This window comes from Miniopterus schreibersii, assembly GCF_964146895.1.
Source record: "Miniopterus schreibersii genome assembly, chromosome: 14".
Classification (NCBI taxonomy): Eukaryota; Metazoa; Chordata; class Mammalia; order Chiroptera; family Miniopteridae; genus Miniopterus; species Miniopterus schreibersii.
In genome coordinates this window covers 38,777,075-38,848,126 of record NC_138114.1, presented here as the reverse complement: position 1 = coordinate 38,848,126, position 71,052 = coordinate 38,777,075, and the positions used below count along the sequence as shown (strand labels likewise).

Here is a 71,052-nt window from a genome sequence, read left to right as displayed (position 1 = left end):
CATAAAAACTCAAAAGGACAGCTCACTGATTCTTTTCCAGAGAGCTTCTACACTGGGGAAGCAGAATGCTTCTGTGTGCCACCAGGCCAGGCCCCAAGCTCCATGAGGACAAATGCTCCTTCATTCAGGACCTTGCCCTATATATCTCTTCATCTGGCTGTTAATTCATATCCTTTAATATTCTTTGTAATAAATCAGTAATCTGGTGAGTAAATGGCCTCTCTTGAGTTCTCTGAGCTGTTCTAGGAAAGTAATTGAACCCAAGGAGGGGGTCTTGGGAACCTCTGATTTATAGTCAGTAGTACAGGTAACAACCTGAAGTTGTGATTGGCATCCTGAATTGGAGGGGGTCATTGGAAGCTCCAATTTGTAGCCAGTTGGTCAGAAGCACAAATAACAACCTGGGATTGCGACTGGTGTCTGAAGTGGAGGGTGGTCTTGCAGAAGTGAGCCCTTTACCTGTGGAACCTGATTCTATCTCTAGGTAGATTGTGTTGGAACTGAACTGAGTTCTTGGACACCCTGCTGGTGTCCTGAGAATTGATTGTTGGTGTGGGGAAGCCTACACACACCTACACACACACACACACACACACACACACACACACACACAGAGGAATTGGGCCCGGAAACCCCTTTAACCCACTCTAATCATCCTATTTAAAATGATAAGTGTCCTTCCCACTCACACTTTCTGCATCACCATTTTCCTTGCCCAATCACCATTTTATGTACAATATGTTTTACTTATTAGTTTATTGTCTGTCTCCCTGCAACTAGAATTTAAGGTCCATTAGAGCAAGAATTTGGCTCTAAAAATAATAAGGAATGAATAAGGAATCTCTTTATGTATGAGAAGATCTAAAGATACATATATTGTTAAATAAAAACTGACAGCTAGTGAAAAACCTCATATCACATATAAAAATTAACTTGAAATTAATCATAACTCCAAATGCAAGGCTAAAACTATACAACTTGTAAGAGATAAAATAAGAGAAAATCTTAGTGGCCTTGGGTTTAACAAAGATTTCTTAAGCTCAAAAGCAAGGTCCACAAAAGAAAAACTTAATAACTTGGTTTTCATTAAAACTAAGACCTATCCTTCAAGAGACACTGCTAAGGGAATGAAAAGATGAGTCGCACACTGGGAGAGAAAATATTTTCAGATCACACATCTGATAAAGAACTTGTGTCTAGACTATAAAAAGAATCGCCGAAACTGAATAATAAGAAAACGAACAGCCCAATTACAAATTGGACAAAAGATTTAGACACCTCGCCAAAAAAGATACACAGATGACAAATAAGCACACGAGATGTTTGACATCACTAGTCATTTGGGAAATGCAAACTAGAACTACAATGAGATACTACTACATACTCAATGGAGTGGCTATAATAAACAAGACAGGCAGTAATTTGCCCAGAATGTGGTACCACATGCTACTTGTCATGAGGACCCTTAAGAATCTCTTTGAAGAGGCCCACATTGAGAGGAACTGAGGCCTCCTGCCAACAGCCAGCATCGATTTGACAGTCGTGTGCGTGAGCCTTTGTGGAATTTGTTCTCCAGCCCCAGTCAAGCCTTCAGATAACTGTAGCCCCAGCCAACTTCTTGACTAAAACTTCTTGAGATACCCAAAGCCTAAGCCACTATCACCTAAGTCACTATCAAATTCCTTACCCAGAGAAACTGACAATGAATGAATGTTTATTGTTTTTTTAAGCTATGATGTTTTCTAGTAATTTGTCCTGGAGCAGTAGATAACTAATATAGAACCACATAGTATTAAAAGAAATAATATGTACAGTGGCTGGCATATAGCAAGCCCTTCATAAAAGTTAGCTGTAATCACTGTTGTTTGATAGTGTATGCGTGTCCTTTGTCACCAGCCACTGCAAGTTTCTTAAAAAGGAGGACTACAGTTCATTAATTTTTTTTTTTTTTTTACTCTCTGACTCTTTTTATCCCTGCTCAGCCCCTTAGCACACTGCTGGGCACACATTTAACTGAAGCCCAATAAGTAACTCTCAGAGGGAGGGAATTAAATCCCAAAATGAAACAATTTACCTTTGTCACTGTGAGGACACCTTTCCATTTCCAAGTATCTGATTATCTCCTTTGTTGCAGTCAGTGTAAATGCCTGGGCTTTCATATGCTAGTTCATAGTGAGGTAGTGAGTAAACTGTAAAGGCAAGAAAGACTAAGGGGTGAAGAGGAAAGACTTGATTGATTAAAAAAAGGCAATAAAGATATGAGCATTGGCTAAGGTAGAAGGCCTGGTAAAAGAGTCAAGGATGCGCCTGTAGTAAAAAGAGTTAAAAAATGGGATTTTTTTTTTCTTCTAAAGAACAGCCAGAGAAATCACATGGATAACTTAGGATTTCAAAGTTCATGAATGTGAGGTCCACATCTGCTGCCATAATTAATTTTTTGTCAATGATGTTGTTGATAATGTTTGCTGCCTCCATAACCCTGGCTAGTTGCTTTGAGAATACATTTCATATTTATAAAGAATTCAGTACCTCAAAGCATTAAAAATGTATCACAAGTACTTAGATAAATAACCCAAACCTCATCCCCCTGCTGATAGCTTATCTTATTTGTATGTCAAGGATAGCAGACATTACATTATTTGATAATATTCAAGGACAAGTTTTGTAATTCTAGCCATTTTACTTAAAGAATTAAAATATTTAAATCTACTCTTTATGATACAAAGTTCATACAATAATTGAAGTTACTATGCCATGCTGAAGGACATTATTGTTAAGAGAAAAGAAAGCTTATTTGTGAGATAGCTGAGATTTGGTGTTCTAGTCTATCAACAAGTTGATTGTGCAAGCAAGTGACAGTGACTAGTCGTGGTCATCTTGGTTCTGTGATGGGTAGATAGACAGTCATAAAGGAAAAATAAGTAATAACAGTAATAATAACCAACATTTGTTGAGTTCTAACCATGTGCCTGATAGTGTAGTACAAACTTAACATTCTTTTTCTGATTGAATCCTCAATCCAAGGAAGTAATGTTGTTTCTATCACCTTTGACAGATTAGGTAATGAAACTTAGATCAAGTCAGGGACCTTCAGCTATCCTGTTTCCTTCTTTATTCTGACATTTTTCTGACAGTCAGGACAAGGCAAAGGCAGGATTAGTTAGACGTAAGGCTCCTTTTTTTTTTTCTTAATCATTTTAACTAATTCTATTTCCTTTTCTTTTTAAAACAAATCATTTTAACTTACTCTATTTTAGTGGTTTATTACCTGGTAAGACAAAGTTTGTTCATTGTAAACAAAGACCTATTTCAATTATTTAGGTCATGGTTAAAGTGCCTTAAGACATTACAGATGGGCAGAAATTGGTATTGTAAAAATATTACACACAGGTCTGTAATTTCATTTCAAGATTTATGCAAGTTTAAAAATATACATTTGACTGCATTAAAAGAACATGTCAACATCTGAAGAGAAATTAATTATAATGAAATGAAACACTTTCCTAAAGTTCAGGACATTATATCCTAGGTTACATTTTGGGAACACTTTGTCTTACCAGTTTCATAAGTGGAAGCTTTTAAGAGTGGAAATAAACAGCAAAAAGAAGAGCAGATACTGCTCTGGCCGAGTGGCTCCGTTGGTTGGAGCATCGTGCCAAGCACCAAAAGGTTGCAGGCTCAATTCCCGGTCGGGGCACACACAGGAGGCAACTGATCAACGTTTCTCTCTCGCGCTCTCTAAAAAATCAATAAAACATATCCTCGGGTGAAGGATTAAAAAAAAAAGAAGGTATTATATGACTGGTAGGTGCAGTGTAAAACTAATTATTTGGGGGCATCATTTACAGAATTTATGTTTCTGTCCAGATAATGAAGATATGATAGAAGTTAGTAAAAGGAGTGGGGGTGGGGAGATGAGTGACAGAGATTTGTGCCCAAAGAGGAATGAATATGGAAATAGCATATTGAATGTTTTTTTCTAACTGTACCTGTTTCAACTTGAGTATGAAATGAACTGAAACCTCCTACTAGAAAAGAACCAGTGAAGCTAAAGTAATTTTTCTGGATTTTTGCCTGTGATCCAAAGATAACAGTATGTTTGTTTCTCAGATCAAAATTAGTAATTTTCCTTGTTTTGCCATTTTTTCTTTTAGAAATAAGATCTTTTAGGAGAGGCTTTAATAAAAAAGGATGGCATGATCAGAGTAACCACCCCTCCCCCAAAAAACAGATGTGCAAAGGGAAACAGTTTATTGCTTAAAGGATGGTGAAACTAAAACTGAATCTCCAAAAGAGATAGTCTTCAACGTACCTCGGTTAGATCTTTTACTTTTTTAAAAACAGCTTTATTTGGATATAATTCTTATACAAAAAGTTCACCCAATTCAATGGTTTTTAGTATATTCACAGAGTTGTGCAACTATCGTCACAATATAATTTTAAAACATTTGCACCAACCAAAAAGAAACTTTGTATCCATTAGCAGTCACTTTCCCCATCTTTCATTTTGGTGCAAAGTAGATTTTCTTCAAGTCGATGTGGGGCAACCTGGGAGTTGCAGTATGACTGGTTTAGAGCTGCTGCTTGGAATTGCAGAGGCATAGACATTTGAGAGGATGAGATGCTTATTCAGTTCATCTGTTGGGTGCTTGTCAATCTTTTGTTTTTTAAATTGAAGCAAAAGTCACATAACATAAAAGTAACAATTTTAACGATGTTGATCTGTGAAAACTAAACTTACCCTATACTTCTAGAAATAATACAAAATATTAAATTTAGACCCAAGTTGAGACATGAGTAAATGAAGCGTATCACTCAGCTCTTTCTTGTCTCTGACCAGGGAAGGAGCATTGCACTTTGTGGCACATTATTGCTTCCCAAGATGTATTTCCAAAAATCCTGAATATCCTAGCCCCAAGATAGATGACATAGACCTTGCCATGAATATGACACCTGAATGAAATAAAGCACTACCACCTTTGTATCTAATTATGCTCATTTTGCTTTGTTCTAAGGGAAATCTCCCCAAAAAAAGAATGTATTCTTTGATAAAAGTCAGGGGTTAGAATAGGTCATGTAAATTAAAAGCCCACTGCTTCATTGTACAATATATGTATGCACTGAATATCCCACAAGGACCAAAATACCCATTCCTAAAACATGTTTTGCCCTAAGAGAAATATATGTAAGTCAGAGAAAGACATGAAGTCTATAGTTGTATCTTGATTAAAGAGGGCCTGTTAACACCTGGATCGCTTGGTTACCTGGAGGTTTTTACACACCAGGTAATGAAATATAACAAGATGAAGGACAGGAAAAGGCACACTTTTCTTTTGTAAGGTGAGAGAACAGACTGAGAAATGGGAGGAAGGAAAGAACTGTCTCAACTGCATTTTCTGGAAGATGAGTTTTAAGAAAGACACAGATGAATAACAGCAAATTGATTCCCTTGAAATTGTCCCCCCAGACCCCTTGGGAAGCCTTCCTGTATACATTCTTCAGTTTGAAATTGCTTAAATATATAATATCTTCTCATCCCTTCAGTTCTTAGTGATTGACCCATCTCTGAATCCCTAAAGCTCTTATGATCTATTCTTCATAACTTAAGAAGCAATTTCTCTTTAAGTGACTGTAAAGAAATCAGTTTTATTTTCATGCGTGGCTGCTAGAATCATAATATACTATAATCATACCTCATGCTGGTGATGTACAATGGCAATTCAGGGAAAGAGGAAGGAGTAGTGGGATCTGTTTTGGATCTTTAACAATGAAACTTTTGTAAGAACAAAAGGAGAAGTACATTCTGGGGAAGAACATGTGTTGGTTAGGATAGAAATCAGCTGCTATAACAAAGATTCAGACTACAGCAATTGCTTAAACAAGTTCTCTCATGTATCAGAACATGAGTAGTTCAATGGTACTCTTGTTACCCATAAGGCAGCAGGTTTCTTCTACCTTTTGCTTTGCCGCATGCTAGGAAATAGGCCTTATCCTCATGGCCAAAAATGGTTGACATCTTCTGGGTATGTATTTTAGATGACAAGGGAAAAAATGAGGAAAATATTCAAAGAGGACACAATCTTCCCTTTTAAAGGCAGAACCCAGATGTTTCATGTCACTTACACTCACATCCCACTAGCCAAAACTTAGTCACAGAGCCAATGCTAGCTGCAAGGGAAGCTGGGGATAATGTGGACTTCAGTGGGGAAGCTATCAGCCCAAGCTAAAACTTGGGGGTTTTGATTACTAAAGGAAATAAATGAGACTTGAAATTGAGACAACTAGTAGTCTCATAGATATGTGAAAAAAAATGACAGGATCTAGAAGCAAGAGTGTAGAAAACAATTGTCCTAGGAATATAAGAAAATAGGAGTCTGCAGTGCCTGATTGAGGAGTTAAGTGTGGAAAGTTATTGAGGGTTTAGAAAGAATATTACCAAGAAAGTTGTCTCTTTGCTTGCTAATTTGTTTCTTGGGAAGGTTTAGTGCTTTTGAGATGTAGGATAGAGTGTGTGTAGATGTATAGAGAGGAGTATATCAGACTGTCAGGATGGGTTAGGTCCTTGCTATTCAAAGTGTGGTCCAGGGTCTTGCAGCATCAGCAGCATCTGGGGGCTTGTCAGAAATGCAGAATCTCAGTCCCCATCCAGACCTACAGAATTATAATCTGCATTTTAGAAAATTATTCAGGTAACTAATATCACATTAAAGTTTGAGAAGCACTGGACTATACTATGGATGGAATAATAATAAAATCTCCATGTCTTGACACCAACAAAGATTTATTTCTCATGCATACTAAAAGTCCATCTGGGATAAAGTAGCTGACAAGCAGGGGACTCAGATTGTCATCCTCATCAGGCAGATGGAGCGTCCACCATTTGAACATCAACACTCACGTGGCAGGGGAAGTTAATGTGTGGCTCTCATGCTTCTCTCACATTTCACTGGTCATAGCAAATCCCATGACCATGCCTATTTTCAAGGAGGTGGGAAAAATAATCCTACCACGTACCTGGAAGGAGGGAAATAAAAATACTGGTAAAGCTAGAGGATCCTTGAAGTAGGGAGGCCTTTCAAAGAGTTATTACAATATAGATGTAAAGTGATCAGATACTGAGAAATTATATCAACAGGAAGGAAAAGAAGAGCATGAGAAAAAGAAACATTTCAGAATAATTATTCTGAAGAAATAGTCAAAAAAGATTCTCAGCTTTAGAGTCTGATTGGGCAAATAGGGAAGACTTTTGTAGAAAAGGAAGATTTTGGAGGAATTGGCTAGGGTTGGAGTGGAAAGGCTGAGATTGGAATGGACATGCTGAGTCAGAAATTAGGGTGGATAATCACCTTCTGCCTAGCTTTCTAACCTCATCTTGTATCACTTCCCCCCTTACTCACCATGCTCCAGCTACACTGGCCTTCTTTCTGTTCCTTCATACACCAACCTTGTTCTCACCTTAGGGTTGTTGTATCTACTGTTCCTTCTGGACTGCTCTTCTTTGGGTCCATCCTGAGTACTAGCACAGCAAAGCCAACACTGGGCCCCCATCCTGAGTGGCTACCACCAACCACCAGATTTCCAGAGGCCTCAGGCTCTTTTGACCCCTCCCTCCTCCAACACTTTCTTCCACTTCTCAGCCAAACACCAAAAAGGAAGTTGAGAGAGCTCCACTCTTTACTATCCAAGCCACACATAGCCTTCCCAACAACCTGTAACCGTGTGCCCTTCCCTAAGTAGAAAATAAATGGCAAGCAGCCAGCAAAAACTAAAATAAAAAGTAAACCCCATGAGAGCATGGAATCTATCTTATACCACCAGCTTCAAGTACAGTGTCAGGCACAGAGTTGGCACTCAATAAATAGTAACTGAATGTTCACATGGAAATTTCAGTTAAAAAGTATGCAATAAGAGCCCTAGCTGGTTTGTCTCCGTGGTTAGAGCGCTGGGCTGCAGACTGAAGGGTCCTGGGTTTGATTCTGGCTAAGGGCATGTACCTCAGCTGCAGGCTCTATCCCTGGCCAGGGTCAGGGCTCCGGAGGGAGGCAACCAATTGATGTCTCTCTCACGTCGATGTTTCTCTCTCTCTTTCCCTTCCACTCTCTCTGAACAGCAATGGAAAAAATATCCTCGGGCAAGGATTAAAAAACACACACACAACAAAACAAAGCAAAACAAAAGTATGCAATAAGAGAAATACACATAGGGCTCTAATGAAGAAAACAGATTTGGGATGGTAAAGTTCTCTAAGGTATTAAAGGTGAGCAAGAAGCCTTAAACCTTTAGGAATGTTCCCCGTCAGTGTGTACAGAAGTGTAGGAGACTGAGATGTCTGAAAGGTAGGATCGAGTGGTTCTGAAGCTAGGAAAAAGCTTCAGTGAGAGATGGGTCAATGGAGGGCAAGTGTTATCTCTTTGTCAAGAAAAATGGGAATAAGAAAAAGACCTTCAGATTTGGAAAGGTCATTTGTGACCATTGAAGAAAGGTGTCACAATGTAGGGTATTAGAAGAGAAAGGACATAGCAGGTATAAGTCATTTGTAGTTGAATGAGTAGTAGTTTGGCAGGATGAGTGGGTTTCTTTTTGAGACCTATTCATTTCCAAGGGAAATGAGCTAGAGAAGAGTAAAACTGGACATGCTCTGAAGGAGGGCTTCTTAACCTGAGATTGGGGGTCCACAAATCACTTCCAGAGAATCTGCAAACTCAGAAATTACATGGGAAATTTTGTGCGCCCAAGACAGGAGGGAGGGGGCGGGGGATGGAGAGGATTGGTAGCTTCATTATTTCCCAAAAGGTAGAGACTCAAAAGTTAATAACCACTGCTTAAGAGGAAGATCATAGATGAGTAAAGAAAAAATTTTTTTTAAACAAAACAAAAACCCAGAGCCCCAGAAAAGGGTTCAGTTTTAGAGAGAAAAAGGAAAACACTCTTCCTTATTCTAATCAGATTGAAAAGTTCACAGTTGCATCACCGACCCAGTAAAACAGGTTGTAAGAAAGCGGGAAGCGTCGCGGAGGCTGCAGCGAACCGGCTCCAGTGAGCGGAGACCGACGCCGCCGAGCGATCCGAGCGGGGAAAGTGCCTGTGACCCCGCCGAGCCTGCGAGGGCCGCGCGGCGCCGCGCGCGGAGGGCGGTGCTCGAGGCTGGGGGTTGCCGGCCTTGTTCCTGAACCAGTGAGCGCCCCCGACGCGGCCGACCCGCCGGGGAGCGAGCGGTCCTTCCACCAAAGACCCTCACCGCCCGGCGGTCGAGTTCGCGTCAGGGCGCCACTCGGGGACGTGCGCCCGCGCTTCCCCACAGTTGCCATACTCTCCACGCGGTTTGAGCAGGTCCCTCCAGTCCGCCTCTCCACCTGCCATTTCAAAATCATCCTGCCCTATTTCGACACCTCCCTTCCCGGCCTCCAGCTCGCCGCCTGGCGCAGGGCCCACTGGCAGCGGGCACGCGGAGGACTCATTCATTCAGACAACGGCGGGGTTTACTGGGCTTCTTCGGCTGCTAACTCAAGGGGGCGCGGGGGCCTGAGGGACGCCGGGCCTCAGGAGTCGGCTCGCGCGGGGCCTGGGGGGCCAACACTCCAGACCCGACCGGAGCCAAATGGGCCGCCGCCCACATGTCGCAACAGGTTTCCGAACAGATCTACCAGCCGTACCAGTGGATGCCGCGCGCAGGCCGGCTCCGCCTCACGCCAGCCCGAGATCCCGCGGGAACAGAGATCTTGGCCTAGAGACCCGCGCATCTCGGGATTTGGGGCGGGCGCTCGAGCGCGGGTCGTAACGGCAGCAGTCAGCGGTTTGACCTTGAGGCCTGGCACCGCTCCCCAAGGCGATCCGACCCGCAGCGCCAACAGCTCCGCAAGAGCCAGGCCGAGGCCCAAATCCAGCCTCTATCGCCCCTGGGCTCTTCGCTCTCTTTCCTGTAGCCAATCGGATCCCGACGTGGTTCGGCCCCATGGCCGCGGTCAAGTAGCAAGGGTGGTTGAGCCTATCGAAGTGCGGCCTTAAGTTTTACATGTCGGCCAATCAGTGGCCAATAAACAAGAAGCTTCCAAGATCAAAGGGAAAGGGGTGGGATCTTAGTGGAAGCAACGCCGCAGGACGGAAGAATGACAGGGAAGCTCACTAATACCGCAGACGTATTTTTCTACGTACCAGGGGGCGGGGCCAGTTTGGCCGCCGCACCAATGACTGGTTGGGGGCGTGGCCGAGGGGCTAAGCGGGAGTTGGAGGCCCGGGGCTCTCTGGGCCGCGCCTGAGGCAGACGCAACGGGGCTGGGGGGCGGCTGCAGCGGCGGCGGCGAGGGTGGGCGCCGCTGCTGGCCCGGGTGGATGGAGTTAGAGGGGAGGGGTGCTGGCGGTGTGGCGGGGGGGCCGGCGGCTGGGCCGGGGCGGAGCCCCGGGGAGTCGGCGCTGCTGGACGGGTGGCTGCAGCGGGGCGTGGGCCGGGGGGCCTGCGGCGGGGAGGCCGGGGCCTGCAGGCCCCCGGTACGGCAGGATCCGGACTCTGATCCGGACTACGAGGCGCTGCCGGCTGGAGCCACTGTCACCACGCACATGGTGGCGGGCGCCGTGGCAGGGATTCTGGAGCACTGCGTGATGTACCCCATCGACTGCGTCAAGGTGAGACTTGGACCGGCTCCGAACCCGACCTGGGGCTGACCCGACCCCTGGGTCCAGTCCGGAGCCAGGATCCCGGCCGAGAGCCGGAGTCGACATGAGTTCCTTTCTGGCTCCCGCCACCACCACACTATTCGACCGATACTCCCTGCAAGCAAGGTCCCGGCCGGGAGTCGATCCCAGTCAGGAACCAGGACCCATTTGTAACCGTCAGTGAGATCTGAATCGGGACTCTGGAACGAAAATCTGTCAGCCCAAGCCCTGGATCTCAGCTGGGACTAAACAGGAATAGGGTGGGATGGGATGAGAACAGGTAAGTACTAACTTAAGGTGAAGCCAGCTGGCATGAATCAGACCCTTAGTGGCTTGAGATGCTGGGCAAGTGCTTTTACAAGCTCCTTGCTGTGTCTTCCCTCAAAAGTGACGGGGCAGGAACTAGAATCTGGTATCTCTCCGCTAGAAAAAAGATTTACTTAATAAATCTAACCCATGAGTGATTGGAAGTGATTGTGCAGTCGTAATTCAGAGTAGCAGACGGAATAATGTGGGAAAGACTTGCTCAGGAAAAGGTTTCGGTTTCTATGTGCAGCAACTGTGACACCCCACCTATTTCCTGAAAATGAAAATTGAGCTGGGATTAGGATTGTGTATATGCAGGGAGCACACCAGCTCCCAGCTGGGAGATGAAACTGATAGTGTATTTCTTTAGCCATCTGAAGTTGACAAAAAGGGAAAAGTTGCCTAGAAGGGAAGCATTACGGTATCAGAAAGTGGATAGATGATGTGGGCCCAGTGCGAGGGTATGATTTGGGTGAGGGTAAGTCTAGTAATTGCATCCACAGCCAAGCAGGCTGATCAGTGGATTCAGAAGTCATGTCCTTCTGAAGAAAGCTGGGTGAAGAGGGGAACAGATTATTCTTGACATTTCTTATTGTGCATGAGCTAGGTACCAACCGCTAAAAAACAGAACTAAATTGAGAAGGAAACTTGAAATACGACAGAGACTGGTGCCTCCTTTATGTGTTAAGGGCATAGTCAAACAGTATCCTGTCAGCTCCTTGATGCAAAGTCTGTTTCTTTTGCCTTCCTCTGGTTCCAGTACCATTTCATGTTTTCATTAGTAATGTGGCTGAGGAAATGGGGAAAGGGCTCATTAAGCTTTGTGGATGACATTGAGTTTGGTAGTAGGATTCTAGCACACTGTAAGGTAACTCCTAACAGGGGCCATCCCATTTGAAAGGGTAGTGAATGCCCTTGGCTAAAGTGGACATTAGAATTTTAAATGCCCTTGTCAGTTGGGAGGAATAGAAATAAACAGTAAAATCCCTCAGAGAGAAGTAAGAAGATGGTTAATGCTCTGACAATATCAAGATGTAAAATGGATAACTACAAATGAAAAAGATTCAGACATTTATGTAATAGAGGCTAGGTTGAATGACTGAATTGTTAATGCTGTATATCCAAAAGTTAACATGATCTAACTGAAAGATAACATCACTGTACTTAGGCTGTGAGTGAAGAGCAGAGTCTGGGGTGCTCTGTTTCAGGATAGGTATCAAATGAAAACTACATCAAGGAACGTGATGAAAATTATTAATGACAAAATATACAATGTAATGTTACTGCAACTTATCAGTTTAAGTGTGTCCCATTACCTTGGAAGATTAGTTCCTTACTCCATGTATTTACGTAATTCTATTGTTGCTGTAAGCATTTTATAAATCCCTCTGTCAGAAATGCCTCTAGAATATTTGGGTGCATAGCCCTAATGGGGCAAATCTTTGTCCTGTGACAAGATGGAGTTGATTTTTTTAGTAACTGAGACCATTCAGAATCAAGTATGTCAAAATGGGTAATACTGGTTAGGGTCAAAGATAAAGTGGAACCAAAAAGCAAGACCAGTGAACTGCTGAGGCTCATAAAGCGGCTAAGGGAACCAGTTCTGAAGGAGAGTTCCAGAAATGTTTTGCATAACCACAGCATTGCTGGGAGTCACTTCTAGACTTCCAAGGTAACGACTGTATTTTTGAAGAACAGTTCTTACTCATTTACATAAGCTTTAGAATTTTTTTTTAAGTTTGTCATACAACATTATAGTCATGCCTCAACGCCCTACATTAAAGAAATAATTTTTTAATCTGGAAGAAAAATGCTCAGGAGTCTTTAAAAACAAAAACTTTTATTTTTTATTTTATTCTCACCTGGGGATATTTTTCCTTTGCTTTTTTCAGAGAAAGAGAGAGACATTGATGTGAAAGAGACACATGGACTGGTTGCCTCCCGCACGTGGCGCCCCAGGCCTGGGATCGAGCCTGCAACTGAGACACATGCCCTTGGCTGGAATCAAACCCAGGACCCTTTAGTCACGGGCCGATGCTCTAACCACGGAGCCAAACCGGCTGGGGCACAAAAACTAGTTTAGAAGAACCATTTTCATTTGCCATTAGTGATGGGACTTAAATGACCAGAGAGAAGAACTAGGTGAGATCAGTAGGATTTCGTGTTAGTATGTTAAACACTTGTACAGACATGAAAGTAAAATTTAACTCTCTTCCTTCAGAAAAGGCTTACAGTTCACTTGTAGCTGGGCAGCTCTTCTTCCTCTTTACCATAAATGAATGGTAGAGAGGAAGAGCCACCCAACTATACCCTAAGGCTAGAGGCAGGTATCCGTGTTGGAGCCTCTAGGGCAACCACAGTGTTAGCAAATGAAAGCTGACATTGCTTCTTGGCATGCAAGCCTGTGTGCCCCCAGCCACTTATCTGGGTCAAATCAACTTAAAATATCCTTGGGAGGGACCATGGAAAGTCAGCATAGCCTTGTTAGGCCAATAGTTATTCAGCCAACTATTTCCATGGTCGTAGGGCAGTTTGAGAACCCAAATAAATCCCAGTTTTCCTTTTCTGGGTCTCAGAGGCAAGCACCAGGTTTATCTATAGGGATAGGCTCTGGAGCTCAAAGCATTCAGAACTCATCTCAGAATCATCCAGCGAAGTACCTACCAATCTCCAAGGTGCTGCTTCTTGGCTCTGTAATGGTGAAGCAAATAATCTACTCCCATAATAAGTTAAAGGGGAATTTTTTCCAAACTCCAGATGTAAATGGATATCTATACACATTCGATGAAAGATTAAGAAATGGAAACATTGGCTTATTTTTTTTTCTTGCATCTAATAATAATAAAAAATATTCAATAAATGGCAATTGTTCTTACTTGCCAAGCACTATCTGACATATCTTATATTCATTTATTTATTTAATCCTTGAAACGACTTCATGAAGTGTACACCATTTTCAGTATTTTACAGATGAAAAAAAAGAGGCAAGTTAAGTAACTTGTCCAAGGTCACAGTTTAAGTGGTAGAGTCATGATCTGAACCCAGTCTGACTCCCAAGCCTTCCATATCGCCTCCCAAAAGCAGATTTCCAGAACCAAGCAAGGCACAGAATGTCACAGTAGTGCTTGTTCCTAAACATGGCCTATGGATTAAAAGCTGGACGTATAATTATACCCACAGAGAAATTAATCCTTATTCTCATTGACTTTCAGAGACAGTGGAAGGGAGGGAGAGAGGGAGAGAGAGCAACTGTGTGAGAGAAACATCAATTGGTTGTTTCCTGCACACTCCCGGTCCCAGGCCGGGCTTTGAACCTGAAATGTAGGTGTGTGCCCAGACCGGGAATTGAACCCGCAACCTTTTGGCATACTGCATGAAGCTCCTACCAATTGAGCCACACAAGCCAGGGGCACAGAGAAACTTTAAATTGAAAACAAAAAATACTAAATTAAACCTGATTGACTAGTGGTTAAGGACCAGTTAGTTGCCCATGCATATTTGTGAAGTGACATAAAATTTACAACACTGCCATGATCTGTAAATTCTAAAATCTGAACTAATATTTCTGAGAGTCATATTTAAATACAATAAAGAGCCCATTTCTAGCACCTTATAAATTACCAATGGCTTTTACATGCCTTAACTCTGAATCCTCACAACAGCCCTATGAGCCAGCCATTCTTAGCCTTATGCTATAGACTAAGCAATATTATGCGTAATATTGAAGCTCAGACTGACGTACCCAAGACCACACATTTAGCTAAGCTGGGGCTTAAACGCAGGCTTTCTGACTCAAATGTGGCTTGTCCTTTACCAAACCACTTATCTCCTTACTAGTTTGTTTGGCTTTTCTTCAGAGCCAGGGTTTATATTGAAGGCTATTAATTGTTACTTAGAGAGTCCATCTTTTCCCAAAATACTGATCTGTTGGCCCACCATTTGGGGAGCCATGTTCACTTTATTTGGCATAGCTTATGCCTCGGTCCTAAGGATTTATTTTCCTTGAGTTAGAATTGTGAGTTAGATTTAGAAGTGCAAAGTGTTTAGAGTAACTTACCTATAGTTCAGGTTTCTCTTGAGTGTTCCAGGCCTCTGAGGCCTGACCTTCCAAGACTGGTTGCCATTGACTCCAGCAAAGCAGTGCAATTTTGGAACATTCTCCCTATGTAAGACCAGTTACAAACAGACTTATGGAAACACAGAATTGTTAAGCTGCTAGGCCCAACTTATCTATTAGTGGCCATAGCCAACAAAGACTTGTAATCTCTTTGAATAACTCATGTGATGGATTTTACATCCCCTGGGTGATGTGAAAGAATGGTAAGCACACCCTTTATTGGATATTTATGAGGTTTTTGTATTTTTAAAAAATACATGTTTTCATTGACTTTTAGAGAGAGAGGAAGGGAGACCCCCCCCCGCCCCCAAGAATGGCCCACCACCAGGGCAGGTGCCCTGACCAGGAATCCAACAGTGACCTCTTGGTTCCTAGGTCCACTGAGGAACACTGGCCGGGCTATGAGGTGTCTTTTTTTTTTTTTTAATATATCTGTATTGATTTCAGAAAGGAGGGGAGATGGAGAGAGATAGTAACATCAATGATGAGAGAGTCATTGATCAGCTGCCTCCTGCACCCCCCCCTCCCCCCACTGGGGATGGAGCCTGCAACCCAGGCATGTGTCCTGTCCAGGAATTGAACTGTGATCACCTGGATCACAGGTCGGTGCTCAGACTATTGAGGAATATAAAAAGTGGCCGGGCTGAGGTGTCTTTTTTTGACAAGTGGAAACAAATGTGTTAAATTGTGCTAAATACTGTGTATTTCTGATTGAACTTCCAGTTATTTGTTGACAGGAGGCAGGAAAAAAGTAATATAGAAGAATGTGGATTGCTTGTGGCTAAGTCAGACGTGTTAATAGGGTTAGTTTCTGTTAGTCCAGTTAGTTTCTTTTCTCCCATGCTCTTGAGAAAAGGCATTACTCTTGGGTTCCAGATGGCCAACAGGAAGATTCAAGCTTTTAAACGCAGATTCAATCAGTGATTAGAATGAAGTGGGAATTTAAACTGTACTTGGGCATTAGTTACCCCTACACTGGCTCACTAGTGGCTGATTTGCTGCTTTTTGATTCATTAACTTCATTTATTCTTTCAACAAACATCTGGAGTGCGGGCAGTGGTCCAAGCACCAGATATCGATTTTATATTCTGTTAGTCCCCGTGCCACCTTAACCTTGAAATGCATCAGTAGACAAGAGATGTTCATTGAGAGACACACCCTTCAGAGACACTTACCCTTTGGGAAGTGTTTTAAGTAAGATTCATTTCCCAAATTTTAATAAAACTTTGTCAAGGAATATCATACAAAGTGTCTACTAGGAGCATGTGAGATCTTGCTCCCCAGCATATGTTGTCAGTTTGGCTCAAATAAACTCCTATAAAAGTTCTCTACAAGTTTGGACATTTCTTACACTGACAAACTCATATAAATGGAATCATACAGTATATATATTCTTGTGTCTGATTTATTTCATTTAACATTATACCTGTGGAATTCATCCATGGTATTACAGAAGTTTAAAAAAAAAAAGTGTCTACCATAAACTTTTAATTTCAATCTTTGAGTCTCCTAGAGATTCCAAGGATTATATTTCACCAAGACTAATTTTACTCACTGATGCCAGTTTTAGGATTTGGTCAATTTAGATTAGAAATCTGGAAGCCCTGTCAATTTTAGAGACTAAGTTGGTTTCCATCTTCATAGTTTCAGGGTAAACTTTCTTCCCAGGAATTAGAGCATCATCTATTAGGAATGCTACTTTTGCCAAGACTTTATCTTACAGACCCAGCTGCCAATGCCAAATACTGTCAAAAAGTCAGATTACCATCTCAGTTATATAAAAAAATGAGCCATCATCTCATTAGTCAGTGTAGTATTTGGTCAGGAAGCAGGCCCAGGATCAGTCTTCAGAAATGGATCAAGTATGTGTAGGCAATAAAGACTTGATTTTCGAATCCATGTGTAAAGAATTCTTAGCCTGAGTTTTTAAGGCACAAAAGCAGCTTCTGAAACACAGGCTCGATATTTGTTCCTGGGGCTATGAATCATTTTGGAGTTCAAAGACACTTACCAAGGGGTAATACTCTCAGGGAAATACTCTTACGGTCACCAATGACTAGAAAAAGAAAGGTCCAAGGCTTAGAAAGATGGGATATAGATTTGGAAGGAAGTAAAACTGGATGCCAGGTACCACTCCCTGCACACTGGCTTCATTCCATGAAGGTCTGCCCAGTGCCCAGAGCCTGAGTGTTGAGGTTGAGAAGCTGGCCTCACTGACATTGCACTTCTTTCTGTAATTTCAGACCCGAATGCAGAGCCTACAGCCCGACCCAGCAGCCCGCTATCGCAATGTGTTGGAGGCCCTCTGGAGGATTATAAGAACGGAGGGCCTGTGGAGGCCCATGCGGGGGCTGAATGTCACAGCAACAGGCGCAGGGCCTGCCCATGCCCTCTATTTTGCCTGCTACGAAAAGTTAAAAAAGACATTGAGTGATATAATCCATCCTGGGGGCAATAGCCATATTGCCAATGGTATTGAGCCTTCCTGTGCTGGTTCCCCCACTTTCCCAGTTCTTTGGGCTTTGCTGCTGTCAGTGCTTTCCAGTCTCAGCATGGTTTGGAGCTGAAGCTTTGGGCTGGGGTAGGCCAGATTATAGGGGAGGGACTTCCAAACCTGATGTTCTGAGACAACCGGCTGCTTCAACCCCACCCCTCCTTTGGGGCACCTCAACAAAGGGTTACAATTCCTCCCTTACCTACCAGCTTGACTCTTTCCTCTCATCTTCTCCCTGGCATCAACTTCTCCCTGGTAATGTGGAGACACACACTGAACTACCCCCGTTGTATATTTCTTGATAGTCAGGTGGTTACCTGCTCCTCTGGGCAGGATTGGAGGTGACCCAGCCACCCAAGGAAGACACTAATGGAGCCCCAGCTCTTCGCCTCACCTTTTCAGGATCCCAACTGACTAGAGGCAGTTTTTGTCATTGAGGACATGACAAGACCTCAACAAGTGAATGGGGTGGGGCCAAGGGACTTCTGTATGAAGAAACCAGAGGGATGGAAGTTGTGTGGAAGTAAGGGAATGGACAGCAGCCTGGAGATTGAGGATTGTCCAAAAACCAAATTGAGTGTAGAGAGCAGAGGGTGAGGAATACTGTAGTTCAGAACTTGAGGAAAGGTCTAGATGGACAGATGTTGGGATTTGGAGGCAGGTTGGGCAGCATAGGGGCATCAGGATAGAAAGTGAGATTCTGTGGTGAAGATCTGCCACCTGCCCCCCATGTTCTCTTTCCAATAAAGGCAGTTGATGTGCTAGCGTCCCTTGGCTGCAGTGTATCTGCTTCCTATTTGGGGCATGAACTGAATTTTTTCTTGGAACCATGTTTTTTCTTAGAAGTTTTAAAAATTGATTTTAGTGAGAGAAAAACATCAATTTGTTGTTCCACTAATGCACTCATTGGTTGATTCTTGTATGTGCCCTGACCAGGAATTGAACCCACAACCTTCACATATCGGGGCAATGCTCTAACCAACTGAGCTACTGGGTCAGGGCCTGTTCTTGGAATCTTCATTGATAAGATCTAGGCTGTTTTCTTTTATTCTTCCTGCCCTTAGTATTCTAGATGTTGAGTATACATTGGTGACCTTACTAAGTTGGTGGGAACAAATATCTTCATTTCTCAGAACAGGAGTTTAGGAGCAGTGGGTTCCCATCTTTTGAACTGGCTCTTAGCATTTCCTCACCGCGCTGTGGTTTAGCACAGCCACTTCCCTTTGCTCTGGGGCCTCAGTGAATCAGTTGCCCTCTCCAGGCCTTACATGTGGCAGTTGTTTTCTCCTTTGCAGGTGCGGCTGGGTGTGTAGCAACATTACTTCATGATGCAGCCATGAATCCAGCTGAAGGTAACGATTCCTCAATTTTTCCCTCTGGGGGCAGCTGCTCTGGGCTTTTCCTTTATTGCAAAAAAAAAAGCTGAGAAACGCCTGAGTTTTGGTGGGAAATCTTGCCATGTTACCTTGTCTTACCACTAGAGGGCGCTCCATCCATGTTGTCCAAACTTAGGAGGAACCCTTTGGACTGGTAGCATATTATTTGAGATTTAATTAATCTTTGAGGCTTCCCTGGAAAAAGATATGGCTCTACTTAGCCTGTTCCCAAACCTTCTTGGAAGTCCCTTTTGTAATGGAATTCATCTCATCTGAAGTATTAGCAGATTATTTCACTTTTCTTCAAAGATTTTGACACTTGAAAATACTTCCTTGTTGGAATGAAGATCATTGAGATAGGAATGAAAGGGTGAATTATAGAGCTCAGTCCCTGCACTGTGGCTTGGATCTTGGAGGTACTCAAACAAATATGAAGGGATAGCATAAGGAACATTACCATGTTCCTTAACTTTCAGTTCTTTGTCTGTCTGGGCAAGGCCACAGTGTGGAAAGGGCCAAAGCTAAGGTGAAGATCCACAGAGTTCATACCGTGTAATCTGCTTGAGAGAGTAGGAGATATTTGGAAACTGAACCCACACTCTTGGCTAGGAATTTTGTTTTCTTTTTGGTAGCACTCCTCCTGTGGGAGTGTAACCAGCCTCATGTCATAAGAGTTAGGTGCTCTTAGTACTTGAGGATTCATTGTTATGTTCAGTGCCACCTAGTCATTTGTTTTGGGAGTTACAAAATAATGATATGATAGATAAGTACTTAGTTCAAGGAAACCCTCTATCTTATGTGTTATTTAGCTGGTTTTAAAGAAATCCTCCTGGAAGAGGGTCCATTATTTTTTGGCTTTTTACCTACCCTCTCTGATCCCCTTCTTTCAAAAAAGGGAAACCTTAACTGATCAGGCTGACAGCTCACTCATGTTTTTCTCTGTCTCCATTCTATTGGCTGACCCACTCACTTGGGACTCTGAATCTGGACACTTGCTCACCGGTTGGTTGCTGTCACCATTTTTTCCTTCTCGTTGATGGCATCGCCAGTGGTCAAGCAAAGGATGCAGATGTACAACTCACCTTACCACCGGGTGACAGACTGTGTACGGGCAGTGTGGCAAAATGAAGGGGCCGGGGCCTTTTACCGCAGCTACACCACCCAGCTGACCATGAACGTTCCCTTCCAAGCCATTCACTTCATGACCTATGAGTTCCTGCAGGAGCACTTTAACCCCCAGAGACGGTACAACCCCAGCTCCCACGTCCTCTCCGGAGCCTGTGCAGGAGCTGTAGCTGCAGCTGTCACAACCCCACTGGACGTTTGCAAAACACTGCTCAACACCCAGGAATCTCTGGCTTTGAACTCAAACTTCACAGGACATATTACAGGCATGGCTAGTGCCTTCAGGACGGTATATCAAGTAGGTGGGGTGACTGCCTACTTCCGAGGGGTACAAGCTAGAGTAATTTACCAGATCCCCTCCACAGCCATTGCATGGTCTGTGTATGAGTTCTTCAAATACCTAATCACTAAACGGCAAGAAGAGTGGAGGGCAGGCAAGTAAAGCAGCACTGAATGAAGCCAGGGGTTCAGACAACACTGCTGCGCCCCACCCACTCCAGCCACATTCTCTCTCCTGGCATGCTCCAGCCTTGAGTGGAGTTGGAAGGAAGGTAGAAGGCTCTCCCCAGGCTACTGTTGTTTTGGCTAACATCAGTTTACTGCCAACCTCCGTTGCCGCCACCTTTCCTTCCAGGCCCTAAGCAAGTGCAGCAAAGCACACCACAGCACCTTGGATAACCTCTCCATCCTAGGCCTGGTGACCTGCTCTCGACTGTTATAGAGGGATAAGCAGTTCAATCCCCTAGTTCCTAATAAAAAGCCTTTAAATTAAATGGTTTCATGGGGTTTGTCTTGCCAAAGGGGAAGTGAAATGCTGTCGACTATTTTTGACTTTAAGCATAAATGAAGGGGCCCAAAGGGAAAGTCTTTTGCATATGTCTAATTTTGTTTCTGCTGATTTTCATGGTGATTTAAGATATTGGGGCCCTACCCCCCTTGCTTTGGTAATTAGGCTTCAAGGAATCTCCCTGATGGCAGGAACAATGGGCCTTTGACAGATCCTAGCTAAATAGGTGCTCTTGATCCCACTATTGCCTTTTCCCTAGGGCAGTGTTGTGGCACAGAAAAGGCTGATCTCTTTTCTGTTTCTCAGCTCTGCCTGCAGCAGTGAAACTTTCCATGTGGCATTTTGTTTTCTAATGTACTTGCAAAACTAAAATTATTTAGCGAAGCTGTAAGTCCTAAAGATTAGGTGGTAAATAAGAAGTCTTTCACTTAAGGCTTTTACAAGTACTTTAGTATATGTAATTTCATCTGTTCTCAAAATCTGAGAAGTAGGCAGTCCAGGACCTATTTTATAGGTAAGCAAAGCTTGTAGAGGCTATGACTTGCTCAAGGTCTCACAGTAAGTGCCGAACTGGGACCCCAGCCCAGATCTTTCTGTCCCAGGAAGTGAAGCCAGTTGTGCCATCCTGCAGACAGGGAATGAGCCGAGGGCATGCACTGCAACCTGCCATCCCAAGGAAGCTCCCTGCTGCACAGACTGTGTTTGGAGACTTTCAGGGATGGGGCTCTCTCTGTGCTTTGTGGGTCAGTTTGTTCCTTTTTTGGGATATCAGCAACTTCTTCAGTACCTAGAGAAGAAAAGGAAACCCATGAAACTTGCATCTATCTTTGTTACTCATTCATTCAGTAACTATTGAGTGTCTGTGGCAGGCTCTGGTGTTGGGGGCATGATGATAAATGGAAACATCCCAGTCCACAGGGAGCTTATTGTCTGGAGAGGAAGATAGATATAAACAGGCAATTACAAGATGAAATAGAATGAATACTAGTTTGGAGGACAGGAGTACCCAGCCTGGCCTTGGATGACAGGAAGTAGGTCTTTTGGAGCAAGTGACATCTGGGTGATACCTGGAAGACGACTAACTAGGTGAAGAGGGGAGGGGGAATGTTCTAGGCAAAGACCTGCAGGTAAGAGAGAACAGGAAGTGTTGAGTTTGGTGTGCAAGTGGTTTGTGGGGCTGACAATCTGGGGAAGGCATGCAGCTAGAGCTAAGCAGGGGCTGGGTCTTAAAAGCAGTGCTAAGGAGTTTAGAGTTTATCCTGAAGGCAATGCAGAGGCATTACAGGATTTTAAGCAGAGGTGTGGTGTGATCAGATTTACAATTTAAACAGATTACTGAGGCTCTCTGAGAAAGGATTAGAGGAGCAAGACTGGACAGGCAGGCAGACCGGTTAGGAGGCTATCCCAGTCATCCAGGCAAGGCTGCAAGGTGGTCTGCCCGGGACCGTGGCAAGGGAGTTGGAGAAAGTGGGAAGCTGGAGCAATGTTAGGGTTGTAGAATCAATAGGATTCTGTTACAGAACAAATCTTGTTCTCCTTCCACCTGACAGCCTGTCAAATAGCTGTGGAGAATCATGTCTGAGTGCACTTGAAATAAAACTCAAGAAAACAGCAGGGTCTCCTATTCTAAGCCTCGTTTAAGCTGTCCCCTCTGATTTAGCGACGGAAAGGAGAGAAGCGCGAAGAGGTGGTGACTGGAGTTTGACTTGCCTAGGAGTAAAAAGAGCATGATAAAATCATTGCGGAGGTCAATTCCAAGGATTTGCTAGTAAAAATGGAAGTGAACAGCTGCCTCCCAGCACAGACTGAGCACAAGAACAAAGGGATGCCTCTCCAGACCTTGCCCCTGCAGTCACTTTTACAGAGCACGGCCTGGCAGAGGATCCGGACCACAGTAGGCACTATGGCAATAAGGCATATTTTTCAAAAATGGATATGGGGTAATTTTTGAAAGAATGGTAGTCACTAAAGACCCCCTGAGCTCTAATGCCCTTCACAAATAATGAGAAAAAAATGCAAAGGTGACCAATCCCACTTGTGCTCTAGCTACAGGAGGACAGTCAGTTTGGAATTTGGACAGGGCGTTAGGTTTTGCAGGTTGCTTGGCCCAATCACTAGAGAAGATAGAGGCAGAATCGATAAGGTCGAGCAGCCTGGAATGACAGGGACTGGATACCCGGGTCAGGAAGTAAGTGAGCCTCACCTCCATGGGGCAAGCCATCCCCATGAGAGCTGTGAGCTTTTGGGGCATTCCCAGGTCCAGGGCCTCTCTGGAAAGCCAGGTAGGTTATGTGCAGCCTTTGAGGACCAAGCCACCAGCAAGTGGCCAATTCCTGCATAGTGCTATGTGATGGGGATAAGTCACAATTTGACCAGAGAAAACTTTTCTTTGTTGGAGGTACAAGACCAATGGGAATGAAAGAATCTTGTAATAACACAAGACAGTATAGCCTTGTACTGGATTATACAGAACCAACAATGAGATTTAGAGACAGAAAAGATAAGTGTACGTCAGAGTTAATAGAAAAGAGGTGGCTTTGCTGAATAGTAGAATAAAAAAAAAAAAAATCTTTCATACAAGCCAATAAAAGTTAAGTAATGCTAATTTTACACAATCTAGAAATCACAGATAACAAGAAAATACCTCTAGTCCCATTACCCAGAGACTATGACAGCATTTTGAGGTTCACATCATCTAGTATTTTCATGCATATTTTTGTCAATTTTCCAAAATCAGATCACATTGTAACCAACTTCTTTTGCTTAATAGTATATGGTGCCCATCTTTCCACACTGTTAAATTTTCTTCCATCACGTCAATGTGAACAACCACACAACATCCCATTGTACAAATGTACAAAAGCTTACCCAGCCAGTCCCTGCTGCACCTTTATAATAATGTACTGTCAAGAGCATCGCTGAATGACCAAGAGGGGAGCAGGGTAGGTGTGGAGGGGCTCGGAATGAGGCGATTTGGCGCCCCCTCCCGGCAGGTGCTGAGGAGACCCTGCCTGGAGGCCAGGGGGCAGGGCAGGGGTGGGAGGGATGCGGCTGGCCAGCGGGAATGTCGGGTAGGATGATCTCTTAGGAGTCATCTTGCCTCACACCCCTCCTGGAGCCTAATCTCGCTCTAAAGCACGCTGGACAGAGAGGTTCCCCACCCCTGCTCGTGCTGGGAGCTCCCTGCTCCTCAAGGCCGCCCCTGTCATTGTTGCAAAGTCAGAAAGTGCATTCTTCAGGGTCTCCTGCTTCCATTCTAGGGTCACATCACTCCCCTGCTGCTCCTGCCAAATTCCTCTCGGTGGCCAACAGGGATTTACATAATTTGGCCCCTGCCTATCTCTCCAACCTAAACCTACCACATGAGCATGAGGCATTCAAAACAAGACCTTATTTTCTTAAAAATCTAAAATACTCCTTCTGTTGTCTTCATTCATTGATTTAGGGGGATTGATAAACAATATTCTGTCTAAACTATCAGAGTTTGATCTCTACTCACCAGTCTAAGGTGGCAGGAAAGGGCATAAGTTAGAATAAGTACTTTTTAAAAAATCCTTTAAGAATAGCCTACATAAAATGCTTAAATAACACACATAAAGTGCACAGCCTGATGCATTTTTACATATGTATGCACCTGTGGAACTACTACGCAGAAGGCTCCTTGTGTCCTCTCATAGTTATGACCATCCCCCAAAGCTAACCACGATTCTGACTTCTGTTATTATAGATTAGTTTTGCCTGTGCCTTCATGAAAAGACTCATATGGATTTATACTCTTTTATTACTGGTTTTTTTGGCTTAACAGGTATCTTTAAGCTTCATCCATGTTGTTGCATGTACTTGTTTGTCCTTCCATGATGTGTAGTTTGAATATGCCACAATATATTTATTCATTCCCTTGTTAATAGTTTGTGCTGCTTCCAGTTTGGGGCTAGTTCCAGTTTTTACTACTATAAACATTCTTGAACCTGTCCTTTAGTGGACACAAAGCAGTCTTTTCTGTTGGGTAAAAATGTAAGAGTGGACTTGCTGGGCCATAGGGATATATGTGTTTAGCCTTAGTAGCTATTGCCAAAGAGTTCTACAAGTGGTCATATCAATTATGCTCCTGCCAGCAAGGTATGATAGTTCCAGTGTAGTGCAAATATTTTTTCTACTTTTAATTTGTATATAATTTCACAATTATAAAAATGTTGCCTGCCAAAAGTACAAAGAACATCCATATATTCTTTACCTAGATTCTCTAATTGTTAATCTTTTGCCCCAGGTGGCTTACCTTTTTTTCTATCTATATCCACACACATACATATATTTTTTCTGAACTATTTATGCTCTCTTTATCCCTAAATACTTCAGTGTGTATTTTCTAAGAACTTTCTCTTACATAACCACATTTGTCAAAATCAGGAAATGTAACATCGATACAAAATTATTATCTGATCCACAAGCCATATTCAAATTTCACCAACTGTTCTAATGATGTCCTATTTCATAGCTATTTCCCCCCTGATCCAGCATCCAATGGGGATCACGCATTGCTCTTAGCAGTCATATCTTCTTTTTTAGATTATAGGCCAGTTATTCTGTAGAGCGCCCTTCAAGTGGTTTGCTTGCTGGTTGCTCACAGTTGGACGCGGGCTCTGCAGGTTGGGTAGGTGTCCCGCAGGCATGACACCGAGCCCTTCTCAGGGCATCACATCAGGAGGCGCGTGAGGTCAGTTTGTCTCTTTATGGATATAGTTTACTTTGATTAAATGTTTATGGTTGTGTTCACCGGGTTAGCCCACTTAGAATGACTAATTTTCCCCTTTGTAGTTAATCAGTAATTTGTAAGGAGGAACTTTGTTTATGTAAGTATCCTATTTTTCATCAGACTTCCAAGTTTTAGCCTCCACTGATAATTCCTGTCTGTATCAGTTATTTGCTTTAATGGTTGCACAAATATGATATTCTGGCTTCATCATTCCTTCTGTATTTACTAGCTGATATTCTGTTCTAAGGAAAAGCTCTTCCTGCTTCCTTATTTATTTATTTACATTAGTATGAGGTCCTAGGTTCTTATTTTACTCTATGACTGTTCTGTGGTAGTATTACCATTGTTGCTTATTTTGATATTCAGATTGTCCTAGATTTGGCCAGAGGGAGCCCTTTCTGATTCCTCTGTTCCTTCGGCAGATCACCATTATCTTTCCAAGCCCTTCCTTGCTCCTTGCTCCTTGCTTCCTGGCCCAACAGGACTTTCTAGGTTCATCTTGTACTTTCCCTTTCTCAGCCCTGCCACTGGCCATTTCTCCCAGGAGCCCTGGTTCCTTTTTGTGGAGAATGGCACAGAATTTAGAAACTGAGATCTGGGTGCCAGGTGTGCTCAGTATGACTGAGTGTCTACTTCTAAGCCCATGAACAAACAGAACTAAAAAATATAAATAAATATTTATATCTTAATTCATGTCTATGCCCATACACACACTCACACACACGCACGCACACACAACCATGAGCTCATACAGATACCTCCATTCCAATTCAGTATGAGATTCATTCTAGTCTTCCCTTTCTTTGTATTTGTAGCTCTCTTCTCCACCAGCAAGAACTGGCTCCCATTATCCCCAGTATATTTACTCATTTGCTCATTTCCACAGCACACAGAAAGTACTTCAGGACTGCTAACCATCCCACCAGAGCAAAAACTCTTTCTAGCTAGGATTCAGTATTCATTAGTTTTAGCTTGTTGGCTTCTTTACTCTCCCTTCAGTGTGGTAAAGTTATTTATTGGAAATAGAGTTAGTTCATTTGCTTCTGTTTGCATTCCATTTTAAGGTGGTGGTGGTGTGTTTTTCCCCTCCTTTCCCCATCCGTGTTGATTTTTTTTTTTAAGAGCAGGAGTATTCCTCACCTAGGGCTTACAGGGTTTGTGGATGGGCTTCATGGGATCTGTAAACTTCCTGAGACTATTGGGTATGTGTGCATTTTTTTTTCTAGGGGGGAGAATCCATTACTTTCAAAATATTCTCAAAGTGGTCTTGAATTTTGAAAGTTTATGGGAGCGAGAGAGAAGAGCAGGAATTCAGGGGCCCTCTTAGAGGCCTCCCGCCAGTGGGCTAGGAAATTCCATCAGATTGTGAGACTGTCCAGGGCAGACAGGATCTTACTTATCTTATAGTTCCACTGCCGAGCACACAAACAAATGCCAACTGAACAGAAACCGAAGGAGAGAAAAGAAACTAGGGAGCAAATCTGCACATTGAAGCAAGCTCAGGATTGCATTTTCTTCCTACAGGCCTCCCCACCAGTGACAATGTGGCAACAGGGGAGATGTCTTAAATTCTGGGCCTCGCAGGAAGCCTGGAACCAAACTAGAGGTGGCTGGGGGAGACACAACCTAGGCATTTGCTTACAGATATACGCAGAAAAATGAACCAGGAGAAAAACCTCAGCTTGCTGCAGAAACACTGACCCAAGGTCCTAGCGTACTCCTTGCATGGGTTTCTTTTGACTGCAAGGTCTCTGCCAAATTGGAGAACAGGAGCCATTATACCTGAGTGGGGAAGCTGTGAGTCACGCAGGGTTTGCCCCATGCAGGCCCCAGCTGAAAGCTTTCCCTGGGTGTGGCGGGAGGTAGGGACCCACCCTGGCATCTGACAGGATATTTCATTGAAGGGTGGCACCATTCCTCAAGGAACTTCTGCTGCTAAAGAGGGGCCTAGGAATAAAGATCATGAGGTAAGGGCCTCATGGTCAAGGACAGTCTCCACAGAATGCCTCCAAGTACAGCACATCCCACTAAGCGCTGGTCAGGAATCCAAAGAAACAGAGGAGCTGGTCCTTGTCACGGGGCTCAAAGAATATTTAGAAAGTCACATGTGGGCAAAAGCAAAATCACAGAACACAAACTGAGCTGACACGAGCTGAGTGCTCTATGGGCTGGGTAAGTCAGAAGAAGTTTCCCAAAGGAAGGAGCTGGTTTGGATTTTGAAGGAGGGCTGAGTCTGAAGAAGGGAGAAGAGACAAGAGTGTTCCACCTGGCAGTGACGGCTCAAGAAATAGCAGAGGTGTGGAGGAGAGGTGGCTGGTCCTGAGAGAGAAGGGAGGTTGCTTCAAAGACCAAACTGGAGGGTGCTGAGGTCACAGGCCCATAAAAGACATTGGGCTTCCAGAGGGACAGTGCGATGAGAATTTTTATCGTTAATTTCATCAGAGTAGCCATCTCAGTCTACACTGGAATTTTATCATTGTTCTAAGTAAAAAGTTTTAAAAATGTACTGTTAACAATTCCTCAGTCCTTTAGTTTAATAAATAAGCAGTTACCTGCAACATGGTACATTGGGAAAACCATTACACTAGGAATCAGATCTAAGCTCTTTCCCTGTGTCTGCCAATTAAGAGCAGTGTATAATCTGGCAAAAAGCCTCTGTGCCTCAGTTTTCCCATCTGTGAAACGGGGGTGATAGTCTATGCCTTGAGGGGCATATGAGATCACATAGAGGAAAGTGCTTAGAAAATGCACAAGTCACCCCCTGTTGGGAGGTACTGTTTGTACCCATCTCCAAGCATAACTATAGTCTGTCTCTGTTAATCCCGTTCCCATTTAACAAGTCCTAACAACGGAAGGCGAAGGCTACCCTGAGAGAGTCTGCTAGTTTCTAAGATGCTAATGTACCATTCCCTTTGCCTCCAGCACTTACTAATGAGTGAGTCATTCCCATCTAGACCAGAGCTAACGAGTGCCCCAAAGTGGTCGACTATTACCCCAAGAGATGAGGAATACTGGGTCACCTCCCAGTTCCAGAGTCTCCTCTTTGAAGAGTCAGCCACAGCCTCTCTGAGGCCATCAGATCCTGTTTTCCCAGCATGAGCTCTGTGACAGCTGCCGCTGGGCTTGTTAAACATGAAGGTTCTCGGGCCCCAGCCCAGAGCGAGTCTTTGGGGGTCGGGCTCAGGCGCCTGCATGATTAATGGCTCCCTGCACGTGATTCTGATGTACTCTGTCTGAGAACTGACCCAGTCCAACATCTCATTTTACAGATGGGAAAACTGAGGCTCAAGTTACAAAGCTAGTCAGGGCCACAGGACCAGAGCTCAAATTTCTTTCTCAATGTCTCTCTGCTTCTTTCCCCTTCTTTCTTTCTTCTCCCCCTCCCTCCCTTCCTCCCTTCTTCCATTTCTCTCTTTATTTTAAGAACAGACTTTTTCTCTAACCACATACAATTTGGCATGGGGTTTCCAGTTCACTGGGCAGTTTTATTCCACGTGGTTACAGAATTCAGATTTCTTGTTTGCATTTAAATAACATTCTTTTTTTTTCTTTTAAAGCCATAATTCTTTTAAAAATCAGTAACCAAAAAAGATGGTTTGAAACAGCAGTGAGTAGCCACAACGCCCACCTGCCAGTGGAAGCTGAGGCCTGGGAAGAGGGCTCCAGGGGAGCGAGTGCATGGAAAGCAGGGTTACTCATGAGCTCCTTTCACCATCAGTAAACATCCAGTAGGCGGCTGGCGCTGGGAACGCAACAGCACCTAAGCCCGGGGCCCTGCCTTTGTTCTCGCAGCTCACGTCACAGCATCACTCTGATTAAAAAATGAAACCGGACGAGCCATTGAGCAAGTGCTGGGGCAAAAAGGGGTCAGAGGCAGCAGCGAGGGAAGGAGGACGGTCCCAGCCCAGCTTTGTCCTCGCATGTGACCAGCCGCTTGGCCTCCCTCTCCTTGGAGGGGAAGAATCTGTGGTCCAAGGTCACATATACTGTTTTTATTCCCAGACTGGTCTCATCCTTGGTTCATGACCAGGATCCAGGATGGGGGCTGGGGGAGGAGGGAGGCTCTTCCTCCCTCCCAGAGTGTCAGTGCCCCATGCGCTGGGGACAGACACCCGAGAATCAATGAGCGGCGCTCCCTGACAGGCCACAGACTTAGCTGACCACGCAGAGCCAATAAACATCATCTCCCTGGACTTTAATAAGGTTTTCAATGGGTTTCCACTTAAGTAGTCCTTGAGAAACTTGGAAAATATGGCTGAGTATGAAAGTTTTATTAAGCAGGATGTTGGGGAAATTAGTGGTACCATTCAGCTCCTCCCCCAAATCATTTTTGGCATGAATTTGCTTTGCTCTAGGTAATCTCCTAGCCATCCTTGTCTTCTTTCCCATCTGTCTCTCTCCTAATCTCAGTGACCCTTTAAAATCATATAATGTCCTTGTGCTGCTGTGAGCAGAGTTGTAAACTGGGACTTGCATAAAAGCCTGGGGTCAAGGGAGACATAACAGAATGATTTCTGCAAACAAAGGCCACTTTATGTTCCAACTTAAGTGTCAGAAATAGAAAACCTTTCTTTTTTTAAAAAAAATTAAAAACCAATTTTAATGCTCCCCCGAGGATATTTTTTCCATTGAGTTTTAGAGAGAGTGGAAGGGAGGGAGAAGGAGAGAGAGAGAAATGTCCAGGTGAGAGAGACACTTGGATTGGTTGCCTCCTGCATACACCCCGGCGAGGGCCAGGGACGGAACCTGCAGCCAGGTACGTGCCTTTGCCCAGGAATCAAACTCTCGATCTTTCCGTGCCTGGGCTGATGCTCTAACCACTGCGAGACACCAGCCAGGCCCAAAAAACCATTCTTAAATCCATGCCAACTGGTTATCTGAAAATGAAACCCCCCGATGGAAACAAACTCTGTCTTCTGCAATCAGCTCACTATACACCTCAAGCGTGCTCCAGGCAGAGGCGAAAGCGTTGCTGAGGTGGCTGAGGCTGAGGACCCTGCTCAGGGGTTCTGTCTTTGCCCTCAGACAGTCACCCCGGAAACTCACAGCTCCCCACCTGCAAGGTGCAGAGAGCAGAAAGGAGAAAACCATAGCTGTGCATAGGCCCCGGAGCCTCCCGGCTGCAGAGCACGGTGCTGAGCGGTTTCCTCGCATCCTCTCCCTTCACTTGCCCAGCAGCTCACAAGGAAACCTTACTCCCTGCTTCACAGATGAGCTGGCCATGGTCACCTAGCTAAGGTGGGATTTAAACTCCCTGCCTCCTGCACACACACGGGGGTGTAAGGTACAGCGGAGGGAATATAGTCAATAATCTTGTTAATAACTATGTATGGTGCCAGGTGGCTGTTAGACTTATTGGTGAGAGTACCTTGTAAGTTTTACATAAATGTCTAACCACTATGCTGTTCACCTGAAACGAATATAATATTAAATGTCAACTGTAATTGCAATTTTTAAAAGTAAAAAATAAATAAAATAAATAAACGTAGGCCCCCTACACTCCAAAGCCTATACCTTTTTAAAAAACAAACCACCACATCATAGAGAGACGATGAATGTGTCTGTGCCTGTGAAGACCTGAGCATGGCTCACAGTTTCTCCGTGTTTATTAATATATTTTTGTCTTTGAAAAATCATTTCTTTTTTAAAATGACATACAAGCCATACATATTTAATACAGTTTTGTAAAAGCCAAACAATTCAGAGTAAATAGAAAAAAATTTTTAAGAGGGGAAAAAACACACAGTTATCCCTCTAACTTAATGGAACAACTGGGAGTAATTTAGAATATTACTTTTCAGCCTGGTTTTGCCTACACTGGGTGTGTTTGTTGTGTGATGTACACTGGATGCATTTTGCAGCCTGCTTTCCTCTAACTATGTTAGGGGCATTTTCCATGTCGTCTGCCTGGTCTTCTCATCCTTGGAGTTAATGGCTGGGTGACATTTGAGTGAGAGCCATAGTCTGCTTAACCATCCCGACTACTGAGCATTTAGACTGTTTCTAATTATTTGCTATTATCGAGTGTGCTGCGATTAAGATCTCCAGGCATTTTTTTCTTTCTATGGTTTGGATTATTTCCCTAGCATTCCCAGAAGTTGAATTACTGGGTCAAAGGGTGTGAACATTCTTAAGGCTCTTGATCCATGATGCCAAATCCTTCGCCAAAGGGACTGAACCAGTTTTCTCCATTTGGAAGTCTGCTGCTTTCTCTGTGTGAGAAGTTCTGGGGAAAGACTTTGTTTAAGGCTTCTTATTCTGTTTAACTAAAATCACCGCCCTACACTTAGTTTTGCTGTTTCATACGGCCCCTTTCAAAGTCTGTTGACAATGTTTGACCATTTGATTACTGGGTGGAAGATTTATACTGGTCTCCCTGTCTCCAGTCTCTTCCTGCCTTCAATCTGTTTTGCACACTTCAGCCAGATTAATTCTTTTGCAAACATCACTTGCCTTGTGTCACTGCCCTGCTCAGTAACTTGTAATGATTTTCTACTTCCTCCGGGATCAAGTCCAAACTCCTCTGCTGGGCCTTGAAGACCCTCCATAATCGGGTCCAAACTCCTCTGCTGGGCCTTGAAGACCCTCCATAATCGGGTCCAAACTCCTCTGCTGGGCCTTGAAGACCCTCCATAATCGGGTCCTACCCCCCTTCCCAATTCCTACCCCACTCACCAGGAACCTTCAGTCACTTTCCTTCTAGTCCCCTGTTTGCTTATGTTTTCTCCCGCCCGGCCTACCTCCTCCTCCTACCTAGCCCAAAGCCTCCCCTTTCAGGGTGGTTCAGTCCCACCCAGTCAGCTGAGAATCCTGAAAGCAGAGCCATGGAGGAAAAGTACTGGGGATGCCATGCATGCCATCAGGGCCAGGGAAGACAAGGCACCCCCGCATTAAATGCACGAATGGATTGGCAGCAGAGATTAGAACCAAGGCAAAATTCTTTGTACTATTGATGACATGCAGGCTGTTTCTAATGGCCTAAAGAGGGGATTTGTGAGAGAGCAGGATTGTGAGCTAGGGCTAATAAAATAATGACAATAATAATTATAGTATATTAGTTAGGATTAGATTCACTTTGAGAGACTAAGACCTGAAAAATAATGGTTTAAATATGAGAAAAATTAATTTATATTTTATGAAACAAAATCTTCAGGAAGTCCAGAGCTGGAGTGGCAGCTCCCTGCTCATCAAGGACCCGAGATCTTTAGTTTAGCTCTCAGCAATACCATCTCCAGGGCGTGGCCCTCCATATGCTCCAAAAAAGCAGTTGGGGCACCAACCATCACATTTAGAGTCCAGACCAGTAACAGGCAGGAGGAGGATGAAGAGTGTCCTCTCTATTTTTTTTAAGAATAGGTGTGTGTGTGTTTTAATTGATTTTTAGAGAGAGGAAGGGAGACGGAGAGAGAGAGATAAACATTGATGTGAGAGTGAAACATCGATTGGCTGCCTCCTGCATGCCCCGTACTGGGACTCGAGCCTGCAACCTGGGCATGTGTCCTGACCAGGAATTAACCGGCAACCAGTGCATGGACGATGCCAACCAACTGAGCCACACCAGCCAGGGCAAGAGTGGCTCCTCTGTTTAGGAAGGCGTCCTGGAAGTGCAGGCAGTGCTTCTGCTCAGAACTCACTGGCTTAGTCTGATGGTTGCACCTACTGCAAGGCAGTCTGTAAGCTCAGGTAAAAATCAAGGTTATGTCACTAAAAGAAAGAGGGAAATAGATGCTGGGACACACAGCTAGTAGTCTGTGATACTATTTATTAAGGTACTGTGGTATTCAGTTTATATCTATTATCTCTTTTAATTTTTATACCAATTCAACAAGCAAGTACATAATAGAAAGGAGAGTAAAACCTGGACTATGTCTGATTCCAGAGCCTGGGCTCCTTTTTTTATTTTCCATTTTTTATTTTTAGGCTTTATGGAGACTTAATTTTCATGATATAAAAATCACAAAATAATTGGTAAATATATATTTTCCCCTTGACCAAACACACACACACACACACACACACACAAGATCTTACAGTTTCTGAAATTGCATCTCACCAATTGATCTCACTGAAGTCTCTCCTTTAGAATGTATTTAGTTATATTTTTTGGTATATTGTAGGTCTTATTTGTGGGGAAAAAAATTAGACTATAGGTTGTAAAATACAGGCAGTTCTCAATAAATAATATTAAAATGATGTTCTAAAGGGAAAGATAATTTATTTTTGAGAACATTCAATGTAAACAGTTCTCACAAGTGAGAGGTTTACTGAAATAATTGTGAATTTGAGAGGGTAAAAATGATGAAATTCTTCTTCTTCAATTTGTATTGTGTTTTGGATTATTACTCCAGTTTTTCTATAAAACAAATGAATGGGAACAGTGCCACACAGAGAGGCTGGGTAGGCTCGCTAATGCTAATTTTGTGACTGGCTGGTAACTGTGATGCTGGGAAGCATGAACTCTTGGTGGAGTTGGTTGCGGCGGGGTCAGGGTGAGGCAGGATGGGGGTGGAGGGCAAGTGGAGAGCAGATTTGATTACAAAAGGAAAGCTGTTTGGAAAAAGGATTTCAGACGGATAGAGATGCAGACAGAGAAGGAAGAGAGGGACTAGGCTAAAAAAGCACAGTGGGCATGGAATGAGGGTGGTGGGGCGGCCAACTGGAGTTCAAGTGTTTGCAGGTAAGGCAGCTTGAACTTTGCCTGCTGGATACCTTCAGTTTCTCCCAAACTCCCAAGGTGAATTATACCCAAGCACTGCAGCCAAAGCATGATCAGGCCCAGTAACTGCCAAATCTCGCCGTGTGTCCTGCCTTCAGTGGCGGTGTGAGCCTGACTGGTCTGCATGCTGCAGTAAAGTTTTGCATTCTGGAGGAATGACTAAGGCTGGGTGTTGCCAGGGGACAGAGCCAGAGAAAACCACAAGGAAAGGCTAGTTCCTCGAATTTAAGCAGCTCAAGGGCAAGGACCAAGCTTCATCCCATGCTACATCCCTATGCTAAGTACAGTGCCTGGTTCATGGTTCTTTCCACTCTTACCCAATAAAGTTTTATTGAGTGAGTGAGTGAGTGAGTGAGTGAGTGAGTGAGTGAGTGAGTGAATGAATGGAGTGTGGCCCTGAGGCCAGAGCTAAGAAGGATCCGTAAGCACCTTCCTGCTGGCCTTTAAGATGACCAGTTGGGAATGTCAGAAAACATTCTTTGGGAAGCAGTCCTGGCCTATTTCATCACATGCATTATCTTATTTAACCTGATATTCCAGGGAGGGAGACATTAACATCCTTATTTTCTAGATGAAGAAACTGGAACTTGAAGAGCTTAAGTAACCTGTTCAAGGTATGACAGCTCTTAAATGGGAAAGCAAGATGCCAACCCAACTCCCCCTGACCCCAAGGGCCTCATCTTCACCACTCCACTCCCTGCCTCTGTCTGTTCCACATGGCCCCTTATGGTCTTGCTCACTTACTCAACCTGGTCACAAAACATATTTTGTTTATCTATCTAACATTTCATTGTGAAATATTTTCACATGAACAAAAATTTCACAAAAACAGTGTAAACCATCCCCATTTATCTATCCTTCATCCACATGCCCCAAATGTTGACCTTTTGCTGTAGGGAGTAAATATTGGTTAGATTTTCTGACTACATTTTTATATTGCCTTGGATTTAAATTTTCATTTGTATTTTGGGGACCGCAGACCTCCTACTGAGGTCAAGGAGGAGAAGTGATGTGGCAGCTGGCCCACGGGCACCAGCTCCACTGACCAGGTGGGAGCCCTGAGCCCCTGGAACAGATGTGCTGACTCCCAGCATTCCCACAGAGGACAGGAGGGTCATCCAGTGACTGTCCTAATGGGGAGGCTTCTGAGGAATGTCCCAAACTCCAGGCTTGAGAAATTCATTAGCTACAAAAAAATGTCTAAACCAGGGGACTATTAGCAACAAGAGCCCCTCAGAATAATTCCACCTCTTACTCCCTTGAGCTGTCAGTTCAGGGCAGAAAGACTTACTGTGGACCTACTATGTGAAGGGGCTGAATTGAGCACTGGGGCAAATGGTAAGATCGTCAGTGATGCTGCCTCTAGCCACAGAAAAACCGAGATGGCTGACTAGAAAAGATAAGGGAGGCTTGGTAGGAATTTCCCCACTAGTAGCCAGATCAGGAACCTCAGTTGGGAAAAACTCACAATTATTTTGGAAACAAAATGAGGAGGCTGGGAGGTGGGTGGAAGGAGGCAGGGCAAGATGGGACAAGTTCTTGCATGAAAACAAGGCAATCCAGCTCTGTTTCCTGCCTAACGCTGGTGGTCTTCGGAAGAGAGGCCGTTTGGGGGGAAGGGAGCCCTGTTAGGTGTGGCGGGAAAGCAAGGGCCAGAACACTGGATTCCAAGAATGGAACCAACCGCAAAGCAGGCACAGCCCCAGCTCAGCCCCCAAGCAAACGCACACACTGTAAAAAGGAGAGGGAATTTGTCTAATGCTTCTGGGACACGATTTGCCTACAGAGGAGAGGAGGGAGCCGTGGAGAAGGTATAAGTGACTCTACCTCCCTCCCCGCAAGCCCCCCCCCCCAAGGTTCATTGATTATACACATAAGCCTTCCTGGGCGTCTTTTCTTCCATGTTCTCTGTGCCTCCCTCATGCCCAGTTTCATCCTGCAGCCTTTAACTGATCCCCCCCCAAAAAATCCCGGTGGGGACCTGCTAAAGCTCTCAAGTTGGGCAGATCTGGATTGAAGTCCTAACTGTTACTAATCGACTGGGTGGCCACTTAACCCCTCCCGGCCTCAGCTCCTCAACTGTAAGGAGGTGCTGATTCCTCTTTCATAAACTTACTGAGACGACTGAAGGAGACTGTGCCTGCGAAGTGCCCACGTGGCTCCAGGCTAGCAGTCTTCTCACACGTGCCTGCCCTTGATATGACAATACCAGTGACCAACATGCTGCTCTCTTCTGGTCCATTTTTTCCAGGTTATGGTGGAAACAGGCCAAGGAGCCTGAATCTGGGTTTGATTCCTTGTTCTGTCAGTTAACAGCTATGTGACCTTGGACAAGTCACTGAACCTCTCTGAGCTCCAGCTTCCCCACTTGCAAAATGGAAACTGTACCTGCCTAGAATGAGATAATGTAGGGACGTGCTTTGTCAATGTTAAAACAATTTATGAGAGTCAACTGCTGTTTTGCTGCCCTTCCCACCTCCCTCCATAAGTTTCCCACCCCCCCCTTTCACCCCCCCTCCCCAGGGCAAGCCCAGCTTGGGTGGAAGAAGCACTGGACAGGGAGTTAGGAGCTCTGAGCTTGGGTCCCAGCCCCATCATCAATTTTGGGTCCTTTGGCAAATCACAATCCTCCCGGGGCCTCAGTTTCCTCACATGTAAACTAAAGTGTCTGAACAGAACCTCTTTCATGGCCTCTTCCACTGTGAGGCTCCACACATTTGCCACTGAAGGGGTCAGGAGTTTATTTTCCAGCAGGAAAACATTTGGGTCTTGAGGATGTCACTGCTTCTGGGTGCAGGCTGGCCTTCGCCGCGTTCTTCTATTAATACGGCAGGGATCGTGCGCTTCTGGGCTGTGTGTGAGCCTGAGGGTGTCTCCAACGCTCAGTTTAGGGTAATTAGTCTTTTTGACCCCTAGCAGGGGAAATGTCTCCAGTTGGGGGGAAATGAAGTTGTCAAACATAGTCCTTAAGGAGAGGAAGATTTATAGGGGATCACATACAAAAGCACAGGAATTAAACAAACAAACAGGGAAAGAGCACTTAAAAGCTCAGACCAAACAATATATATTGCACGCTATGCTCAGGCAGGTCAACCAGCGGCCCGAGGTCTCCCCAAGCACCACCCAGGCCTGGGAGCCCGGACAATTGTTCACCTTCCAAGAAGCCCTTCCCAGAAACCATAGGGTTGCAGGAAGGTAAAGCTAATGACTTCACCGAGGGGAAGGAACAACAGCGGTCAGGGCAGTCCTTAGTGACCACTTTGTTGTTTGTGTAGTCCCAGATTTGGGCCCTGCTCTCTCTCTGACCCCGCCTCATGGCACCCGGCTCCTTGACCACCCACCCCCGTCACCTGCTCCTCCTGTGGCTCTCCAGCGTGGCTCCCCTTCTTTCAGATAAGGTCTCCATAAAATACAGGATGTCCAGTTAAATTCAAATTTCAGGTAGACCACACCTACTTTGGTTAGTATAAGTATGTCCCATGTGATATTTGGAATATACCAAAAAGTATTGGTTTAGTTGATGTTTAAATTTAAGTGAGCATTCTGTGTTTTTAATTTCTAAATCTGCCAACCTACTTTCAAGATATTTTTACTTGCTGTTGTCTCTGTCCAGAATACACCACTCCACACTTTCCTCCGCCAGTTCCTTGTCATTTGGGCTCCACTCAAATGTCCCTTCCTTACAGAGATGCTCTCTGACCCTCCCTCACCCCAATTTAAAGCAGCCACGCTGTCCCCAGAGTGACTCTCTAGCACCTTCCCCTGGATTACTTTTTTTTTATTCTGATAAGTGTGACTAAATGTCATCAGTCCCATTTTACTGGAAGTAACTGAGATTCAGGAAGGTTATATACCTAGTAACTGATGGAGCGAGACCCACATAGCTCGTTTCCACGTCCATTCTGTGCCTCAAATTCTTTGTGAAAAAGAGGCAAACGTTTATCCATCAACTATTTTTGTGAAAAGAGGAAGATACCTGTCCTTCGACCAGATAATCAGTATGTCCATCCTCTCTCCATAGTTGCCACAACCTCCACCTGCCTTTAATGTCCCCTTTTTCAGAGCCTTGCCTGGCCACAGCATTTCCCAGGGAGGGGAGCTCATTAGAATCCTCAGTCTGCTTTCATCATCAATCAACAAAAAAATGGGTCTCTCTCTACCCGACAGGAAGGAAATCCAAGTTTGAGTGGAAGAGGGCAACACTTGCAGGGGGGCCTCCAAGTGGAACAGGCCCATCCTTCCTACTGTAGCTGCCCACAGGACACAGACTGAGGGGTCTTCAGGAGAGAAGTCAATGGTGACAACATGGGTGACTCGAGAGGTTTCCCATGGTAGAGTTAGGGATACCATTGGTGGGGGCCACACAGTGAGGGTGGTTTTAGGTGATCCATGAGAAAACTTTAAAAATGTTTAATATTTCTGTATTTATTTTAAGGTATATTAAGAAAAATGCAGCTCACCCTGGCCAGTGTTGCTCAGTGGTTAGAGTGTCAGTCTGTGCACCCAAGGGTCTTGGTTTCGATTCCTGGTCAAGGGCACATACCTGGGTTGCAGGTTCGATCCCCAGCCCAGTTGGGGCCCATGTGGAAGGCAACCAGTCAATGTGTGTCTCTCATATCTATGTTTCTCTCTCTCCCTCCCGCCATCCCTGCTTTCCACTTTCTCTAAAGATCAATGGAAAAAATATCCTCTGGTGGGGATTAACAACAAAAATGCAGCTCATTAAGTCTGTAATTTTACAGGTATTTTTGATGTGAAGTTCCTGGCAAATTATTTGAGGAAGAAAGGAGCACATTTAAAGCGAAATATTAAGGCAATAACAGTACAAGTGGAACTTGGATATAGCCAATATGGTAACATGCCCGGGTGTTCCCTGAGGGTGCAGTGGGAGGCGGTGGATGGTGTCCCTTGTGTGAAGGTCGGAGATGGAAGGAAAGGTTTTTGTGGAAACATTCTTGTCAGCAGCTGTCGTTCAATAATAAAGAATTCCTGTTGCTGACAAGAAACCCATTGTCTTGGAGTAATGGCCAGGAATGAAACCAGCGCAGCCACCAGCTTCCCTGGGCCTGCAGCGAGGTCCAGCTGCGGGAGGGACTGGCAGCCTCACCAGCCCTTTCAGGCTCCAACAGGCCCATGAGACCACACTCAGCCCAACACCAGGGCCCTGCTGCCGATGCCTCGGGACAACTGTGCTCGCCCGAGGCTGGTGTCCGAGGACCGGTCCCAGTGGGGGCCAAAGAGCCTGGTCCCAGCTGGGCAAGGACAGGATTTCCTCCTCTCGCAGTCCCCGCCTGGAGCCGGGATGCATTAAGCTCAGAGTGGTTACTGCCTGAAAGGACACATCCATAGCTGTGGGCCAACCCCATGTACGTTCAGGTCACACCTTTATTTGCCAGTGGGCCTTAGAGTTCCCTGGGGAATGGGTGATCCGATACCCTGGATGAGGGCAGGCTGTGTATTCAGTTTAATGGAGAGGAAAAAAGGGGATTGGGTCCAGTTTTCAGGAATGAGAGTGGCCGTCTTTAACATGTCCCAGGAAGGGGGAGGTATACAGAGATGAAGTACAGAGGATTTGTAGGCAGTAAAAATACTCTGTCTCATACTATAATGGTGGATACATGTCATTCATTATACATTTGCCCAAATCTATAGCATGCATAGCACCGAGAGTGAGCCCAAATGTGAACTATGGACTGTGGGTGACTATGATGTGTCAGTGTGGGCGCATCAATAGTGACAGAAATACCACTCTCATGGGGATGCTGATAATGAAGGAGGTTATGGATGTGTGGGGCCAGGGGTAGTATGGGTTATCTCTATACTCTTTTCTTAATTTTGCTAAGGACCTAAAAGTGCCCTAAAAAAAAAAAGGAAAGTCTTTAAAAAAAAAAAAAAAAAGTCTGAGAGAATTTGTGAACACCCGGATCCAATCAAAGTAACTTGGAGGGGGGGTGGGAGTCCACTTCAAGGAGACCCAACTTGATTGTGACTGTAACTGAGGAGCTTAAACTGTTTGTATTTTATGGCTAAATAAAATATAAATTCTAGCTAAAGAAAGAATATGCCCGGAACGGGCACAGTCTGCGTAGGGCGCCCACGCAGGTGTGCGCACAGGCCGTGGCCATGACGTCCTCAGTGTGGAGCAGGGGTGAGCGCCCACGCCTGCACCGTGAGATCAGGTCCGGAGGCAGAACCGCCACGACCACAGCAACAGTTAACATGAACTGAATGCTTACTATGTGCCAGTCACTATTTTATAAGCGTTTAATCCTTACAACAACCCTAGGAGGTAGACACTAATATTACCCCCATTCTACATATGAGGAAACTGAGGCACAGAAAGGTTAAGTGACCCATCTGGACAGTGGATATGGAGATATCTGGCACTCACAGCTGCACGGTACGGCCATTAAGACCACCCAGGCCCTGGCCGGTTTGGCTCAGTGGCCAGAGCGTTGGCCTGCAGACTGAAGGGTCCCGGGTTCTATTTCGGCCAAGAGCACGTGCCTCGGTTGGAGGCTCGGTCCCCGACGCCAGTCAGGGCGCGTGCAGAGGGCAACCAATCGATGTGTGTCTGTCTGTCTCTCCTTCCTTTCCACTCTCCCTGAAAAAGCATTGGAAAAAATATCCTCAAGTGAGGATTAAATAAATAAAAAAAGACCATCCAGGTGACGCCCATGCTCCACGCTCATGCTCACCGCGTCGTCCCCAAGGGCAAAGCTGGCAAGAGTCAGCAGAGTGACGGCCACATCTTGGTCCTATCACAGTTCAGTTTCTTAACTGTCTTATGCCTCCGCCCCTCATCTGTAAAAGGGGAACGACACCTGAGGGCGTGTGAAGATGAAATGAGAGGCTCTGCTCAAAGCCCTTGGCGGGGTGCACGGCATAGGGAAGGGAAACCTCCACACTTCTCATGGCCACTGAGCAGCCTCACCTCCCTGCAGATGACGCTTGGGACACCTCATAGCAACGATCCCTCTCTTCCCCTGGGGCTTCAGCCGTGCACTGTGCTGGGAGCTCCGGGCACATCCTCTTGGTGGGTTTCATACGCCCTGCTAGGCCGGTGCAATCATTCTCATTTGAAACATTGGAATGCTGGCTTAGCCATTTGCTTCTTGTAAATCTAATCGTTTTCCCAGAGGCAAACCCATTTTCTGGGTGTAGAAACCAAATAGTACCTCCAGCCTGCAAAGCCGAGGCTCAGGCCCTAAAGGGCTCCGTGAGGGGACCAGGAGCCCCTCCCAGGAGCCACCTCCCTAGGCTGCCACAGGATACACCCGGGACACCCTGAAGCTGCTAATCCTGGCATCAACACTGTGCTTTCCCTTGGAGGATTTCCTTTCCCTTAACAAAACTGGGATTGGCTAATATCACCCTAGCATGGTAAACTGTTAACACCGACGCTTGTTTGAAGTGTGGCCTCCTAGACATTTTCGTATGTGTATACACATCCTCTTTTTAAAAAACAAAAATGGGATTCCGCTTTATGTACTCTGCTTGCTTTTCCACTTAATATACAATAGAAATCTTTCCAGGTCAGAACATATAGCTCTGTATCATTTTTAAAAAAATGCTATATATGCATCTAAAAAATTCATCATGCTTTTTTAAACTGGTTTAGGAAGACCAGCCATTTTTCCTTTTTATACAACTGCATTTTGTAATTTTTCAACAATGAGAATATATTACTTATGTAAAAAAGAGATCATACAGGCTTTTTAAAAATAGTATTGAAGAGATATAACACTTTAAAAGTAAACACAGCTAGTTTCATTTTCTTAATGATTTTCCAGTTCTAGCCCACATGTAAGAGCTACAAAAAATATTTTTACCTAGTTATCACCATGCTGAAATTCTCCTTTATCGCATTATCTGAAACACTTGTCCCTGTTTCTACAGAACTCCCTTAAAAGCGTCTATGAAGGCCGGAGGGCATGGGGGAGGTGGAAGGTGCTGGGCTATTTCACAGGACAGTGTCTAGAGCAGAGCTCAGGGGCAGAGCCCTTAGTAACCTGGTGAAACCCATGGACTCCTTCTCAGAATAATACTTTCAAATGTATACAATAAAATATAGAGGACTACAAGAGAAACTGATAACATTGAAATACAATTATCCAAATAGAAATATGTAATATAGTAATAACATCTGTACTTCTTTGTGTATTAAGGCACAAGTCTAAGAGTGAATCTATTTTCAAAGTAGCGATGAACACAAATATTTCATGAGATCTACAACATAATAGTGTGATTTGAAAACATCTGTGATTTCCACTGGCAAAAAGCCTCAGTTTCACCAAAATAGCAGCAGTTAGTTGCGTACACTTGTAACTAAAGGAAATGCTACATTTCATTTTATGTTAGCAAATACAAACATCTCTGTTTCCCCCCACCCAAGTTCATAGACCTCCTGAATTCCACAAGGGTAGTGGGTTCTAGGTCAACAGAATATCTATACTTATTAGCCTAGGAAAGGTGAAGGGAGAAGATTATTATTTCCAAATCTCTTTCCCTTTTCACTTTTTCTATCCCTTCTACCCAAACCACCAGCATCGCCAGCCCCCATGACTATGAGATGATTCAGAATGAATCTGGGGGTTTGTCCCATCTCTAGGCATCTGCCCGGCCCCAGCCCCTTCCACCCCCGGCCATCCTCTGCACATACGTAGAAAGAAGCTCATCTTGCCATCTTCCAACTCAGCACGGTTCATATTTGCACTAGATTTAACATGCACATCCCTTCTTCTTCCTTCCTGATAGTTATGAAGTCGTCTAACAAGTCCAGTCAGTTCTCTACGAAGGAAGCTGGATAATCCGCCTACTTACTGGGGACTGCCTCATCCAAATAGATGTTTTTCATCACCAAAGGTATTTTCCAGGACTCTGCAAATCCAGAGGATCAGTCTCCTTCCTTCACACAAGCACCGGCACTGGATTCATTTCTGAAATCGCCGGCACCAACCAGGCTCTGGTTCTTGGCTGAGGTTTCAGAAATGATCTGCAATTGTGCTCTCTTTTCCTTCCACCGATAATTATAACATAGTGCATTTGTGGGGCACCGTATGCCTCTCAGGAGTAATGTTCACATACGAAACGCTGTTGTCCCAGAGCCAGGATGTGGACCCAGAACTCCGGGTTCCTAACCCCATGTTCATTCCATGATGCCATGATTCAATTATTACTATTTCCATTATAACACAGGATTCCTTAAACGCAGTAAACTTGTGTCCCCTTTAGCTAAATCATGTGCTTTCTTTTAGCATTACTTGAAAATGTAAAATACTTAAAACATTGTGGCTAGAAACAAATTAAAGCAATGGAAATTTTTTAAATACTCTTTATTTCTTAAATACTACCCTTATCTTGGTTTTTAAAAGTAACATATATTTAACATCAATCATATAATATCCTAGAGCGATCAAATTGTCCCGGTTTGCCTGGGACTGTCCCAGTTTTAAAACTGAAAGTCCTGCAGTCCATAAACCCCTTAGTCCCCAGGAAACCCCTCAGTCTTGGACAAACCCTCAGTCCTGGGTAAACCGGGATAGTGGTCATACTAGATGTCACTGTGAGCTTTGATGTGAGTTACTGACCACTCTTTTTGTTTTAAATCCTGCATAGGGTCAAAGAACACAGCAAGGGTCATTAACATAGCCACAAAGCGCAGCCATACAGAGATGTGGCTCCTTCCCCATCGATGCTACACTAAATGGTCACACTTAGCAGACATAAAAATCAAATCAAATACTAATTTCTCTAAGTGATTTTAAAAATTAAAAATATTTAAATCTCCCAAAGTTTAGGTTTCATTGGTTGTAACAACAGGAACTGAGTCACTCTAACTTAAGCAAAAAATGAAGTTCTCAGAAAAATCAGTAGCTCACAGAATCCAAGGAAACCCTGGAGACTCAGGCTTTGGGATGGAAAGGAACCAGGATAGCTCCTGGGACCTATGCAGCCGGCATTCATGGGCAATCCCTTAGGCAGACATTAGCAACCTTTTTTTGTAAAGGTCCAGATAGTAAACATTTTAGGCTTTGCGGGATAGACTCTCTCATAACTACCCGATTTTGTCCTTGTGTCATGAACGAAGTCATAGGCAATACCTAAGCAAAAGATTGTGTCTATGTCCCAATAAAACTTTATTTACAAAAATTGCTGGAGGGCCAGATTTGGTACATGGCCATAGCTTGCTGACCTTGCTTTAGAGTATATCCTTTGGCATGGATCTGCTCTAACTATTTTCAGTCTTCACATCACTTGGCTCAAAATTCAGATCCAAAGGGGGGAGCATCTGATTGGCAGAACTTGGGCCACTTGCTCACTCTTTGGCTAGAAGAGAGTGAGATGCCAACACTGGCCAGGTTTCATCCAGTTAGAAGGGGGGGATTCCACAGAGCAAACCTAAGAACAGTCACCAAAAGAAAGAGGCATGGATGCAGGTGAGGCAGAAATAACAGATGCTGGACACGTTGCCTTCTGACTTTCCTCCCCATCTTGTTAGTTTTTACCACTTTACTCTCTAGGGAAGGAGTCCAAAAACTCAGGTAGTACTAGTATCAAAATAGAGTGTTTTTTCTCCAATGCTTATAAGTGAGCATTGTGTGACAAAATCCCATTTCTCCCAGTTTGGAGATTAGAACTGAGCCATAAAGACGTCAACTAGCTGATAAAGGCTATCATCAAATTTAGTCCATTTTACAGAGGAAAAAGAGAGGACGAGAGAGGGTAGGGGGCTCCTGTATTGCCAGCTCCAAGGGGTCAGAGTCACACTTCTCTATGAATGACATGCACCCCCCGGAGTTGTGCAGGACTCTGGAAGAAGTGGGTGGCTTGGGGTTGTTAGCTCACAAAAGGGATAGGATGAGAACTTTGTTTTCAGACTTTCAGTCCAGGCCTTTCTCTGTCACACCATTAAATTAAATACAATTAGCCCAAGGCTTGATTTCTCCAACACAAAGAATCCTCTCTCCTCGCCCTCTCCCCTCCAACCAGCCAGGACCTGGCACTTTTGTCCTTTTGGGTCAAAGCCTTCTACACACCTCTGCAGAGCTGGCACATCTTTGGTGGTAGGAGCTGAGAAATGCATACTGTACTGCCCCGCCCCCCCCCGCCCCCCATGACATACACGCTCCTGGTCTCATACAGTGACTAGTGAGCGAGGGAGACCGCTGCTCCTTCATATTCTGGCAAATCTGTCCCAGGGAGAGCGCTGTTTCTTTATTCTACAAGCGAAGTATTCCCGGGCTCCAGTGTCCTGGAGTCATCTGCCTCTGTTGTCGCCTAGCCCTGTTTTGACCCCCACCCCCGCTTCTCTCCCCACACCTTCCCCTTCTTGGAGGTGGGGGGCACTCTTTCATGTTGGCTCAGGTGAAAACCGGAGGAAATCCTAGATTAAGCTCTGATGGCCAAAGAATGTCTACCAGCCCTGGGGGGGGGCGGGGGGGGCGGGGGGAGGCAATTGGAATGAGGTAGAGCACGAATTTTATGTTTATGAAAAAATTGCGTTTTGTGATATTTCTGTAAAAGTTGAGCTAATCAATGTAGGTACTGAATGGAATGGTTTTGGTGGTGTGGGGGGGGCCACATTGTACATGACAATAGCGATAAGGGTGACCAAACACCCCAGTTTTCTCAGGATTGAGGGATTTCCCAGGACTTGGGACTTTCAGTGATGAAATCAGGAAAATCTCAAGGCCAACAGGGATGAGCTGGGCACACTAGGGGTAACTAATAATAATCATTTACTATGTGTTAGGCACTATTCTAAGCACTTTACATTCATTTATTTCTAAACCAACTCAATGAGAGAAGTACTATATTTATTTCTGTTTTCAAAATGAGGAAGTTGAGGATCAGATAAGGCATTTTCAGCAAAGGATGCTTATTTGCAAGTGAATGATCTATAAATATATTTATACAGGACTGGAATAAGTGCCAGGAACACTAGAGCAGAGTGAACCAAAGACAACACTCAGAACATGAGGAGGGAGACAGGGGCAACTTAGACAACTGTGACACGCATTTATTGTGCATTTAGTCCCTCAGCTGTTAAATGGGTAAAATATTACTTCACAAAACCATGCCATGGGTTAAATGAGATAATGGACGTGAACAGGCTCTGTAAATTGCTAATGACTAAGGTGTCATCATCCATAGTATTATGTAAGGATATTATTCTGAGTATTTGCGTTTTTACTGCCAGTGCCATTTTGAGTAAGAGAGGGCAGCCACGGTTAATACCTGCAACACTAAGAAAACCCTTTTTTTTTGGCCTAAGTACAAAAGTGACACAGGGCATCACAATGCAAAATAAACAAACATCCCAGAAGTAGAGTGAAAAGTAAAAGTTCTCCTTTACCTTCTGCCAGAAATCCTACTCCCCTGATGTTTTCCATGCCTCTGAATAATTTAAAATAAAGTGACTAGAACTCTGTGGGATGTCTCATGCCCCCGCCCCCACCTTAGAGAATGCCATTGCTTCTCGTGGGGTAAGACCCTCCCCACTAATCCCTTCGCAGAAGCAGAGCTGCCTCTACCTCCTGCTTCATTAAATGAACTGCCCAGTGCAGCTGCTTCCTGGCCGTTGAGAATATTCATAATCATTTAAAAAGTAGACCCTGCCCGGCCAGGCGTGGCTCAGCGGTTGAGCATCGACCTAGGATCCAGGAGATCGAGGTTCCCGGTCAGGGCACAGGCCCGGGTTGCGGGCTCGATCCCCAGCAGGGGGCGTGCAGGAGGCAGCCGATCAGTGACTCTCTCAGCATTGATGTTTCTCTCTCTCTCTCCCTCTCCCTTCCTCTCTCTGAAATCAATAACAATATATTTAAAAAAAAAGTGGACCCTGCCATTAGGTGTTAGAATAATTTTTCAAAGCATTTCGCATGTATCACCTGTTCAGTTTTTACAAAGAGCCTATTAGGTAGGTAGGATTAGTAGTCCCATTTCAGAGGTGAAGAATCTAAGGCACAGTGAGGTCTAATGCTTGTCACACACTGGTAAGTGGCAGTGTGTCTTTCAAAGCCTGGTGGTGGACAATTCTCATGCAGGGCTTTTGGAAGCATGAACACAGCCACCGCCGCAGAATGCCGATGTTCCTCCAAGGCCACCTGCATCAAAAACCCTCAGGGGCTTAAAAAAGGCAGATTCCTGGGCTTCGATCTAGAGCTATGGGATCAGTAGTGTGAGACTCCGGAATCTGCACTTTAACAAATTATTTTGAACTTATTTTAGAGTACTAAAATATGCATTACAACAACTTACCATTTTAATCATTTCCAAGTGTACCATTCAGTGACAATAACTACACTCACATTGTTGTACTTAACCATCACCACCGTCCCTCTCCAGAGCTTTTGCATCAGCCCAAACCAAAACCCTGCCCATTCAGCAACAGCGCCCCATCCTACTTCCCACCTCTGTGAACCTGACTACTCTAGGTCCCTCAGATCAGTGGGATCATATACTGTTTGTCCCTTTGTATCTGGTTTATTTCACTTAGCATAATGTGTTCAAGTTTCATCCGTGTTGTAGCATGTGTCAGAATGTCCCTCCTTTTCAGGGCTGAATAGTATTCCATTGTATGCAGACACTACATTTGGCTTATTCATTCACCCATCAGTGCATATTTGGGTTGTTTCCACCTTTTGGTTATTGTGAATAGTGTTGCCGTCGATATAGATGTGAGAATATCTGTTCAAGTCCCCGTTTTCACATCTTTTGGGTATATACCTAGAAGCGGAATTGCTGGATCAAATGGAAATTCTCTATTTAATTTTTTGAGGGCTCGCCACCCTGTTCCCCCAGCAGCTGTACCATTTTACATTCCCAGCAGGATGCACACGGGCTCCCATTTGCCCACATCCTCTCCAATACTTAGTTCCTGCTTTCTTTTTTTTAATTTTCATTTTTATGACAGCTGTCCTAACAGGTGTGAAGTGGTAGAATCTAAACTTTCCACAGGATCCTCCACACGATTCTTCTTCACAGCCAAGCTTGAGAACTGCTCCTCTTTAGAAACCTTGGCAGCGGAAAGAGGAGGGGCGGTGAGCTTGCTGAGAAGCAAAGCGGGGACCTGGCTAGGGTGTCAGCATCAGCAGCAGAGGCCTGGGGAAAGTTTGACGACTTCCCAAATGAGAAATTTTTGAAGGAATGGTCTTAAACCACCTAGAAGTTAGAAGTTGGTAGGTTGAAGAGAAACAGGGAGACTGTTTCTGAAGTGTGTAGCTGCCCTGAGCTGGGTCAAAGCAAAGAAAAAAGTCCTTTAAACCACAGAATGCCCCACAATAGGCCTGAGCAGCGCTTTACAATGACAAGGAACATTTAACCATTTAACCGCGCCGTCCAGGGAACAAGTTGCTGGCAGTGTCGGGCTGAGCGGGCACAGGGAGACCTGCCACCGCAGGTCGGGGAGCGGGTGCCAGTTATGACTGAGAGGGAAGGAGACCAGGCAGAGGAGACCCACAGGAGGGCGGACTGCGGGCCTGCGGCCTTGAGCTTCCCTCCACCTGGAAGCTTCCTTAATGCTAAACTGCACTGGCGAGAAATGGGGGGAGATGGGACCCAGGCTTTCAAGCGATGAGACTGTGCCCCCTGGTGGTCACTCTCTAGGAGCTTCAAGGTGAGCGCGGGAGGCGAGGGTGCCGCAGGGACTGAGGGTGCAGGCCGGTGACAGCCGTCATCATCACCGTTGGCTGGGCTGGGGAGAACCTTGAAAATATCCCCCCAACCCTGTTTCCTGTGGCAATCCGTTTACAGCGGTGTTTTCTATAATGAAGAGTGACATCAGTTATGTATTTCTTGAGTGCGCCCACACTCTGCACCACGCAGAAAGAAGGCTTTATTATGTTATTCTTAAGACTATTCTTATATAATGGGTGAAGGAACAGAAGCTCAGGGAGATTAAGTGACTTTTCCAAGGTCACCAGCTCCACTCTCGAACCACAGCTCCTCTCAACATGTAAACACATAGAACATAATGAGAAAGAAGCAGTAAGATCGCTGAACAGAAAACCCACGGCTCCTTTAGTTCTCCCTTGTGGCAAGGGGGAAGCAGAGGCACCCACGCAAAAATACCTCAGGTAACTCTTGTACCATACGAATCATAAAAGTAAAACTATTTGGAGGAAAATTAGAAGATGGAAATAGGCAAGGAAAATAAGATTATTCATAATTCCACTATGCAGAGCTACTCACTATTTGCATAACAATATACATAACATTTTATTGAATATTATCCAAGACTTTTTACTATGTATACATAATAGTATACATCATTGTTTTTTTAAGATAGAAATTATAGTCTTTCTGTTGTTGTTCATTGAGACACTGGACTTATACGTGTGTATTACATCCCTAGAAAAAGCAGCCCAGGATTTTCCCTCTGTGAGTCTTCATCTTGCTTCTCCTGGTCCATGGTGCTGGCTGAGGTCATTAGTACAATGAAACCAAACTGATGGACGGGGGCAGATTGTCCTGTCATGTTTCTAGATTATTGAATTGTACACCAAACCCGAGGCCGATCACTCCACACTTGTGTAACCTGCTGTAAGGTTCACAACCACTTCCCCAGTTGGGTGATCACTAATAGTCATCATCAGTTAGAAACCGGACAATGACTTCGGAGCAGGACTAGGAAGAGCCAGGTGCTTGCCTCTCAGCCTGGTGCTGATGCACCGGGAGGCTGGGCCACGGTGCTCACGTGCACGGTCCCGGCACCAGAGATGCCGCAAAGAGCAGGACAGTTGGTCTTTTATAACCTACCTTCCCCTCACTGTATCGCAACATCCTAAAGGCTGCCTTTAGCTTTTTCCAGTGGCTTTGTTCATAGCCAAATACTGGAAAGAAGCCACAACAATATATATAACATATTTACCATTTTAACCATTCTGAGTGTGCAATTCAATGGCAGGAAGTACATTCACACTGTTGCGTAGTTATCACCACTACCCATCTCTAGAATTTTTTCACGATCCCAAACTGTAATTCTGTACCCACTAAACAATATCGCGCCATTCCCTGCCCCTGCCCCAGCCCTCGGTAACCTCTATTCTATTTTCCTTCCCTATGATATTGAGTATTCTAGGTACCTCACATAAGCAGAATCATGCAACATTTGTCCTTATATCAATTAGCGTAATGTCTTCAAGGTTCATCCACGTTGTAGCACGTATCAGAACTTCATTCATTTTTTATATTGCATAATATTCATTGTATGGATATGCCACACTTTACCCATTCAGCCATCAATGGGCATTTGGGTTGTGCCTTTAACTTTTCAAGTTTCTTTTCTTGCCACTTACTTGTATAATTACAAAGCCATTAGAACATCAAGGGGTGATATGTGTCTCACTTGTGAGCCCAGCATGTGGTAGTGGAAAGACTCAACATGAAGCGAATGTTTTGAAGAAGTTACTTAAGTTCTTAAATCTTTACCAAAGGCTGAAGGAATTCATCCATCTTAGAAGGTGTCTGCTGGGCACTGCTAGAGAAAGCACTCAAAGTAAACCAAAGAGTATTTTGTTGATCTGTAGCAGAACATGGTGCATTTTGCATATGGTTTTGACCTTGAGACCTCAGCCAAAACATAAATGAACTGAAACAGTCCTGAAAAGGAGGCTACTGGAAAGCCCACAGCTGCAGGAAGGTGTGATCATTTTCAGGGAGTAGTAGGAGGGAGGCCTGAGGAAGAGCTTTGGAAGTTAGAGTGATTTAGGATAAACAAAAGTGCATAATAGGTAATAAAAATATAGTGGAAGTTCAGTTTAAACTATAACTAGGTACTCATTAATATCTGTGGCATGAATAGAGGAATGAGTTTAAATGAATCCAGGCCCATAATAAATCACTACCAAGATGTATTCTTCATTTTAAAGAGTGTTCCCCTCCCTGTGATCTCATTTGGTTTGGTCCTGATAATAACCCAGTGAGTCAGGCAAGGAAGGGGTCACTCTCCTGACTGCACAGATCAGGAAATCAAGGCCCAGGGAGGTGAAGTGATTTGTGGCATATGGAAGGAACAGTGTTGGGCTTGGAGGCCAGAGTTCTCTGGGTTCTGCCACCTGGAGCTAAGCCTCTCCATGGTATAGAGAATTAAGGAGCAGATCCCTAATCTTTAGCGTCTGATGTCGCACTGAGTGTCCCTCTTCTTCCACTGGGTGTCCCTAGAGGTCAGTTCAGAGATGTTCAATGGATGGACCACAGCCCAGCCACTTCAGTGTCTCCGCTTCTCTCAGCGGGCCTCAACATAAGGGCTGGCCTGTGACTGCTGTTTAAGCTATGGACCAGCTCTCCTTCCCTTCTCCATAAATATGTTGGGTTGGACTCTGAGGGTGACCTTTACATTTAAGGCTAGAATCTCCCCAACTCTAAAATGCAATAATCCATCTCCCCCAACAACTTAATATTTTAAAATCAGGAGGCATTGTATAATCAATGTCAACAGAACCTTTCCTGCTACCACTTCCCCTGCCCCGTCCTCTGACTTGTTATCACTGGGCCCCTCAGGGGATGGGGGGGGAGACAGCTGGTGAGGTTCTGGCTGGGCTTCCCAGCCGACTTGGATCCCACTACCCTGTTGTTGGTGAGAGAAGTTCTTGACTGCTTGCCCAAGTCCCAAGCCCAGGCTCAAACCTTATGTGTGACAAGGTCTTGACATGAAATGCACCAAAACATGCACTTAAAAGCCAAACAACAGCAATCCTGCACCCAGGCGTACACTCAGGAGAACTGCAAACTGTTCACACCACAGCCTGTTCGCAGATGTTCACAGCAGCGTTGTTCATAACAGCCAAAAAGTGGAAACAGCCTAAATGCGCATCAACCGATGCACGGATAATCAAAAGGTGGGGTGTCCATACGATGGAATAGCATTTGGTCACAGAAAAGAAGGACATTCTGAGACATGCTACAACATGGATGAACCTTGAAAACACTATGAAAGTGAAAGTCAGTCACAAAAGACCACTTATTGTATGATTCCATTTATATGAAATGTCCACAACAGGCAAATCCACAGAGACAGAAAGTAGATTAGTGGTTGTTGGGGCTGGAGAACGGCAGTGACTGCTAGTGAGTATGGGGTTTCTTTTTGGGGTGATGAACATGTTCTGAAATTAGGAAGTAGTAATGGTTACACAACTCTGACTATACTAAAAATCACTGAAGTGTGCACTTCAAAACGATGAATTTTATGGTATATAAATTGTATCTGAATAAGAATTGTTTCAAAGCAATAGAGCTGTGTAAATAATTAGATAACTTATACCTCAGTATAATAATAGTACAGAGAAGAGGGCTCTAGCAGCTTCCTCTGCCTCTGGAAGGCTGTTCGGAGAGCCTCTTGCCCAGAGGACAGCACAAAACCCAGGGAAGCCAGAGTCCTCAGATCCCACAGCTTCTGGGGAAGGGGGGAGACCTGCAGGGACCGGAGAGAGCCCACGTTATCTCAAGGCACTAGGCCTCTGAAGGGAGCACACTGAGTGGCACATGGCTTCACCCTCACATGCCAGAAGGGCTGCCAGGTGACACAGGCAGTGACTCCAGTGAGCAGAATCAGGACCAGTTGATGAAGTGACAGGAAGGCACAGTCTGGTCAATAAGAATAAAGACTCCTGAGAAATCAGAGCTGTCCAAATGCGGTGCAAGGGCCCACTCTGGCTGCATTCAAGCAAGGCCAGAGAGCCACCTCCGGGCCCTTGTGCGTTTACGTTCTCCTACCAGGGGACTGTATGCTCCAGCGCTGGGGTCCTACGTGTCCATATCAGGGAGGAAAACATAAACCTGTGAGGAGGGCCACGAGGGGGATGTGGCCAGAATCTGTGACAGAGGTGTCAGAGTGGGGCAGTTTGAAGGTGGCTGTTTCTTTGCAGGTGGGCATTGAGATGGGGAAGGCACAGCTGTTAGCAGAGCCAGACTATAGACTGAGCCTGTTTGAGGGGAAATGCTGTTCAAACTCAAACCCTCAAGTGCTACCGGAAAGTCTCATACAGTGATTAAACGTAGGCTCTGGGTTCAGGGATCCTGAACTCAAATCCTGATCTGCAGCTTAGTAGCTGTGTGACCTTGGGCGATGCATTAAGATTTCTGGGCCACCTTTTCCCTGATTAAAAATATTGGAATAGCCCTGGCTGATGTGGCTCAGTTGGTCACCAAAATCAATCCCATATGCGGGACTGATTCCCAGTTGAGGCATGTACAGAGGGGAACTGATCGATGTTCTCTCTCATGTCGATACTTCTCTCTCTCTCAGAATCAATGGGCATATCCTCAGGTGAGGATTTTTAAAAATAAATAAATAAGTATACTGGAATAACAATAGGACCTGCTTCACAGATTTGTTCTAAGAAATACATGAAATAAGGTAAATAAAGTCCTTAGCTCTAACACATATTAACAGTAGCTGTTGCAAACTGACCTAAGCAAATTTAATTATGCACAAACTATTAGGCTGGTTTGGGTAGACACAGGTAGCTCCCAAGTATTATGGGCTGTTGAAGGCCAACTGCTCCTCCCATGACATCACGTCACACAAGTTTCAGATCAAATTCTGCGACATCTTGGACATTTATTAGATGCACTTTTATCAGCAAGTAGACACAAAACCTGTTCCGAGAGCTGATCACAGCTCTGTCCTTTCAGATGTTCTAACCAGGCCTTGTGAGAAAGGTTTGCCTGAGGGAACTCCACAGTCTAGAAACAGGATTGGGTCAACCTTAAGACTTGGAGCAAATAAAATTATTTGACATTACGGCTGGACACAGGACCGTGTTAGAATCTAGCCTCAGGCACCATTCAGAAAGGCAAAATACACAGGGCTTTGCAGATGCTTTTTTTCTGTCTTGCAAGGGTGAGGGATAAATGTAAACTATCTTAGCCAATATGCTTATCTTCCCTATTACTGATTTTAGTGATAAAAACTCATTTCTAACTGGGTTTATTAACAAGCCACATATTCCTGCAGTGATAACTGATTTAATAATACACTTACTATACTAATCAAAATGTGCTGGTGCTAATGCAAGAAAATAATGGTCTAAGCCTTCAGAATAGCGGTGAATGTTTAATTAAACACTAGTTAATCACTCCTGTATGTTCTTGATTAAGGTGCTGACCTTCCCTAGAGCACAGTTTAAATGAGCACATATTTACTAATCACACTGCAAACCACAGCCATCTGAGATCTGACTGCATTTCTCCAGGGCCCTGCTACTTCTGTAACAGAGACTTGCTTTTAGTAGGAGCTAACCCCCCGGTTAGGGAATGCCTCTATGAGCCAGCCTTTCCTCTCAATCCTTTAGCTCCTTTAGGTTCTCACGACAACCCTTTGATGAGTGGGCTATGACTGCCACTTCATCAGTGAGGAAACTGAGGTTCAAAGCCACGGAGCTGTAGGCTATTTGGCAGAAATAAAGTGGAAAAAAAAAGAGAGAATCTCCCTGAGAATGTGGTATCTCACCGTAGGCGTAGAGCAAGAAAGAGATGAAATGGGGCGGCAGGATTGATGGTCCCTTGGAGAGACCTTCTCTTAGTCAACAGAATCACTCATCCTCTCACGCAGTCCAGCGTATCTCCGTTACCTCCATCTGAGTGTTAACTTCATGCTTTCAATTGACCACAGAGAGAGGCACTCTCTTCCCACTGCCCGGCCGAGGACCTCCAGGGTCTGTGCGAGCTGCTCTGCCCACGCCCAGCCCCAGCCCCAGCCCCAGCCCACCTCCATCTAGAATTACAGCGAGCCAGGGCTAGGGTTACTGCACTTAGCACTGAAAGGCCGCCTCATTCCAGCCTTTTAGAGGCAGGCAGCTAATCACTCATCACTTGCCAGTTGGCTGGTGTATTTTGGGCTTGCTTTGTTTCTGCCAGGGCAGAAAACAAGCAAAGGGTGAGGGGCCATCAGGAATGGAACGGGCTGAGCAGGGCTGAAGGATATGAGTGACATGGGAATTTGGAGAACCAACATCCCCAGGGTGTTAGGGCAGGTGTGAGGGTCTCCACAATTGACACTGTGCATGTGACTAAGACCTGCACACACTGTCCCCAACTGGGATTACTGAGGGCCAACCACATGCAAGACATTTTTGTGATGAGAACTTCAACATAGTTACTGTCTTGAAGGGGGGCCCTGTAGGTGCCCTTTTATAAAGAGAGATCAGGACACAGACACACACAGGCCATGTCAAGACACAGGGAGAAGATGGTCACCTACAGGCCAAGGAGAGAGGCCTCAGAGCCCTGCTGACACCATAATCTTAGACTTCCAGTCTCCAGTTTCTATTGTTTAAGCCACCGGGTACTTTGTTGGTAGCTTGAGCAGACTAATACAACTGGGACGTCCACGTAAGAGGCCACTGAAGAAGCCAGGGACGTCCACGTAAGAGGCCACTGAAGAAGCCAGGGGGGAGAAAGGTGAAGGTGGCTTGTTCCAGAGATAGAACCAATTGGCTAAACTCCAGAGAGAACTTAAGTACAAGCTATCGAGCTGGGCGATGGTCTCGATGTAGGGCGAGGGAGACGGAGGGGTCAGCAACGATCCAGGCAGGGGGCCTGAGCAGGGTGAGGGCGGAGCTTTCACCAAGAAGGGGAAGGACTGGGGAGAAACGGGGGTGAGAAGAGAATAAAGGCACCTTGTCGTGACCTCCACGGAGGTGCATGTTCTCAGTGACAATGAAGATGACATTGGCTGCCCCCCTCAACAAATACATTAAATAACATAAGGGTTTAAAAAATTAATATACTTTATTTTTAGAATATTTTTAGATTTACAGAAAAATTGAGAGAAATAGAGAAACACTGATTGGTTGCCTTCTGTAGGCACCATGACAATATGCACCCTGACCGGGGACTGGACCACAACCTGGGCATGTGCCCTAAGTGGGAATCGAAGCTGCGACCTTTTGGTGCTTCGGGTGATACTCAACCAACTGAGCCACACTGGCCAGGGTGAGGTATGGTTTTAACATGGGAAAACTCTGTACTTCGTAGTGACACAACAGTGAGGACAACCCGCCCCTAACTCTCTCTTTACCCCCTAGACCAACACCCCACCTTCCCTTTTCCAGAATTACTTGTACTTTTCTTCCCTTCACCTGGCTAACTCTTATTCATGCCTCAAAACTTGGCTCTTATGCCACCTCCTCCCAGAAGCCAGTCCTGAGCCCTCCTGGTTGGGCCAATAGCACCCTGAGCAACCCACAGATTATCCCTTCCCACCTCCAAAGGAGGGAAATGTTCTTTATGAATGTGGCCACCCCCTCCCCCGTGACATTGGCTTATTGCATCTATTCTTAGGGCCCAGCACAGTGCTTGGTGATAGTAACTACCCTCTATTTTTTTGGACTAAACAGAAAGTGATTAGTGCCTTTTAAAAAAGAAAAAAGTGCTCTGGGATTCAGGACTTAATAAACTCAAAGCCAGTCAGCAAGACTGCCTGCCAATTGCAGATCACAACCTACCCGGGAAGAGGAGTCACATGGCTTATTGCAGAAGGTGCTTAGAGGGTGCAGAGGGCGGACAGTAATGGGAGCAGCTGCTTGCGGCGAGCTGTTGTCTAACATGTCATCGCTCGGTGTGTGCTGAGTGCTGAAAGGAAAACAGATCATCTTCTGTGTGCCATATCCCTGACCCCTCCATCAGAGTGACCTATTGTGTGTGAATGTGAATTTGACATGTAATCTATAGACTGGGGTTGAATCCGATTTTGTCCACCCGGTAAAGGAGTGTTGGTTAAATGATCTGTCTTCTCCCTGGAGGTCATTATTCCATCAAGTGGTAACTGGGTCTTATAAAGCTGTTCAAACTCTTGTAGCTCCTATAATGTTCTCAAATTATATACCCCATATTATGTATTTGTTGTGTTCAACAAATACAAATGGGTTCTATACAAGATCTTGCCATCAAATAAATGGCTGTGTGACTTTGGAGAAATCATGTAACTTCTCTGGCACCCTGTTTTCTGTCTGGGGAAACAAAAATGATTTATTTATCTTCTCCAGAAAATTCCGGGGGGGGGGGGAGCCTGGAAATTAAGCGAGGAGCCTGGAGTAAAACATCCATCTTGAACATTCCATGATTTTACACCTTCCTTGCTGCTGGTATCCTGAGGCTTTCCCCTTGATGCTAATCAGATGAGTGCCTCCTTGCTGGCTCCCTCCCCTCCCTGTTCTTAGAGAAACTCTGTAAATGGGGGGGGGGCTTTTCTTTAATCAAAGATCACTGATGCACAGAAAAAAATAATATGGTTTATACACAAACAAAAAGGCAATTTAATATAGTTTCTGTTTTCATGGGGGAATTATGATGGGCTCAAGTTGTCTTATTTTATTTTTATTTTTTAATATATCTTTATTGATTTCAGAGAGAGGAAGGGAGAGGGAGAGAGAGAGAGAAACATCAATGATGAGAGAGTCATTGGTCGGCTGCCTCCTGCACACCCCCTACTAGGGATCGAGCCCGCAACCCGGGCATGTGCTCTGACCGGGAATCGAACCCCGATCGCCTGGATCCTAGGTCGATGCTCAACTGCTGAGCCACGCCTGGCCAGGCAAGTTGTCTTATTTTTAGATATAAATACTAGAATACATAAAGCTAGCAGATATTCTTTAATTCCATATTATAAGTCAGTTAGTGGATAAAAGAAGGAAAGACAGATGGAAGCGAAAAGGAGAGAGGGGAAGACAGAAGGACAAGTGGAGGTTTCAAGAGGAAGGGGCAGAGCTGGAGCAAGTCAGGAGTGTAGAGAAAGTGAAGGGTGGAGAGGATGGGGGAGGGGAGGCGAGGAGGGGAGGGGAGGGGAGGGGAGGGGAGGGGAGGGGAGGGGAGGGGAGGGGAGGGGAGGGGAGGGGAGGGGAGGGGAGGGGAGGGGAGGGGAGGGGAGGGGAGAGAGAAAAGAGCACCAGGGGAAACCCAAGAAAACAGCCTGAACCGCCCTTGGTCAGCCTGCTACTCACCAGGGCGCTGGTCTTTCATCACAGGGCTATTTGTTCACACCTGCCCTCGAAGTGTAAGTCTCTAATTCATCACTGTCCACAACCCGCCTTCATCAGTACTTTCAGTGACTTAAGGATTAAATCCACTGTAGGTCCTGCAGTCAGTTAAGGGAGGAACTCTTCTTTGGGCCGGAGGGGCAGGGACAAGGGCAACATCTGCCCCAGTACCTAAGGAAATCAAGCAAACCCAGGCAGAGGGCTGGACTTTCCCTCCGCCTTTCCCCAAACCGGTGGTTGTTTTGGTGCCTTGTAAAGGTGGTCAGCACATCCATTTAGCATCATCTTATTAACAGGAGTAGAGAGAGGAATTCATAGACGCTTGTGGCACCAAAGCCACCACGTTTGCTTGTGGAAGTTGTTCACTGAACAAGGAGAGACACTCATATCCACCCACCAAGCCAGGCACCTGGCAAAGTCATGTCCACTTGCAGGAAGGAATGTCTTTTTCTAATTTTCCCAAGAGGGAAGTGTTCCTATGTGACCCACACTCCGTTCAGAGCAGGTTTGCTTATTTATCTGAAGGGAGCCTGCAAGACGTGGGCAGCTCTGGAGGCGCGATCTGCACACGGGGTACTCAGAGAGATTACGAGACCTACTCAAGAGCACGTAAGATAAGTAAATGTGGGAACTTAGCACAATGCCAGGCAGAGGTGTGCCAATGAACAATGAACTGTGGAAGCTAAGAACAGACGTCAGTTATAGAGACTCTGAGTCTGAGTCAGATGCTCTTGTTGACTCTCTGAAGAGGACTTTGGGGCTGTTCCAAGTCCCTCTCTTATCTTAATTTGGTTAGTCAGGCATGGGTGGGTCTTCCTTAAAAGACTAGTAGGGGTGGGGGACCCAGAGAATCCAGGTCCTTCTTCAGCCCAGGGAAGCCTGAGAGACAGACGCACCTCTGAAGCTTGAGTCTATAAGGCCTTGGGTCCCCGGCCAACACCAGAGGGTGCTGACAGAGGTCCCCAGGCAGAAAGAGCTGTGCATCTCCCTGTGACCACTAGCGGGCGCACGCAGGGCGCACTGCTGCTCTGGCTCCAGAGCTGCTAAACAGATGGCATCAGTGACAGAGCCAAGGTATGGAGGCAGTTCTTAGAGGAGGGACCTCACCAAGAGCAGCCATGGAGGAGAAAGTGGGCATCCAAGTGACGCTGCGGACAGTCAGTCAGTGTGTCTCAAAAAGTTTTCTGGAGAAGGCAAATAGATCAGTTCAATCCCCTGCTCTGATACTAGTCGAGTGACCTTAAGTTGTTTTACCTCTCCGAGCCCTCACTTTACTCATCTGTAAAGTGGAGCTACCATCTATGACTTGGAACAGCAGAGTTGCCATGAACCTTCTAGAATGTCTAGTACACTGCCTGGCACTTTAAGCATCTGGACTATTGTTTATTGTTATAAAAATCCTACTATGTTTCTGGACTCAAGGAAATTCTGAAAGGGTATTTGAACCCTAGAGAGAGCCCATGAAGAGATTCTAAATTGTAACTTCCTGGTGGAGGCTGTGTCCCTCCCAAATAATCACGGTTGTTAAAGTGCATACGTTTACAACCTTGGAGGTATTTTTTGTTTACATTCCCAAGAGCACTGTGTATAACATTAAACACAAATTGGGGGCATACAGAGTGCAGAGATGGGAGAAGGGATGTGGGAAAGAAAACTTGCCAGAGAGGAAGAAGGGCTGGGGATAGGTGCAGGGACAGAACATTGAAATGAGGGAGTTAGTGAAATACAGTGGGGAAAACACTGGATTGGATGGGATATTAGAAAGCCACTAATAGGAGGGGTGACCTGGGGACAGGCATTCTCCCCTCTGGGATTATTTTCTTATCTTTAAAATGGGGAGGCTGGGATGATCCCTTCTAGCTCTGACATCTTCTCATTTCATGCGGGGAAGCAGAAAGAGAATCCCAAAGGAAGTAGAAATGTAGGATACCACCAACATCTGCGCCAAGTCATATTTCCAGTTGTTCCTTCTTTCACTGAACACGTATCAAACACTCAGCATGTTCTGGGCGCTGTGCTAAGGTGCTGGGGGAAAACTGGATGGACAAGGTAACTGATCCCTGTCCTTAAGAGGCCAATCATCTAGTGGGCAATGTAGGTGCCTCTCCTTTACTCATTTAGCTTGAGAGGGCAGGAAGGTGTGGTTAAGGGTTAAACAGGAGGAGGAGGAGCTCTGGGTTCGACTTATTTATCGAATCCCTCAAATTTCTGTTGCCTGTTTGCTGACGCTGTGCCCAACAGCAACCAGGCAATACACTCTGACACTGTTTATAACATTAATAACTTTAAGAATAATACACTTCGTTTATATTGCACTTTACACTTTTCTAAGCATGTTTCCTAAATGATTTCATTTCTATCTATCGCTGTAGGCAATAGAAAAGAAGCATAAAACATGATCCTTACCCACAAAGAACTCATTTTCTAATTGAGAATGAAGATGAGACAGTCAATGAGATGACTTGGATCAAGAACCAACCTTTGCAGGCGAGGCCATTTCATCTACATTAAGAGAATGTGACTCACCATCGCTGTGAGAGCAGCAGCTGGAAAAGGCTTTGTAACTGGGATATTAAGGAGACTGTGTAGGTCATTAACAAATAATGAGAAATTTGGTTGATTAGATACAGTAATGAGGGTTCACTAGTGGACTTGAGAGTATGTTTGATCCTTGCACAGTGAGGAGCCATAGTATGAGAAAATCAAAGGTAGGTACCTTTGATTAAGAAGCATTTGGAGAAAGATCTGGTGCTGGTATGAGGATGGCGTTTACCAGCAATCTGCCCAGTCCAAAGTGTCAAGTTAGGAGGCCATTTCAGCAAAGTGCTTAGGTCTTAGCATCAGGTAGACCTTGATTTAAACCCTGGAGTCTGTCACTTAATAACTGAATGTCCTTGAGCAAGGTGTTTATATTCTCAAATTTTGATTTCTTAACCTGTAAAATGGAGATCACGATACTTAGTTTTCAGAATGGTTCCAGTATTAAACTGGTCAGGATATGCAGAGTCCAGTGCCTGAAATGTATTAGGTGTTCAGTCAATGTTAGCTCCCTCATTCCTTCTGCTCTAAGTGAAGAGAGACTCTCAGGGAAAGCCTTTGTTGACTGACTGGTTCCACCCAAAGGGAAGAGAAACAGGAATGGTGACACCACTGGCAGAAGCTGAGATGTGAGCAGTTGAAGGAACGGTGGTGAATTTGAGATGACAATGGTATAGGTACAAGTAGAATTATCCCCTAGGCATTTGAAAATATGACATTAGAGGGAGGCCAAGCTAAATCTGTAGATTCAGGCCTCTTAGTATAAAAGTGATAGTTGATACTGTGGACAGCAAGAGTGTAGGAAAGTCACTGAGATGTGGAGGTTTTATTAAGTGGGACTGGAGCCTGGCTGGTGTGGCTAAGTGGCTGAGCATCAACCCATGAACCAGGAGGTCACAGTTCCATTCTGGTCAGGACACAGGCCCAAGTTGCCGGCTCGATCCCCAGTAGGGAGCGTGCAGGAGGCAGCCGAGCAGTGATTCTCTCTCATCACTGATGTTTCTATCTCTTTCTCCCTCTCCCTTTCCCTCTCTGAAAAAAAATAAAAAATAAAATATATATATATATATATAAGTGGGGCTGGAGAAGGAAGAGGAGTGACTACCCTTGAAGAAAGAAAATGATTGGGATAGTACAGGGTGTCAAAACTGCAATAAGACTTTCCAGAAAAAAAGGCATTATGCCAAACACTGAAGAGAACACAAGCCTGAAGAGAAGCCATCTGATCTCAAAGAAAGCATCTCAGATACGTAGGGGAAGCAGCAGGACTTGAACTGCTCAGGAGCGCTGGAGAAGGGAAGCGGGGAAAGAGTTGGACCAACTGAACACAAAGGGAACTTCCAACTGGCATTGACATTCACCACTTGGGAGCATCATTCAGGCTGAGGGAAAGGAAAGTAACTAGCGAAGACAAATATTCAAAAATCTGACCCAAAAGATAATATGGAGAGATTGCTACATGTTTGAGGGTGAAAGGAAGAAAGGTAGGGAATATTAAATCATAGGGTGGGGGGACCTCAGAACTCAAATTAAGCAGCATTGTTTTTAGAAGTAGGAGAAAAATGTTATCTAGACTTTAAGGGGAAGTGTTACTTTCAGAGAGAATAGATATTACTCCTCTGAAAACTAACGAATAAAAACATACATTGAGGAGGGGGACCCATGAGGGAGAGCCTCCCAGTCGGCCTCGGGCTTCTTAGAAGAGCCCTTAAACATGGAAGTGTTTCAAGGTTTAGGAAGAGGGGACCTCCTGTGGGGAAAACTCCAGAACAGCCCAGGCACAGAAAAAATGGGGGGGGTAGAGATACCCACTAAACAATGAGCAGGAGGCTGAGGACCGTCACAGACCTGAGACGGAGAAGAGAAGGTCGAAATGGGAATCAATAGCTGGCTTCAAACATCTGAAGAACTACGCAGAAGGGGTACCACCTGTGGGAGCAGGTGGCCCAGATGATGAAGTTGCAGGACTTTGTCATCCTGCGGAGTGGAGACGGGAGTGGTTCTCCCATGGGTGGTGTCCAGAAGACATGAGACAGTTACTTGCCTAGGGTGCTGCAGAAAGGATTTAGTATCAGAAGAGAGCTGGACTTTGGTGATTTCTAAGGCCCGTCCCACCGGCACAGGTGAAATCTATAGGCACGTAACAATTTAAAGAATCTCAAGGCCGGAAGGGACCTTCAAGGTCATCTAATCTGAAAACCCATTTGATTCTTGAGCCCCTTCCATGACAAGCTCACCAAGTGGTCAGGGACTGTAAAATGCACCCAAGCTAAGCCTGAATCCGTAGGTGGCCACTGGAAGCGCTGTCTTAGTTACTTACCATCTGGACAGAGAACTAATCTGTGGGCCTCCCAGAGAAGTCACTGTCAAGATAACCCAGATGAAACTTTCATGAGAACCCTTCTCAATGAAAGGAAATACTGATAAATCTTGTATATAACTTAGAGTTGCTCTTCACCCTAGTTCATTACTTATAAACCCAACTTACAAAGCAAATGCTGGTTATTATTCATATTTTAAAAGGACCCCCCACTTTACAAAACAATTCACTTTAAGATACTTAAAGAAACAAATTCCAGGAATGAACTTAAAATGTACTCAATTTCTCCCTCCCCACAGGCAAAAAGCTCTTTGCACACAACTTTCCAAGAACTTGCATGGCACACAAAGTGAATTTCACTGGTATTACAACATAACAAATGCTTCCTGCTTAACTGGCCACACACAAGTGATCCATGATCAGTTTGGGTCCAAAGGGAGGCTTAGCAGAGGACGTCTCATCTGATCCAGAATTTCAAGACCCACACTAGCCAAGGCTCTGTTTACCCAGAGAAGGGAGGTAGGAAACATCAGAAATGTTCTCAGTGGCAGAGGGTGGGAAGCACTATTGGGCAACTGTTTACCGGCCCTGTGGCCTTGAGGGGAGTGACCTAATCTCTCAGCCTCAGTTCCTACACGTATAAACAAGGAATACCTAACACACGTGGTTAATGCTGAGGATTCGAGAGAACATCTACAAAGCAACACACACACACACACACACACAGAGCCTGACACAGGTAGGCAGGCCCTCTGCTGCCTCCCAGGGCTTCCTTTGCTTCTCAACAAGACAGTGAGGCAGCACACTTGAAGGCTGTTAATGGCATTTTATACAAGGCAGAGCTAAGTGACAAACTAAAACGAAGCCAGCACAAAGCCTGGCTTCTCTGCCAGGGCTTCAGCCGGCCAGCCAACCTCACCATCTCCTGGGGTGGCAGATTCCAATAAGTAACAGCAAGGAAGAGCGTCGCTGTGATTTTCGGAAGGCATAAAGTAACAGGAGCTGTGGGAGATCACCTCTAATTGCGTGGCCCCTTCCTTATGCCCTGCTAACCCTAGTCCAGCTCCTAGGGGAGAAGGCTGACTGGGGGGAGGCATGGCTGCAGGGGGGGTTCAAAAGGCGAACTCTAGACCTCTATTACAGTGCCCAAGAATCTCTCCAACCATCGTCGGCATCATCGTTACTATGCTTAAGTGGCAATTTTCATAATTATACTTAAAAGTGAGCAAAAGCTTCTTTTAATCACATGCTCAGCAGAACAGCCACAATGAAAAAGAAATGAAATAAAAATATGAAGTGTTGGAGAGCATGTGGTGCTGCGGGGGAGTGTAAACTGATATGACCACTCTGCTTGGCAGAACCTGCTTACGCTGGTTTTCACGCCCTGTGACACAGCGACTGTCCTCCCAGGGGAACAGAAATGCGCACTACAGCCACCAGAAGGCATACCGGAACTCTGCTGCAAATACCTGTGGCTCTTTGCATTTAAATTAATTATAATTTTAGAAAATTGAAAATCCAGCGCCTCAGTCACACCAGGCACATGTGACTATCGGGGGCCACAGTGGATGGCCCAGATGCAGCATCGGCCCACGCAGGAAGTTCCCGCGCATCCGGCTGTGGAACGGTCACAGCAGCAGCAGGCACAGCACCCAGACCGGCACCCACCGCCTGCCCGCCGACGGCAGAACGGGCAGATTAACTGTGGTGCGTTCACACAATGGGATGCTGCTGAGTAAGGAAAGGGAACGATTTACTGCTTCACGCAGCAATATCGATAAATCTCACAGTGCCAAAAGCCCTAAGAGTCAATACCGTATGATTCCATTTATATAATGTCCTAAACCAGGCAAAACGAATCGCTCCTGGCTACCGTTAGAAACAGGATAGTGGTTCCCGAGACAGCGGTGGGCGTGGAGACGAGAGGGAGCTTGAGGGGACTTTTGGGGGCTGGTAACCTACTGTTTCTTCCTCTGGGAGCTGGCCTCATGGGCGCGCTCAGTTTACGAAGATTCCGCGAGCTGTACTCACGTCTTTTCTGTCTTTGCCGCTGCAATAAATTTTTGAAAAGCTCCTTTAGAAACTGTGCTATTAATGTTACCTGCAGTCCGGGTTTTAAAAAGCAATAAAGCAAGTGTGGTTTTGAGCTCAGCTGGCCTCCCTGCACTTGCTCGAGGCCTTGCGGACTCACCAGGACGCCCCGGAGCTCCTGCCCGGCCGTGCGCCCCGGTGCGGCCGCGAGGCGGCTGCTCCGCGCCCCGGGCTCGTCCCGCGCTCCGGCCGGGCTGCCCGCGGCTCCGGCCGCCCCGGCCTGTCCCGGAGGCGGCGCCGGCCGGGTGTCGCCTGCGCTGTCCCCGACGGCTCCCAGGGTCCTTCCGCTTCGCGCGAAGCCCCGAACTCCTGGGCACCGGGAATCCGTCGTCCTTCGGGGGCTCCGCTCGAGTGGGGCGAAGGCGCCCCGAAAGCTCCCGCACCGGGAGCTGAGCCGTGAAGCGAAGGGGGAGGAGGCTGCGACTGCGACTTTGAACCCCCGCCTCCCGCGGGAGCCTTTCCCCGCCGAGGAGCCTCCCACCCGGCCGCACCCGACCGCACCCGGCCCCACCCCCGCGGAGGCGCGGGGCCGCGCGCACTCGGGCGGTGCGGGGGCGGCGCTGAGCTCGCTACTCGGGAGAAGCCCTGCGGGGAGGCTGGGTTTCCCGCCTGCGGCGATGAGCTAGAGGGGCCGAGGCTCCGCTGGAGCCTCCTTTCACCTGGTCCTTCAGCCGAATTCGACAAACCCGGCAAAGGGCCAAGCCCGGGGGAAGCCCCCCCCCCCAGCTGGCCAGCAGTGACTCCCGCCCGCCTCCACCGTGACGCGCGCCTGCGGTGTTGGGGTTCTGAAGCCTCCCGCCTGACCCCCGCGCCCCCAAACCTGGGAGTGCCTAAGGGCAGAATAGGGTCCTGGGCCTCTCAGGACACACAGGGCCTAGCACCGGCCTGGCCTGTAGCACTGATGCAGTGCCCGACGTGTGCCAGACAGTGCGACACGCTGCTTCTGCATGGATCATCTATCTCACTTGATTTTCAAAGCCAAGGCGAATTGTACATGAGTGTTTACATATTTATAAAAATTCATTGAGCTGTATGCTTAAAATGTGTGCGTTTTACTGTAGCTTAAAAAAAAAAAAAACACCTATGAGAGGTGCTATAAGCATACCCATTTTATAGAGGAGGAAACTGAGGTTCAGAGTGCTCCCCACTTAATCGAGGTTGATACCGCTGATTGTGGTGGTGTTAAGGTTAGAATGGAGACAGGCTTACTCCAGAGCCCAGCCTCTTAACTGCTCAAGATTGAGCTCTGCAGAAAAAAAATTAAAAAATGCTGTCCTTCTAGAACCTATTCCACCTTCTTCACCAGTGGCGCCTATTCAGTTCTTAAGCTCGGTGTGGCACCAGTCACTGGGTGGGGAGGGATTAGCTACCCATTCAGGGAAGCGGGAAAGGCCTGAGCCAGAAGTAATCTCTGCAATCACACAGTCCATCTTTCCCTCTGCCTGAGAGCTCAGAAACCAGAGCCCAAAGGGACGACTTACTTCACCTGCTCAAAATCTCACGGCTCATTAGGAGGCCTGCCTGGCTTTTATGATTCCTCCTGGCTCACCGGACAGTCCAGTGAAGCAACAGTTTGGGCCTGGGAGGGGCCTTTTCTCTTGCGGAGGGAGCTTACCGGAGAGGTGGCAGCACTGGTCAAGGGTTTGCACCCTCCAATGGCCACAGCCCTGGAACCCCAGCAAGGAGCAGTGGGGAAACCCTTCACTGAAGAGATGGGAGCTATTTATATGCGGAGACTGTAGGCTCTGGGGAAGGGCAGAGAGTGGAAGGGGCTGGTCCAGGCTGGCTTTAAGTATCTCAAGGCACGCAAACTGCAGGGAAGCCAACCCATAGAACCCGCTCTGTTTCCTCGGTGAGGGTCACACGCCTCCTCCAGAACAGGAGGTGATACAGAGTGAGGGAAGACAAACGTGGGCCAGAGGAAGCAGGGCGAGGAAGGTGGGCATCTGGTGCTGGGAGCACGGAGAGGCCACGGCCCGGCAGGATACAGACCAGGTTGGAGAAGAAGTTGCTTTTCTAGAAAAGGCCCAGCGGAGCAAGGGCAGCCACTCAGAGCCTTGGGATTCCTGGTGCACAGGCACGGAAATCCCACCTTAGAAGTGAATGCTCCCCGGGGTGCAGGCATCTTCATTACCTACCACACTCCTCACCTAGCGGATGAAGGGGAAGTCGAACCGGGTCCCAAATGTAGGTCCAGGGGTTTATCCTATCCATCCCAGCTTTTCACCCCCACCCCACCCCTGTTCTTCCTTACCCAGAGTCCTCCCCATCACCGAAACGTGTGACTCGGTGTCAAGGTCATTACCAAATTTTCAACCTCTTTTCCTAGGTTTTGAGCTGTAGAGCAAGGCACAACAAGCCCCTGGGGAAGTCGTGTCCCCAGGTGGCCTCTCGGGGTACCGAAGGTGGGACCTCCCTCTGGGATGGGTTGGGTTGTAGGTCTTCCGCCAGCCATTTTAGCTGTCCTGGCTCTGCCCAGGGGAGCCAAGAGTCCAACTGCTTCTCCCTTGCAGCCAGCACCCAATGCCCCGCAGCTCGACACCACTGGGGCTATCCTCACCTTGGAGCCCAGGGGAAGGTGGTCCTAAAGGAGCCTGGCCCCCCCATCTCCTGCCTGTGTTATCTGTCCCAGAGGAAAAGTATGCCAACCTGCCCTACCCCCCAACACATACTCACTGGGACCTCACGTGGAGGGAGAGAGACAAATAAATCTTTGCAGCCACTATGTTGTGATATTGGAAAGTACCTAAGACTCTGGTGGCACATGAGGGAGTGATTACCTCCACTTGGGCGGTTCAGGAAGATGCCTGGCCTTGAAAGAGAGGCAAGAGTTCACCAGATAGGTGGGGGTGCAGAGCATTCCAGGAGGGGGGCCGCACGTGCAGAGGCGTGGAGGCTGCGACAGCAAGCGCAGTTAGGACTGGCTTCCTTTATGTCACTCAGGCATCAGCTTCAACGTAATCTCCTCCAGGTGTCTATCTTGACCACCTACTCCAAAAGAGCCCCCCTCCAGCACTTGGTTCTATTTCCTTTTTAGAATTTATCCACTATTTTTTACATTTGTTTGTCTACCTCCCTGCCACACACACCCCTGAAAATAAACTTCATACACCCGAGGACATTGTCTCCCCCCCTCCTCCGCCTCAGCATCCAAAACAGTGCAAGTGAACGTATTTTAGTAGGTGCTCAGTAAATGCTGTGGGTGGATGGATGGATGGATGGATGGATGGATGGATGGATCGTTTGCAGCTGCCGACAGTGAGAAATGTGCTAGGAAGGGGGAATTCCCTCCCCAGCCCTTAGCCTAGCCAGCTCATGGAAAAATAATAGCCCCAGAAGAGAGGACGCTAGGAGGGGGGCTTGCGGCGTCACTGTGGTGAGCGCGGCGGTGGAGGCGGTGTCCCAGCACCGCGCGGCTTCTCGGAAAGCAGGCGACCGGCGGCGAGGCGCCGAGGGCCCAGCCGTCTGGTGCAGTAACTCACGCTCAGCTCCAGGGTCTTTCTGTTTCCAGAGAAGCGAGGGGAGGGAGGGTCTTCGCTCCCCGGCGCCCGCTCGCCAGCCTCCCGCCAGGCCCTTTCGTTGCCTCCCAGCCTCGTCCTGGGCGGTCAGCGGGTTTGGGAGGATTCCCTCGCCTGCCTCCCTCTCCTCCTCCCCACCTTTTTTCCCTCCCTTCCCGCCCGGGTTTCTGCCGCTCTCCAGCCCAGCGGCCCCGCAGCAGCCGAGCAGCCCCCGCCCCCTCCTGCAAGGGCGAAATTGCTAAACTTGTAGCAATAATGACCCTTCATTCAGGCGGCCGACTCCCGCTGAACGTCTCGGCGCCCCGGCCGGCGGGGCCTAATCAGCGCGGCCCTCCCGGCTGCCCGCCCAGCCCCCGTCCCCTCCCTCGCCGCCCCCTCCCCCAGCGCACAAAAAGTGGGGAACAAAACCCCGCGCATTTCTCCGTCCCTCTGTTGAGCAGACTGCTGCACAAAGCCCCCGCTCTGAGAAGCAATGGGGAGCTGGGGAGGGGGGGACGTCAATCCCAACGCCGGGGTTTTTGTTCGCGCAGGGGACTTTGCCTTCCTACCACACCTTTTGTTCGGGACTCCAATAAAAAGCCATTCTTTCCGCACCTTCCCGGCCTGGAGCCGCCTTTCAGCGAGGCCCGGCCCCACAATGGCGCGGCGCTCTGAGGCCTCCCCATTCACCCGCCTTGGCACGCTCACAATCGGCCGTGTGGCAGCGCAGAGCGCGCACAGGCATTCTCCGCGAGTGACAAGCGGCGGCATAAAGCCGCGGCCGCCGGGGGAGAAGGGAGGGCGGCCGAGGGGGCGAGCCGGCCGCGGCGGGGCGCAGCGCGCCCGGGAGCAGCCACCTCCGCGCCGCCCGCGGCTGGGCCTCGCGACCAGGGTCCCTTTTCCGCGGCGACCCCCGAGGCGGGGCAGAGTTTAAGCCTCGGTCTAACGCAGGCTCGGGCTCCAGCCCAAGCATCTGGGTAAAAATGGGGGGCGGGGGGATGACAAAGCCCCGGACCTCCAAAGGCCCCGATTCTCCCCACTAGAGTAAAAAGAAATCGACGAACAAAGTCCTGGGAGCCCGGGCTCGCAGCCTGGGGACTGGCGCCGGGCAGGGCGCGCCTGCGGTCGCCCAAGGGGTGCCGCTTTCCCTCGCTCGCCGGGCCCACCCCGGCCCACTCCGGGGGCTCCACAAAGTCTGCAGCCGGCCGACGGTTTGGGAATATTGCACCTTGTTTATTGACTCCTGTAGTGTGTGGCAGCGGGTGTGTACACGGCGTGTGGATATAGTTATATATATTATACGTGCTGAATACAGAATACGACACAGAAAGGACCCGGTAACACCTTCCATGGCCACCAGGTCCCGGGTTTCTTCAGCCCCCAAACTTTTGACCTCGCTCCGCCGGTTTTCGCGAGGGCTCCACGCCCCGTGACGATCGGAGGTGCAGGCCGAGGGCCTGCCGCCCGGGCGCGCGGCCGGGCCGGGAGCGGAGTGCGGCGCTCCGGGCCGCCAAGGGGCAGGGTCGGTAGGGCCTGGGGATGCCTCAAGCCACGACGCCCGCTTTTCTCTCCTTCATGCTTGTTAAAATTTATTTTTATTTTTGTCCTCGGGTTCTCCGCCAACGCTTCGAGGAGGCCCCGGGAAGGCCGAGGGAGAGAAGCCTCCTCACGCCAGGAGAAGGCAGCGGCAGCCGGATTCCCAGCCTCCCGCGCTCCGCTGCGGGCCAGGTCCGGGCCGTCGCCCTCCCCGGCACCCAGCCGGCCTTTCCGCCTCGGAGACAGTCTCCGCGGCGGGTCCTGGGCGTCCTCCGCGCCCCTGAGGCCCCTTGTACGAGCTGCGCTCCGGGGCTCTCTGAGCGAGACGTGGTTTTGTTTTGTTCTGTTTTTTTTTTAACGAGGGGGCCTGGCCCTTGGATCCAGCCTTTCTCGCGCTCAGTCCCGCGGTGCCGGGCTCCGGTGGGGCGCCCGCCGCCGTGACCCTACCAGGCCCGGATGCCCTGCAAGGTGCCCTGCGCGCAAGCTGCCCCGGCCGACGCACCCTGATGCAGCGGCTGGGCGCCGCCGCCGCCGCCGAAGCCGCCCAGGTTGCTCACGTTCACAAAGGGGCCGCCCCCGGCTGCGCTGCAGGCGGGCTGCATGGCCGCGGCCGCCGCCGAAGCCCCGCCGCCCCCGCCGCCGCCGCCGCCCGCCGGGTACGCGCAGCCGTAGCTACCGCTGTAGGCCGCGGCGGCCGCAGCAGCGGCGGCGGCGGCCGCGGCGGCCGCGGCCGAATTCCCGTAGCCGTAGGCGGGGAAGCTGTTGTAG

General features: G+C 46.4%; 2 protein-coding genes across 3 annotated transcripts in view; one reads left to right on the top strand and one right to left on the bottom strand.

Annotated features, from left to right (window-relative positions):
• Positions 1-10,314: 10,314 nt before the first annotated feature.
• SLC25A28 (solute carrier family 25 member 28) lies at positions 10,315-20,935 on the top strand. Of its 2 annotated transcripts, XM_081158926.1 has the most exons (4): positions 10,315-10,620; positions 17,317-17,545; positions 18,863-18,919; positions 19,993-20,935. In XM_081158926.1, exons 1-4 carry the CDS (start codon positions 10,330-10,332, stop codon positions 20,508-20,510), a joined length of 1,095 nt encoding a protein of 364 aa, XP_081015052.1. In that variant the 5' UTR covers positions 10,315-10,329; the 3' UTR covers positions 20,511-20,935. The 2 variants fall into 2 exon arrangements, with proteins under 2 accessions (XP_081015052.1, XP_081015053.1); XM_081158927.1 differs by lacking the exon at positions 10,315-10,620 and having other exon boundaries at positions 17,317-17,822.
• A 49,792-nt stretch (positions 20,936-70,727) lies between these two features.
• The window catches only part of NKX2-3 (NK2 homeobox 3), a gene marked incomplete at both ends in the record, with an annotated part of 2,567 nt that continues 2,242 nt past the window's right edge, over positions 70,728-71,052 (bottom strand). The window contains one exon of the mRNA XM_081158473.1: positions 70,728-71,052. This exon is cut by the window's right edge and continues 415 nt beyond it. Within this exon, the coding sequence (XP_081014599.1) occupies positions 70,728-71,052 (325 nt within the window).

Excerpts from the sequence above, each read along its gene's own strand:
- SLC25A28 (XM_081158926.1), top strand. The coding sequence starts at position 10,330 with ATGGAGTTAGAGGGGAGGGGTGCTGGCGGTGTGGCGGGGGGGCCGGCG. Across the intron at positions 10,621-17,316 it reads ACCCCATCGACTGCGTCAAG|ACCCGAATGCAGAGCCTACA; the intron begins GTGAGACTTGGA and ends CTGTAATTTCAG. Across the intron at positions 18,920-19,992 it reads AGCCATGAATCCAGCTGAAG|TGGTCAAGCAAAGGATGCAG; the intron begins GTAACGATTCCT and ends TGGCATCGCCAG.